General features: G+C 44.1%; 2 protein-coding genes across 4 annotated transcripts; one reads left to right on the plus strand and one right to left on the minus strand.

The window, feature by feature from the left end:
- Nucleotides 1–22,035: 22,035 nt before the first annotated feature.
- On the minus strand, nucleotides 22,036–49,635 carry PLEKHA3 (pleckstrin homology domain containing A3). 3 transcript variants are annotated; one of them, XR_012779401.1, is made up of 9 exons: nucleotides 49,248–49,635; nucleotides 42,483–42,599; nucleotides 37,797–37,952; nucleotides 34,923–35,059; nucleotides 32,834–32,998; nucleotides 30,701–30,744; nucleotides 30,046–30,158; nucleotides 29,375–29,509; nucleotides 23,191–23,329 (listed from the first exon to the last, which is right to left on the minus strand). XR_012779401.1 is itself a non-coding variant. In XM_075530396.1 (8 exons), exons 1-8 carry the CDS (start codon nucleotides 49,285–49,287, stop codon nucleotides 23,202–23,204), a joined length of 903 nt encoding a protein of 300 aa, XP_075386511.1. In that variant the 5' UTR covers nucleotides 49,288–49,635; the 3' UTR covers nucleotides 22,036–23,201. The 3 variants fall into 3 exon arrangements, 2 of the variants coding, with proteins under 2 accessions (XP_075386511.1, XP_075386512.1); XM_075530396.1 differs by lacking the exon at nucleotides 29,375–29,509 and having other exon boundaries at nucleotides 22,036–23,329; nucleotides 30,043–30,158; XM_075530397.1 differs by lacking the exon at nucleotides 29,375–29,509 and having other exon boundaries at nucleotides 22,036–23,329; nucleotides 49,248–49,632.
- A 2,683-nt stretch (nucleotides 49,636–52,318) lies between these two features.
- Nucleotides 52,319–60,533, plus strand: FKBP7 (FKBP prolyl isomerase 7). Its single transcript, XM_075529319.1, has 4 exons — nucleotides 52,319–52,647; nucleotides 53,624–53,775; nucleotides 58,947–59,080; nucleotides 60,209–60,533. Exons 1-4 carry the CDS (start codon nucleotides 52,439–52,441, stop codon nucleotides 60,368–60,370), a joined length of 657 nt encoding a protein of 218 aa, XP_075385434.1. The 5' UTR covers nucleotides 52,319–52,438; the 3' UTR covers nucleotides 60,371–60,533.
- Nucleotides 60,534–60,948: the final 415 nt, after the last annotated feature.

Here is a 60,948-nt window from a genome sequence, read left to right on the forward strand (position 1 = left end):
TTTACTAAAGGAGAGAAGGCACTCCTTTGTAGTACAGATGGAAGTTTTCAAATCTGTTAGTCTGCACCCAAGGCGTGTTTTTGAGGCTCTGAGACTATCCCTCTCCTGAATCATACTTTCCATTGTAAGAAGGACCAGCCAACCAGCTTCCCTATACTTGTCATCCTTAAAAACTCCTGGAAAATATCAAACATACGATCACTCAGAGTCTCTCCTTTAACCAGCATCTCATCTATCGGTGGTGCTACTTTAGGTATTATCTTGGCTATTTTAAAACATGGATTAGTAGGAGTAGCAGACTTATCCATGCTTTGGGGTGTTGAAGTAGCATTACTAGTGTTAAGACTAGTCAGGCTGGAGAGCCAATTTAAAAAGTCCATATTTATGATTTTATTTCTCTAGAAGCACTCCTGGTACCAAAATGTGTTAGACAGGGTTCTCTAGAGAGATAAAACCAGATGCTGATAATTTTGTGTGTGTGTGTGTGTGTGTGTATGAAGATAGATAACACAAGAAATGAACTATTAAATTATATACAGATAGATATATAATACAAGAAATGAACAGTTAAATTACAAAGCAGTACAAATGGCTCAGTGCAACTCACTCCCGTGAGAGAGTTGTGAGACACTAGCAGTCCTTCAAGTCTTGAGGGCCACCAGGTCATCCTCTGTAGAGAGAGATTTATCCAGCACAGGCAGCAAATAGCAAGGCAGGTCACCAACCATCAGCCAGGTCACCAACAGTCAGTCCCCATCTCCAGAGATGTACATTCCAATTCTCTGACAAGGCAGGTCTTAAAGGGGCCTCAAATTACAGCAAAACAGTCCATAGGTTAGGTGTCCCACAGGTAGTGTAGCTTGCAAATTGAGGCACAGAACAAGCAAGGCAGCCACACACTGGTCCAATCATCAAAGAGCGAGACAAGAAAGGCGAGGCTCGTCAAGCCATTTATCTCTCCACCCTTCAATTAACCCCACATGTGTTTATCAGCCACGCTGGCACAATAAAGTATCTCGCATACCTTATCACATAGCAAAAGGTGTACAACTACTAAACATCTCTAGTGTATGAGGTGACTTTTTCTGTAAGTGATTTGGACCACGTGAGCGCTAAAACAAAGAGAGGAAAGGGAAAAAAAAAACCCTTTCAGTCAGAGTGCTAGGGCATCACTAAGGACACAGCAAATTGAGAATTAGGATGACGTTTAATGTCTGCACGTGTTGAGAAGGCATTCCAAAAAATAGGCTGAAAAGTCTAAGTTCTGAGACAAAGGCTGAAAAGTCTAAGTTCGGAGATGGACAAGTGGTTGATGCTCAGAGGATAGGTGCACTTCAGGAGGGGCGGATGGGAGATACAGCCAGAAAGAATGATCTGGGCTGGTTCCGTCAAGGCACACCTTGTCTTTCCAAATAAGAAGTAGAGAATCTATCCATCTGGCCATAAGGAGATAGCGAAAGATTTTTGCTTTGATCTTGCTTTTTTACTGGTTTTACTTACTTTTTTACTAGCAAGAAGGCCACACAATCATCAGACTTTGGGAAAATATTGGGGCAATCTGGAGCCCAAATAGAAACTATTGAAATAATTCAACCATGAGGTAAAAGTGCCTCTAAACTAGAGACGTGAGGATGGACATGGAAAAGAATGGGGTGCTGAGGGGTGGCTATGAGAAGTAATGTTTAAGAGAAAGTCGTGTCAGTCTTCTTTTTAAAATAGCCTTTCTGAGTGAGATTTAAAAAAAGAAGAAATGTATAAAATACAAATAAGTTAGCCATCCCTTTGTCAGAGCAAGCATTTGGGAGATGACAAGAATAATTAGAGAGAACAGTTCTGGAAAGATGGCATTGTGAGCAGACCTGAGGTCTGTAACCTTCCCTCATGGACACCAATAAAAGCTCTCAGAACCCTGTTTTTGACCCAGTAAGAAATCTAAAATAATGAACAGAGAACGTTAGCAAGGAAACAAACATTGAACCAAAAATGAAACAAAACTCCTGCCATTGAGCAGATTCCAATTCCAAGAGCCCCTGCAGGACAGAGTAGAACGTCCCCTTTTCTTCCAAGGCTAAGGGAGCAGACACCTTCCTGCTTCTCCTGCACAGCGCTGTGAATATCACCTCCCACCCACGCCGTAAGGTCAGCAGTCCAACACCAAACCCAAAACCCCACCAGGGCTCCTGGTACCGCCATGTTCACTGCAGCCCTGTAACAAGTGTCAAAAGGTACACACAACCACATGCCCATCAACTAATGAGAATTATTCTGACGTCATGAAAAAGGTTTCCTCATACATGCTAATACGCCACAACATGGATGAACCTTGATAACACTGCGATGCCTGAAATAGGTCAATCCGTTACAAATTGGCGAACGTTGTATGATCCCACTGGCAGGAACTCTCTAGAACTGGCAAACCACGATTGCCAGCTGACACCACCAGCTGCTCGCTCGGCAGCCAGCGAAAAAGGAAAGAAGGCGTCTGCAAGCATTGTTAACCTTAGGGGCGATTCTGCCCTGTTCCTTTAGACTGTGGACTAGGGAGGACACAACCACAGGCGGCCCAGAGCGGACCAGGTCGGGGCAGTTCTCTGCTAAACATTCCCCCCAGAAGTAGCCCTGCCCTGGGGGATCTGGGCGTGCAAGCAGCGTCCACTCCAGCACTTTTCAACTCGCAAGGGCTACTCTTACCTGAAAATGAGAGGCAGGGCTTATGGGACGTTGCATGCTGCTATCCTCGCCTGTCGCCAGTGGCTGTAGAGAGGAGAGTCCTAGAGCTGCAGGCAGCACTCCGCACTTCGCGGGTTGAAGCCTCCAAGTCCTGGGGTGCGCTCTGGGTGCGGAAAGGCAGGTAAAAGAGAACAACCCGTGCTGACAGCGGGCGAGGCTGGGTTTCCTTGTGTGCCTCCGGGAAAGCCCACCCCTTCCGCAGGCTGCTTAAATTGGTTGTGACTCCGGGATGCTGGGAAATCCCTCGGAAGCCCTCTAAGAACCCTTCCTGGGTTTAGCCAAGCAGCCTTCCCCCAAGCTCTTCCAAGAACAGAGGTGGCAGCTGAGGGCATTGCTCCTGCGGACCCTCCGGAAGGGGCCTCCCTGGTCTGCTTTTGAGACCCACACACTCTTGCTCCCACCAGTCAAGAGGGGTCGGTGTGTGGTTGTGCGCTGGTTCTAACCCGTGCAAGTCACAAAACATGCAATCCACCATCACTCCCATCCTGCAGGCAATCCTCCTTTTGCCACGCCTTTTTTATTGTATAAGCCCATAATATAGGAATATATATATATATATTCACGGCATAATATAGGAATTAAACGATGTTGCTGATTGCATCGAGTTGATTAGGATTTAAGGTTAAGTAATCAAAGCCAAAGAGCTCTAGCGGCATAACGCGTTAAGCACTTAGCTGCTGACCACAAAGTCAGTGGTTTGAACCCACCAGAAAGATCTAAGTTCTCAGAAACCCGAAGGGGGCAGTTCTACTCCGACATATCTGCCACGATCAGTCTGAATCGTCTGGTGGCAGGGGGTCTCTGGCTGAGTGCAAATCTCCGGCCCAGGTACTTCTGTGTGTGGCTTCCCACTCCCCTTTGTCCCACATGGAATTGGGGGAACTGCAGGCAGAGGAAGCCCAGTTGTCCGGTCATGGAAAGCAGAGAGTGCTGGACAAAGAACAGTCTTTGGAAAACAGATTAGTCCGTGCCTCTCTTTACAGAAACACGAGCAGTTGGTGTGTGTCCTTTGCAGTGTCAGAGTCAAGTCTTTCTCAAGCGTAGAAGGTTAACAGATGTCCTGGGGGCAGGGGTGGGGGTAGGGGGTAAAGCAATGCACAGCCAATTAATCAAGGAGTTGGATAACTATTTCCCAGAGCATGCGATAAATTCGTGTGCATTGGGATGCTCCAAGATAACCAAGAGGCTTGTTGGATGATAGGAGATATTTTTCATCGGTGCTACTTCTAGTGTATTGGGTGGAAACATTGAAGAGAGAAGAGGAGTAGGGTGTGGCCCTAGGAAGAACAGGCAGGCTATCGCCTAAGAAACGAAGGTAAGATGGCCGCAGGTGAGAAGAGCGCAGGCTGGAGCAAGGAGAGCAGTCAAGGTTGAGGGCTCTATATGTCACAGCTGTGATGTGAAACCGAGAGAGGCTGACTTTCTAGACAGAGGGCCAAACCAAACAAATGAAACCCGCAAAGTTGTCATTGGGTAGACTGACTCAGAGTAACCCTATCGCAATTCTGGAGTGGAGTGAAATTTCTTAATATGACTCTTGTCCATGGCTTTATTACTCCCACCAAATGACTATGCAAATAGGGTGTGTGTGACACGAATAAAGGGGAATGTAAAGATGAGCCCTCTCCACAGGAGGAGAAAGAAGCCCCTGGACCATTGGAAGCGAAGTGCAATAGAGATCTCTGTCTGAATTTGAGGAGGTCAAGACGGGAGCCACTGTGGCTGTGGGATGGAGAGCATGGGGCAGAGCAGAGGGGCCAGACCAGCACCAGAGGCTGAGGGAGGAGACCCTGGGAGAACAGAGGAGCAGGGCTAAGACTTTGAACTGTGCGGTAGAGGGAAAGGCAGGCTTCCTGACTCACAGAGGAGAGGCCAAGGGAGTGTGTGGCTGAGAGACTGAGGCCTAGAGAGAGAGAGAGTGCAGTGGACCAGTGATGCTATCATTTATATTTTCTGATCTTGGCTTGTGGTAACTTCCCTATAGCTTCACTAATAAAGCCCTTAACCACGAGTGTTGTCTGTGAGTTGTGTGTGGCCCCTGGAATGAATTCAGGAGTTACCGAACATAGCAGTAGAGTCCTGTGGGGGAGTGGTTGGGTCAGAACAGGGTCAAGAGGGAGGCATGCCTGACCCGTGCCGCATGGCTTCAGGGAAGCTGGAAGGGAAGGCAGATGGGACCCCCATGTTTGCTCCCTTCTTACATAGTCATCTTACGTACAGGAATATGGAGCTTCCACTACACCAGGGGTCCCCAACTCAGCTCTGGCTACCCACTGGACTTACTGGTGAGCTTTGAAAAAATACCAGTGTATTACTTTTTAAGAGGTAATGATTATCCTTCGTTAAGCTATCAAAAAATGTTGCACAGAAAATACTTTTAATGGCATGGCAAATGTATTAAACATCCCCCCACACCCACACTGCTCACATGGCTCAGTTTCATTGACTTTATAACATCACTACAATACTTGAAACAAGCAACGTTTTCATTAACAAAAATATTATAGGGTACACTTCTTGGCATTTCAAAGAGAAAAAGAAAAGAAAACTTACAAAGTAAGTATACAATGTTTTTAAAATAAAGTCACACACACACGACCTCAGGAATATAACCTTATTCTCAAGTCATTTCAAAATTAAAGTGTTAAGTTACATCAATCTGAGTTCATATTGACCATTAACTTTATCAATCCCAACAGTTCCAATTTGACTTATATCATTTCAAGGGGTTCATTAAATATACACAAACTCTTGTTGCAAGAATTATAGCTAAACAAAAAATAAACATAAAATTTTAAAGTAATTACAACTAACCAAAAATAAAAAATAGTTAAAGGGCAAAAAAAGAGATATTCTTGTGTTTTCAGTGTTTATACACATAAAGGAAAACTGTTTCTAATGATGGCTTATTTGTGTTAAAGTAATAGTTGTTGTGCAAATGTAAATAGGAAATATTATTCCATTAGTTAGCTAAATAAAAAGTAAAAATTCAGGATTACAATTAAGAGTCAATTTATCTAAGCAATTAAGTAAAAGTGCCGCGAATTCTACATAGATTCATGCATTTTTTTAAAGTGCGGGTAAATACTAGCTGCGGAGCAGCTAGTTACATGGTCAATGAACATTGAGTGAACAAAAAAATATCTATTTAAAGGGGTAAGCAAATATATACCAAAAAACAAACAAACTCATGACCAGTTGATGCTGACTCACAATGGCCCTCCCTACAGGACACGGCAGAGCTGCTGCTATGAGTTTCTTAGACTGCACATATGTACGAGAGTAGAAAGCCCCATCTTTCTCCAAAGGACCCACAAGTGACTTTGAACTACTGACCTTGGGCTTAGCCACCCAACACTTTACTGCAACACCACCAGGGCTGCTACAAATAAGTACACAAGCAGCCTGAAATTTAATGGGCATCAGCCCCCTGGAGCTTATCACCTTCCAATGTGATTTTCTTTTTCAAAATAGATTGCCAAATATTGAGCTATTGAGAAGGCTATTTCGAGGAAGTCTGACTTAGTTTATTGTGCCAACCTGGCTGATAAACACATGTGGGTTAATTGAAGGGCAGAGAGATAAATGGCTCAGTGAGCCTTGCCTTTCTAGTTCTCGGGTCTCTTGCTTTCTGATGGTCGGACCAGGGTACAGCTGCCTTAGCAGTTCCCTGCTTTAGCAGGCAGGGCTCACTTCCTGCAGGACATCCCTGAGGAGAAGCCACAGGGACCTGTCCCAATGCACCCCTGGGTGCTGGAGCAGCCGTGTGGAGACCACTGCCAGTGCTGAGATGCTTGCACATTCACTGACTCAGCTTTCCTCCTGCAGTCAGCATCATTGCATCTGTTTTGTGAGATGGAGGAGGACTTTGTGGATTGGTGTTGGACATATGGGTTAATGGGTTAATGTTGGACTTATAGGCTTGGGCAGCACTGGGTTGGGATGTACTCTTGATGCGCACTTAACCTTTATATAAAACTCTCTCTTATACATAAGTTGCTGTGGATTTGTATCTCTAAAGTACCCAGACTAACACAAAGTCTATAATCATCGATCACTAAAAGAGAAGAAGGAAATAAAGTGACTATAAAAGTGGAGAGGTGTAAAAATAAGTCCAAACTGTTCATATGGCATCCTCTTTGCCTAGTTCTGGGTGATGCTGAAAAACTTCAAATTTTACTTTTAATATTTGACACAAGTTTTACAAAAGCCCTCTAGAGCAGAGATAATGTACAGAATTTTGGAAAATGGGAGGTTGGGGTCGGGGCAAAGACATCACATAGCAAAGTTTTATTTTCTTTAAAACAGGCTATTGATGAAAAAATAAAACATAATCTATGTATCTCTAGTCTTCATATCCTCTCCCAAAAAGAAGGGGTGGGAGGAACTTGCAGGAGTTAGAAATTTGAAAGTTGACTGATGCAACGTTGTTTTAGAAGATGCCACTATATTCCAAGAAATAGCTTATTGTGAGACAAAAAAATTCTTGGTATTCTGCACTTTATGCCAGGCTCGATGGCTCAAGCTATATCCCAGGACCTTTTGTGAGCAATCTGTCTTGCTTCAGAAAAAGCAGAAAGAAAATGTGCAGCCTGTGCATTCCCCCAACCCCACAAGAAGTAATGGCCTGTGTTAATAACGCACCGCAGGGAAGTAAGAAAAAGCCACCCATCTGCCTAAGAAGGTTTGCTACTTAGGCAAAACCACAAGTGATGGCAAAGGGTGATCCAAACATAAAAGGTGACTTACCTGTACTACTGACAAACTACTGAAATGTCACTTACCAAACTTGTATTTAAAAAATGTATATGGGATCTTCCCAAGGAGAGGCAAAAGCATGAGGCTCTCACTATTTGGACTCCAACAAATAGGACCCAGTGAGGACCCCACAGTCGAGCTTTGTCATCTTGAAAGTGTGGTAGTTCTGACGGCACTGATGCTTCTTCCTCTTGCCTTACACCCTCCCCGATATGCAGCAAAATCAAAGATGTCTCGATGGAAGAGTATAAGAAATATCTGGAGCGGATTAAGAAGCATGGCATTCCATTAGACAACGTAATAAATGCCATGGAAACAGACGACTGTCCTGGGAATATCGATGAGACAAGTTCAGTGATGTTATCTATCTTTATATCCTTGCATATCTTAAAGAAGAAGTTGGCACCAAGAATACAGCATCAGCCCGTCTCCTTGGCAATGGAATTACCACCAATCTGAAGACAAAACCCCCCTTTCCCCAAATCATACGTTCTCTCCCTTCCTGCAAATTCATGGTCTTTAGTAAATGTATTTCCATCCAGCCACTTGTGGTGGCCTGTTTGGAAAAAAAAATGTATATGGGTCACATTGGGCCTTATATTGTTTTCAACATTTTATGTGTATGTGTGTTTTTTCCTTTTCTTCATATTTGGCTTTAGCTTTGATGTACTTTGTCACTGGGGATAGCCCTCTTGAATTATTTTTATGTTTTTCTCTGTATATGGAACCCAGGATTGATGAACCTACAGAGACAGCAAGCAGAATAAGGGTTCCCGGGGGTGGGGGGAGAGGTAAATGGGAGCCGATGTAAAGGAATTCAAGAAGAAAGAGAATGTTTTGAAGCTGATTGCGGTAACAATTGTACGATATTGCTGGATATGGTTGAACTATGGAATGATACGCTATCTGTACTATCTCCTAATAAAAAGGTTTTGGAAAAAAGAAAATAAAAATAAATGTCTATGGGCGCCCCACCCCACCCGGGGAACTTGTCAAGGTTGCAAGGGTCTCCACATGCACATATCCACATACACATTTAACCTAAATAGAGTTTAGGCTGTCTTTGTTTCCACTGTTAAAATACACATAGGGTTAAGTTCATCCGGGTGGGATAGTCACTCAGTCATGAGTTCATCAAATTTTTAAGTGGTTAATTGGAAATGTTTAAAAGAATATATCATCTAGCAAAGTCATGCAGTCAGACCAGCGGCATTGTCTTATATACTGATGACAGACTATCCTTGTCAACATTCTCTACATCCCACCCACCAAGTCATAGCAGACATCATGAATCAAGCAGAGAGGTCATCCTCTGATGATTCTAGCCTGAAACTCACAATCTCAAGAAGCTACAGCTAATCAGAGTTGGCATTGAATGAAAATAAGCTGGCTGTCCGTGGCCACAATGCTGAACTACCAATATTTATTTATTCCCCCATCTGTCTCTGTAGGCAACCACTGTGAAACAAAGCTAAGGCCAGGTAGAAGCTGTATATCTGACTGGTAGTCCAATAGGGAGCATCAGGCCAGGTGAAATGGACGATGCCCTTGTATTCTCTTATGAAGACCCGCGGACACACCTAGATACCCCAGCAATCACCAATAACACAGGAAAAGGAAGGATGTGGTGTCAAAATCTCCTAGGGAACTCGAGACTTTAAAAGTACCCATTGTATGCTCATTTACCATATCATTTACCAAATGCTTTTAATCACATGGTTCACCTAACACACCTTCTAACAGAAACCTGGAGGCTTAGGCCTTACCACTGGACAGTCACCAAGTAGAGAAGACAGAACTCCCTGTTTGGATGGGGGGCCCTGAGGGTACCGTGGTTAAGCACTTGGCTCCTCACTGAAAGAGGAGTGGCTCAAATGTGGGAGAAAGAGCCTGTGACCTGCTCCCTGTAAATATTACAGCCCAGGACAAGGAATGGGGTCCTTCGACCCTGTCCTACAGGGCTATCATGAGTTGCAGTGGACAAATGGCAACTAACAAGAAGCCTTGGTGACAAATTTGTCTTTCTTTATAGCTATGTTTTTTAATCAATAAAAAAGGTTTTATATTATAATATAAAAATAGATTCCTAGTTGCATTGTCCACAGCCAAGAAACTATGAATACACACAATTAAAGAAAAAAAATACTAGTTTTCTAGGATTGTCTTTTCAAACAAACAGCTTCATTCTAGCTCTCTCGAAACAGTAATCAATTCCTAATTTTAACATATCCCAGTTAATAACAACTGACCTTGAACTTGATTCTGCAAGGCAATACCACGGTGTGTGGGAGCAGAATGTTGCTCCACGGACTTTTTAGGGGCTGCTTTTTCTGAAGTAGATCACCAGGACTTTGTTCCAGGGAGCCCCGAGGTAGATTCAAACTTCCAAGCTTTCAGTTAGCAGCCAGCCATGTTAACCATACCACACAGAAACTCAGAAGTCGGCATTAAAATAAACGCACTGCCACAGATAAGAATTCATTCATTCATATCTAAGTGGGTTCTTGAATTGTGGCCATCAAATTGATAATGGCAACAGTATTCATAACTAACACTCATTTAACACAGAACAAGGGATTATGGTTTAAAATCAGGAAATGTGTGCACCAAGGGTGTATCCGTTCACCATATGTATTCAATCTGTATGCTTCCCTGATCATCTGAGAAGCTAGCTGAAGAACGTGGCATCAAGAGGAGAGGAAGGCTCATTACCAACCGGTAATATGCAGATGACACAACCTTGCTTGTGAAAGTGGAGAGAGCTTGAAACACTAACTGGTGAAGACCAAAGAATATAGTCTTCAATGCAGATTATAACTCCACTTAAATAAAACGCAAATCCTCACAACCAGACCAATAGGCAACATTATGATAAACAGAACAGTCTGAGGTTATCAAGGATTTACTCGCATACACAATTAGCACTCTTAGAAGCAAAAGAAGTGACTTATTCCAATTGGACAAATCTGCTACACAAGACCTCGTTAAAATAGTAAAGAGCTAGGTCCAAGACTGGACCAAATTGTAAATTTTAATTTACCAATTTTACGACACTGGACCACATTCTAAATTCTAATTTACACTATCAGACATAGAGTACAAAAAGGTGTGAGAAATACATCCAGAATGTATCCATGGGAGAGTGTAGGTCATATGGAGTAGACCCAAGAGTAGAGTTATTCACTGGGAAAGAGAAAGCCAAACTGCTAGGTAGACATTGAGGTCCTCTGGAAGATGGGAAGATTGGGCTGAGAGGAAGACCACGAACCAGGTCTCTGATGAGAAGACTAGCAAGTAGACGAATGGATCACAGCATAAGGAAGGTTTAGAAGATGTCCTAGAAGGGTAATAAAGAATGATCTAGAACAATGATTCTCAACCTTCCTAATGTCATGACCCTTTCATACAGTCCCTCACGTTGTGGTAACTCCCACCATTAAAATTATTTTTTAATCATTTTATTAGGGGCTCATGCAACTTTTATCACAATCCATACAGACATTAATTGTGTAAAGCACATTTGTACATTCATTGCCCTCGTGATTCTCTAAACACCTGCTCTCCACCTAAGCCTCTGGCACCAGCTCATTTTTCCCCTCCCTCCCTACTCCCCCCTCCCTCCTGAACCCTTGATAATTTATAAATTATTTTGTCATATCTTTCCCTGTCTGATGCCTCTCTTCACCCACTTTTCTGTTGTGTGTCCCCCAGGAGGTCACATGTAGATCCTTATAGTCAGTTCCCTCTTTATAACCCACTCTCCCTCCACCATCCCAGTAACACCACACACCTGGGTCCTGAAGGGATCATCTGCCCTGGATTCCCTGTTTCCAGTTCCTATCTGTACCAGTGCACATCCTCTGGTCTAGTCAGATTTGTAAGATAGAATTGGGATCATGAGAGTGAGGAATGAAGAAGCATTTAAGAACTAGAGGAAAGTTTATGTTTCATTGTTGCTATATCACACTGACTGGCTTGTCTCCTCTCCGAGACCCTTCTATAAGGGGATGTCCAGTGGCCTACAGGTGGGATTTGAGTCTCCACTCCACACTCCCCCCACCCATTCACTATACGATTTTTTGTTCTGATGATGCCTGATACCTGATCCGACACCTCGTGATCACACAGGCTGGTGTGCTTCTTCCATGTGGGCTTTGTTACTTCTGAGCTAGATGGCCGCTGTTTACCTTCAAGCCTTTAAGACTCCAGATGCTACACCTTTTGATAGGCAGGCACCATCAGCTTTCTTCACCACATTTGCTTATGCACCCATTTATCTTCAGCGATAGTATCAGGGAGGTGAGCACACAATGATATGATTTTTTGTTCTTTGATGCCTGATAACTGATTCCTTCAGCACCTCGTGATCACAGAGGCTGGTGTACTTCTTCCATGTGGGCTTTGTTGCTTCTGAGCTAGATGGCCGCTTGTTTACCTTCAAGTTTTAGACACCAGACACTATATCTTTTGATAGCCGAGCACCATCAGCTTTCGTCACCACATTTGCGTATTCACCCGCTTAGTCTTCAGCAGTTGTGGTGGGAAAGTGAGCATCATAGAATGCCAATTTAATAGTATTCTTGCATTGAGGGAGTACATGAGTGGAGGCCCAATGTCCTTCTGCTACCTTAATACTAAACCTATAAATACACATAGATATATTTCCCCATCTTCATAAATATATTTGCATATGTACATCTCTTTATTTAGACTTGTATAAATGCCCTTTGACTCCTAGCTCTTTCCTCTATTTCCTTTTGAGTTTCCTCTTGTTCCACTATCATGCTCAGTCTTCATTTGGGTTTCAGCAATTCCTCTTGGTTACATTATTCTTGATCACGCCCTACCAGGCCTCCTCACCACCGATTTGGATCACTTGTTGTTCCCTTTTCCCTGGGTTTGTTAACACCACTACCTTTCCCCCTACCTCCTCCTCTCCCATGCCCCCCCCCCCGGAACTGTCGGTCCCATTGTTTTCTCCTCCAGATGTTTCATCCAGCCTATCTTATTTAGACAGACCTGCAGAGATAACAACAGACACAAAAACAAGACAGAGCAAAACCAAGCAACAATATACAATAAAACAACAACAACCAATAACAACAACAACAACAACAACAAAACACAAGAAAGAAAAGCCTGTAGTTAGTTCAAGGATCATTTGTTGGCCTTTAGGAGTGTTTTCCAGTCCAGTCTGTTGGGGCACCATGCCCTGGCCCCAAAGTCCACCTTCAGCATTCCCTGAGGACCTCGCCGCTCCGTTCCCTTGCTGTTCTGTTGCACCCCTTAGTGTTTTGCCTCAGTGTGGCAGGATCAGATCGGGTGAAATTTCTGCACTGTGTCTCCGGTGTTGTCCCCTGTAAGGCTATGGGTCAGTGAGGGACATCATGTCTCATAGTGGGGCCGGCCATGTGGTCCTCTCTGTAGACTGGCTGCTCTAATTGGAAACACCATCCTCAAGGCCCGGTGGGCCAGGCTGTGCTCCACTCTCTCCTTCTCCCACTTCATCTGCTCCCATGTGCTCCGATCAGATATGTCTCTTCCCCGGAGCTGCAGATTCAATGCCGTCCATTGAAATAAATTCTTCTGGTGGGAGGGGCAGGTGTCCACGTAGTAGTTGGGATTGGGGCCGGCCCCTCAGACCTCTCCACTGGTTCCCTACTCCATGCCAGGATGTTGCATTCACATCTTAGAGCACTGGGCTGAAGTCTGGTCCCTCTTGCCCTGTGGAGATATAAACAATACCCTCCCCTTGGGTAGATTAGCCCCGTGCCCCTGCTACCCATTTCTTTTAAATTATTTTTCCTTTCCCCACCTCCTTTTTAGTTGTCTACCATATATATCCCTGTATTTGGTCTGGTCCCTGCCATACTACCTGGCATAACTCACCCCAGGAATGTTTGTAAACAATAGCTTTTTCTCTATGCTCCTTTAAGCTTACCTCAGAGGACTCATGTTGTACTTGTCCTTTTGTGCTTGGCTTACTTCGCTTAGCATGATTTCCTCCAGTTCTTCCCATGCGGTGATGTGCTTCATACGTTCATCACTACCGTAGAATTATTTTTGTTGCTGCTTCATAACTCTAATTTTGCTACTGTTATGAATTGGGCAACAACCCCTGTGAAAGGGTTGTTAGACAGATACCCAAAGAGGTGACAACCCACAGGTTGAGAGCTGCTGGTCCAGAAGTAACATGAAAATAGGCAACATGGTGTCTGAAAGAGCAGTCTCCACTAGAGAGGGCTTCAAGGTAAGCTATGTCCACAGTAAATATCCAAGAGGTAGTCAGGCCTGAAGCAGAGAAAATTCAGAGATGTTCCGGGGTTCCCCATTCTGTTTCTTTGGCCCATCTGCTAAAGCATCGGTTCTCAACCTGTGGGTCGTGAACCCTTTGGGGGGCATCGAACGACCCTTTTTCAGGGGCTGCCTAAGGTCATCAGGAAACACATTATTTCCAATGGTCTTAGGAACTTAGACACTGCTCCTCTATCTGTCTCCAGGCGAGTCCTCCCACATGCAGATTCACCCACCTACGAGTACCCGGCGTGATGACATCATCACACCAACTCCATCACATACACCCCGTACAAATACAGGTGTATGTAACAAGGTTGGTGCCATAATGTATCTATGTAGACCAGTCACAGGTGTAGAGAGCAGCTGCTGTGCAGAGAGCAGCTACTCTGTTAAAAAGCAGCTACTGTGTGGAAAGTAGCAGTATTGGAAGTAAAAGGACACTTCATAAATTATAATTACTGGGTAAATGTTGTGGAAGGTGATCTTCATTGTGCTCTTGCAAAGACTGCCCCGAGAATTTCTGATCTGGTGAGAAAGAAGCTATCTCAACCTTCCCACTGAAGTTGGCTTGTTATGCACACTGTTGCAAAGTGTGGCAATGTAGTTTACTATTATTATATTAAGACTGCTAGCCATGCTACACCATGCTTCAAGATGTGATAAATTCATTTATTTGTAATTAGAAATAATTACTTCACAATATATAATTACATATTGTTTTTGTATTAATCACAGTGCTTTAATTATATTCAATTTGTAACAATGAAAATGCATCCTGCATATCAGATATTTACATTAGAATCCATAACAGTAGCAAAATGAGTTATGAAGTAGCAAGGAAAATAATGTTATGGTTGGGGGTCACCACCACATGAGGAACTCTATTCAAGGGTCACGGCAGTAGGAGGCTGAGAAGGGCTGTGCTAGAAATTCACTATTGTAATGACTGTGACTTACAATGAGACTTAATATTTGGTAAAGCAAACCCTCCCACCATCTTCTTCGGGAGCATTTTTTATTATTCTTAGTCCTTTGCTTTCTAAATAAATTTAAAAGTTAGCTTGACAAATCCTACAAAATAAAACATATTAAATTTTTATTAAAATTAAATATCAATAATTTAAAATATTGATTTCCATGTATGAATTGGACATACTTCTATTTTGTTTTTTCAATAATTGAATAAACTGAATATGGTAACCTTCACTTGATTTCCATCTTAAATTTCTATCTCCCCATAAAGTTCTAGCATTAGCTGTCTTAAAAAAAAAGTTAAAGATCGAAAAGATGTCACTTTGAGGATTAAGGTACAGCTGATCCAAGCCATGGTATTTTCAATGCCCTCATCTGCATGAGCAAGCTGAACAATGAATCAGGACGACCAAAGGAGAACATTACTTACTATGGACTGTCAGAAAAACAAACACGTCTGGGTTGGAAGAAGTACAGTCAGAACGCTCCTCGGAAGCTGAGCCGGCCTATGCTGGACACAGTATCGGGAGGCAGCAGTTCCTGGAAGTGGGCATCACGCTTGGCAAAGCAGCCCAGCGAAAAAGAGGAAGGCCCTCAGAGAGATGGCACAACACAGTGGGGTCACAGCGGGTTCAAATACAGCTGCAGTGGTGAGGATGGGGCAGGACAGGGCAGCAACTTCTGTTGTGCACAGGGTCACGCTGAGTCTCTCGTACCCAGGGTCAGACTGACATGACATCACCTGTCAACACTAGTGCTGTACATATGATTCTGCTCGCCCTCATGACAACCCGACCAGGTAAGCCTCATGCCATGGAGGCTGACTCATAGCAATCCTGTATGACCGAGTAGAAATACCCATGGGTTTCCAAAGCTGTGAATCTTTTTTTTTAATCAAATAAATCATTTTATTGGGGGCTCTGACATATAACAAACCATACATTGAGCGGACATGTATAATTATTGGCATCAACAATTTCTAAACATTACAAAGCTATGAATCTTTATGGGAACAGAAAGCGTCTTCTCCCGTGGAGCAAATGTATTCAAACGACCGACCTTGTGGGCAGCACAGTTAAGCCACACTAACTAGAAATCATCAAGGAGTCGAAGTGATGAATCATAGAATAATGCCAGAGATATTATACTCAAAACACCATTCAAATTTAAATCTAGATTTCCAGTTAAAGATGGTGGACTAACCACATGCATCTATTTCTTCCTGTGCTAGTTACATAATGTTATCAATATGAGACTTACAAGTGAAGGGGTGGAGTTGACCCTGTCAATCAGGTCACAGCTGGATGACCTCATTTGGAGGTGCTAAGGAGATAAACAGCTCGTAGGAAGTGGGGCACACGCTGACTCCCTGAGAGACATTGCAGCTGACAAGACACATGGAGCTACGCTGGTGCCCTGAGCTGGAAGAGCCATGTAGAGACCCCTGCCAGCACTGTGATGCTTATACCACTGCTGGATCCACAAGAATTTCCACCCACTGGCCTGTGAGCTTCCTGCATTCGGCATCATTTGCATATGTTTCATGAGTCTGAAAAGGAATTTATATGTTGGTATCGGACAAATGGGTTAATATCGGGCTTATGGACTTGGTCTGGGGTGGGCTGGGATGTTTTCTCAATATTCAATTGCTCTTATATATAAACCTCTTTCTTATACACATATTAGTGTCTCTGGATTTCTCTAGTCAATCCAGACTAACACACTTCCATATCCAAAACTTCATTACAATAGCAATGGAGTTTGAATGGTATATGAAAAATTACACTGTCACGGGATTGCAACATATTTTCTACAGACAAAAGGCAGAAGATGGAGCAATATCATAGGAGAGTAAAGGAAGTTAAAGCTTCGGTCCCAGAAAGAGAGAAGCCAAGTAATGTACCCACCTCCGAACCCTTAACAAGTTTGGGACTTGGATGTACCAGGTATAGAAAATGGGACTGAGGTATATAGCTAAAAGTAAGGCTAGACATTGAACTGAACCCAGGACCTCTCCCAACTCTCCGCAGCCAGACAACTCACCGACCCACCACCCCTCATCCACAGGAGAAAACTGAACTTCAGGTCACCGGGCCATGGAAAAGAACCAGTTGGGTAAGGGGAGGGTGAGGCAGAAAATCGGGAGTTTAATGAAAGCCATCTCACCAACTGCAGTCTCCTCAGCTGGCTACACACAGCATGTTGTCCAAACCTAAGTCACTTCTGGAGTGATGAAATGGCTCCAGGCAAGTGACCTCCACTCATATATTGGAGGCCACCACCCCTACCCCTGGCCAACCCCACAATAAAAACCAGTTCTGTCCAGTGGCCATTCAGATCATTGACAAACCTGGCTCACACATAAGGAGTTATTAAATTGGCTTTTTATACCAAAGTAAGTACAGCAAGATGAATGGATAACCTATCCACCTTTATAAGAAAGTCTTCAGGAAAGACAGTATCAAAATAAGCAGACACTAGGATCATGGAAGACACAGAATTAAATGGGGGGGGGGGGGAGGGAAGGCTTTAAACTATCCTTAAGGACATATGGGAACATAGAATCTTTAAAGACAGGGTGTTACTAAAAGAGGACTAAAGGAAAGTATCTTTTAAAATTTTAATGAACACCTTGCTACTGAGTTCATTTCAATTCACAGCAATCCTGTGGGATAGGACAGACTTGCTCCATGGGGTTTCCAGGATGCAATGTTTAAGGTATTGACCACATCTTTCCCCCAGAGCAGAGGGTGGGTTGAATCTAAGCTTTCAGTTAGCAGCCAAGTGCTTTAGCACTGTACCACCACTGCTCCTTACTTAACCCCCAAACCCAAACCCACTGCTATCAAGTCACTTTTAACTCATAGTAACCTTCGATAAGGATTCTAAGACTGTAAATCTTTAAGGGAGCAGTCTTATCTTTCTCCCAATTAATTTATTCTAATTAGAAAATTGGAAACAGCAACCTTGTGGCTGCTGTCCAGTACTTAACCCTCTGTACCAACGGGGCGCTTATTTACCCACCAACCAACCTCTAGCCTCACGGTCACTGGGTTGAAGCTGACTCATAGTCTCCATGTAAGAAGGACATGGCAGACTTCCCCTAGGAGCTTCCAAGGCCCAAACTGTAACTCTTCATGGGAGTCGAAAACCCCACGGAGCAGCTGGCAATTTCACACTGCTGACTACCCATCAGGAGCTCCTGTGGCCTAGTCTTGCTTTGTTTCAGGCCAGGGCTCTCACTCTACACCACGAGGCAACAGCAAGGCCGTTAAGGACACACTCAGGTACCTCAATACATTTAAAACAGTAAAGAACAGGTACAGCTCTGATTAAAGATATCATACTGTATTTGGTAACAGATTAAAGAGCAATATAATGTTAACAAATTACAGGGATGCATATCCTGAGACCGTGTGATGATTTGTTAAACACTAAAAATGATAATGCATAGTGAAAAAACTACAATGGAAGGTCACATGACAGATACAGAAGATACGTCATCTTTTGCCTTGGAATTTTAAGTTTAAGCAATGGCATCCATTTCTGAACTTGTCATGATTAAAGACAAAACCGTAATCCAATATAATGTAAAAATATAAAATTTAGTCTATTTACAAAATAATTCTTATCAAGATCCCTTTAGCCATAGAGGCCTATAATTCTCCTTGAAATAAAACAGACAGGGCCAGCCCTTGCAATGAAAGGTGAATGAGCACTGGCTTTGCTTATAGGACCGTGGATACATCAAGAGAATCCCCAATGTCTCATCAATATCATGGTCGAGACAAAGCAAAACACTATAGAAAAGCCTGACAAATTTCAGAGTGAGGCCTTATGTGGCCCAACAGTCGTGCAAGGCTGTCATCTGGTTCATCACCTGAAACTTCGGTGAAGTCAGACAGGCTTATCACTGACAGCTCCTCAAAATGCAAGATTCCCCCCATGAGCTTGGCAGGCTGCCTCCTGCGGCCCTGTCACTCTTCAAACCCAGATAAAAGCTGCATGTCTTTTGCGCTTTCAAACAGCAACCGTTTCACAGATGGACCTGGTTTGTAAGGAAAAACTAGTGGCTTTAAGTCACAGCAAAAGTCGTATTTAGGTAAAGCAATTCTCTCAGAAGCACCTATTTCAAGGAGAAAAAAACTAATCTAAATCAGAAACAGTTGGCTTTACTTTTTAAAATAATTACATGAAACTCATCGATTTGTGTAAAGCAATAGAAAATGAGCTAATTTTCAGATCATTCAAAATCTAAAGTGTTTTCATTATAAACCTATCAATTCAAAACAAAACACTATCTACTAGAAAAGCTCCCTATCAGTAGCACCTTGATGTTCCTGGCCATCATTCTTGTACTTCCTTACAAAAAAGAGGAAAGCCTGTTCAACAGGTCAGCATGGAGACTTACCACGGTATCAGACTCCCAAATGCCACCCACGCGAATCAGACAACACAGGAGCAGAGTGTGCTCGTTACTACAGAGCAGTCTCATAACTGCGTGCTGCCTGCAAACACTTTAAGTAGCACACAGTTTATCTAGCTGCATAGCCAAAGGTACTGATTATTTACAGATTGTTTATGTTGGTTTTAAAATGAAGAAGTCTGTAATTACAAATTTTAGTAAAGTGAATACCAAATATTTTTAACTCTTGGAGAAAAAAACACACACAAACATACAGGAGACATTTAAAGTGCAATAGGCAATACCACTCTAAACGCGTGGAAAACCAGAAGTAATCCTCATCTGTGACTGCACCGTGTAATCCTCATCTGTGACTGCACCGTGTAATCCTCATCTGTGACTGCACCGTGTCATCCTCATCTGTGACTGCACCGTGTAATCCTCATCTGTGACTGCACCGTGTCATCCTCATCTGTGACTGCACCGTGTAATCCTCATCTGTGACTGCACCGTGTCATCCTCATGTGACTGCACGTGTAATCCTCATCTGTGACTGCACCGTGTAATCCTCATCTGTGACTGCACCGTGTAATCCTCATCTGTGACTGCACTGTGTCATCCTCATCTGTGACTGCACCGTGTCATCCTCATGTGTGACTGCACCGTGTAATCCTCATCTGTGACTGCACTGTGTCATCCTCATCTGTGACTGCACGTGTAATCATCATCTGTGACTGCACCGTGTAATCGTCATCTGTGACTGCACCGTGTAATCCTCATCTGTGACTGCACCATGTAATCCTCATCTGTGCCTGCACTGTGTAATCCTCATCTGTGACTGCACCGTGTCATCCTCATCTGTGACTGCACCGTGTAATCCTCATCTGTGACTGCACCGTGTCATCCTCATCTGTGACTGCACCGTGTAATCCTCATCTGTGACTGCACCGTGTAATCCTCATCTGTGACTGCACCGTGTAATCCTCATCTGTGCCTGCACCGTGTCATCCTCATCTATGACTGCACCGTGTAATCCTCATCTGTGACTGCACCGTGTCATCCTCATCTGTGACTACACCGTGTCATCCTCATCTGTGACTGCACCATGAAGTCAAATATACATGCAAATCAAAGCAACAAAGGATACTACTAGCATTTGATAAAAACTAGAGTGACACAACAACTATAAGAAGTACAGTGTTTGATGAACTATCTGGAGGAAAAACAACAGGACCGACAGTTCCGGGGGGACCTGGGGTGGGGGGTTAGGGGGTAAGGAAGTGGTGTTAACAAACCCAGGGACAAGGGAAAAACATGGGACCCCAAATGGTAGAGAGGGGGAGTGGCAGGCCTGCTGGGAAATGATCAAGGGTAAGGTTGCTTAGAGAAGAGGTATACTCTAGCCCAGGTGGTGACAAAGCATGGTAGTAGGGCAGGAGGAAAGTCAAGGGAGATGGAGGAAAGAGCTAGGAGTCAAAGGGCATTCATGGAGGTCTAGACAAAGACATCTACATGCAAATATATATAGGAGGATGGGGAAATAGATCTATGTGTCTATATTTATAGGTCAAGTATTAAGGTGGCGGAAGGACCTTGGGCCTCTACTCAAACACCCCCTCAATGCATGAATACCTTCTTTTATTAAATTGAAACTCTATGATGCTCACTCTCCCGACACAACGGCTGGAGCCAAAGTGGGTGAACAAGTAAATGTGGTGAAGAAAGCTGATGGTGCCCGGCTATCAAAAGAGATAGTGACTGGGGTCTTAAAGGCTTGAAGATAAACAAGTGGCCATCTAGCTCAGAAGCAACAAAGTCCACATGGAAGAACACACCAGCCTGTGTGATCGAGTGGTCCCGAAGGGATCAGTTGCCAGGCATCAAAGAACAAAAAATCATATCATTGACTGCACACCTCCATGATAGGATCGCTGAAGGCAAATGGGTGCATAAGCAAATGTGGTGAAGAAAGCTGATGGTGCCCGGCTATCAAGAGAGATAGTGTCTGGGGTCTTAAAGGCTTGAAGGTGAACAAGCGGCCATCTAGCTCAGAAGCAAAAAAGCCCACATGGAAGAAGCACACCGGCCAGTGTGATCACGAGGTGCCAGGGTACCAGGTATAAGGCATCATGCAAAAAAAAAAAAAGATATAAGTGTGTGTATGTATGTGTATGTGTGTATATGTATATATGTATATGTACATATATACCATATTAAATGAAGGGGGAAGTGCAGAGTGGAGACCCAAGGCCCAAGTGTCGGCCAATGGAGATCCCCTCATAGAGGGGTTTAGGAGAGGAGATGGGTTAATTAGGGTGCGAGGTAGTACCGATGAAGAACACAGCTTTCCCCCAGATCCTGGATGCTTCCTCCCCCCAACTACCATGATCCGAATTCTAGCTTGCAGGGCTGGATAGGACAGAGACTGTACACTGGTACATATGAGGGATGGAGGTACAGGGAATCCAGGGTGGATGATACCATCAGGACCAAAGGTGTGAAGGACGATGCTGGGAGAGTGGAGGGTGAGTGGGTTGGAAAGGGGGAACTGATTACAAGGATCCACATGTGACCTCTTCCCTGGGAGAAGGACAGCAGAGAAGGGGGAAGGGAGACTCCGGATAGGGCAAGATATGACAAAATAACGATGTACCAAGGGTACATGAGGGAGGGGGGAATGGGGAGGGAAGGGAAAAAAAAGAGGATCTGATGCAAGGGGCTTAAGTGGAGAGCAAATGCCTTGAGAATGATTGGGGCAGGGAATGTATGGATGTGCTTTATACAATTGATGTATGTATATGTATGAACTGTGATAAGAATTGTATGAGCCCCAATAAATTGTTAAAAAAAAAAGAAGTACAGTGCTTTTAGGATGATTTTGAATGCAACAAAACACATATTTATTAACATCTGATTAACTTGAAAACACCAACCAGTTTGTTTTAAAGTGCTTCTCATCCAAGACCTTAAGCGAATCCATCATCCCAAAAGTGAATTTTTAAATTTATGAAGCAAATAAACACTGACAACAGGCATGGGCAGGCACTAAGCAAAATATGTCATTTTCCCCTTTAATTAAATAATACAATTTCTAAAAGAATCTTGACAAAATCGATCTTTTATATAAATAGCCATAAATAAAAAATGTCTCTAGAGAAGAGCTGCCAGCATCAAGTCCTTATCTGAGAAACACAACACGCCCTGACATCTTCTCCCGCTGGAAGCTGCTTCTTTCTCAGGTGCGAGTGGGCAAGGTCACGACGACCCTCAGCTGCTTCTCTAGAACACTGACGACCACAACGCGCATAACATCTTAAATTTGGTAGGTCACAAAAGGTAGACTTTGTTTTCCTGGTGTGACAGAAGAGTAAATAAATAAACATGAAATACTTTAATCCAACATTTGGTACTGATAAATCAGTGGTGTCAACTTCACATATGAAGGACAACAGTCTGGTTGTTGTTTTTTTTAATCCTCATTGTGTCATAATATTTGGACTGAAAATATTTAAAACGATAAGTGTTTCCTTTTTGCTTAAAGGAATGCAATACAATGTCCATCAAGCTTGGGTCTTGGCTCGCTTTCAGCTGGATCAAGTGACCATTTGGCCCATGGCACAAGTTACGTATAGCTCATTCTTCTCTCCAGCAGAAACCGTTTAGGGTTCCATGGCTCTCCGCTACAACGTGCAGACTGAGCGCAGTCCCTCGCCGTTTTTTTTGCTTTGTTTTGTTTTTTAGAAAAATATCTACATTTGTCCTTATGGATGTCAAAATGTTACGTCATCATTTATTTTTAAAAAAGAGGATGCACATTCATACTGTGAAGTTCTTAGGAAAATACTCTTGCAAATAAACTATATAAAGATAAAATACACTTCAAAAGTATGTGGGTTGTTGTTTATTTTGCTTTCCCCCTCAATAATCTATAAAGTGCAGAGAAATCCCAAGCAAAGGGAAGAGCTCCTCCCTCGAACAGTAGCTGAGTCACGGCAGCTTTTGCATAGCGACACTCAGGAAGGTGCGCTCTTCCGGTTCCTCAGGAAGAGAAGGATGGAAGAGTATCTTCCGAGTCAGATTTTCTTTTGGCCATAAATTTGTGTTCTTCAGGAATGGCTGCTGATGCCAAGTCTCCATTAAGTGTATTCCTTGAACAGTGAACGGGTCCTACAAAGAAATGAATTAAACTGTTGAACATTTGATCAATATCCAGATCAGGCCTCTGCAAAAGCACATTTTAAATGTCCTCGCAGGAGACAAGAAATCGCTGTAATTGCCTGCTCATTTTTGTTTGTCGAACAGTGAAAAATGTACCTTTTCGGTGAGCAAGATTTTTGTATGACTTACTGCTGGAACCATGGCTGGCACACAGTCAGTCTCCATGTGCTGAGCAGACTCTCATCTTTAGTGAACTAATGCGGTTCACCCTGATCATCTTAACGCTCTGAATACCCTCCATGTCCATGTTGTCTCAGCAGGTAAACCAAGGCCCAGAAAAGGCAACCTGCAGTTGGAACAAGAACTAGGACTAAAAAATGAAAGAACTAGGACTAATGGCAGTGTTGCTTTACTCATAGGGAGATGGAGCAAAGCTAACAAGGTATCTGCTCACGAAAGTTCTCCTGTTCCACTGGAAAGGTCGCACAGAGTTGCGACTGTGTCTCCAAGTGAACCCAGCTGAACTCAGGCACAGTCCAGTTTTGTTTAACTTGCTAAAATCCAGCTCATTCAATAAAGCAGTCGTCCCTCACAAGAACACAGACTCTCCGTGAAGACAGTCAATTGTAGAGCATATACTTTTTAGGACTCACTCACTGCTCAGTTGCTTCTGCTTCATATTGACCCTATAAGACAGGGTAGAGCTCCTGTGGGTTTCCCAGACTGTAAATCTTTACGGGGATAGAAAGCCTTCTTTTCCCCCGAGTAGCTGGTGGTTTCGAACAGCTGACCTTACGGTTAGCAGCCCGATGAATAAGAAAAAAGCACTGATCTGTCTTTCCTTTGTCAGCTAGCTAGAAACCTTAAATCTTCACACAAAGAAAATCTAAGACAAAGCTTCTGGCCCAGCCTACACTTGCCAAGTTAAAGGTCAGTCTGGTTGCAGTCCATAGCAACTAAATTGCGGGGTGGTAGATGAAAGAGGTTATATATACACTTAACTCTTGTGAAAATTGTTTTAAGAAAATCAGGATCCTTCTTAGGAAAGAAACTCAAGGAAAATAGTGGGATTATCTTAAAAAATATATCAGCTATCACACAAGATCCCTTGGGGGGTGGGGGGTGGGGGGGCGGATAGTGACAACCAGAGAATAGTCCCAGGCAGTAGACAGACTTCTTGAGATCTGGATTAAAATGGTCAGGTGTGAAGGACAGAAAGAATGTGTGTTCATCAGGAAAGTCAAAGGAAGGTATAAGTAATCGTGAAAAGGCAACAGTGAAAGTAAAGAAGAAACGTGTAAGGAGAAGTAGGTGGAGGTCATCGAGGCCCCACAGGATTTCTATCATCGTCACCAGAGACAGGAGCCTCTACACAAAGGACAGAAGCAACGATGTGAAGAGACTCAAGTCCAGACAGGAGCTGGCAAAAGAACCACCTGTTGTAGCACCCCGAGTTGGCACAAGTAGCTTGTCCTTGACTACTTACCAGAAGGTTAGGAGTTCAAACCGCCCCTGAACTACTTCCATAAAAATCCCACCAAGAAAATCTAACAGCGTTCAGTTCCACTCTGGACCGCACCCGGCAGTCCTGAGCAGGAATCACCGTGCCAGCAGCGAGTACATTCCATGCCAAGGTAGTGGGAAGTGTGCCTATGTTAGACCTATCACTAACTTTTCAAAACTACATCAAGAGAAGGGGCAGGGGGAAAGGTTTTTCAGACTTACTCTACAGCTTTCAATGCTGTTATTCAGGAAAGAGATGGGTCCTGAAAACTAAAGACCAGCAACTCAGGCAGTAATCATAAAGTCCTGACTTACGAAAGGAATGGACACAGAACCCGTGCATCGCCACCAAGTTGATTCTAACTCGGGAGAAAGACTGTTACCGAAGCCCCAGACTTTCTGTCAGACAAGGAAAATCTACGCTTGTTAACATTTTTCATGGCCAAATATTCTATTTACAGGAAAATTTTAATTTTTGTTTCTGCTATATAGTTCTTAATCGCATTTCAAATGAAGTACAATGGGCGTCAGTATTCATTGCGATCCTTAAATGTCTACTGTTCTGAAACAAAGGTTATGTGGCTGGTGGTTACTGACAGAAATTTCAGAGGACTGATTTTAAAATGCTTCACCATTTAAACATTTTTGTTTTATTTTCTAACATGCTGTTTGATAAAGAGCCACAGACCATCGCTGTGCAGCATTCCTGCGAGTGTGCTGTAAGCATGATTTTTTAATTAAAAATAAAAAGATCATAAAAAGAAGAAGAAAGAAATCACTCCTCCATGGCAGCTCGGGCTCACAAAGAACAAGTCATGCACGCTGGCAGGCCTCAGTTTGGAGCCTTAGAGACTACTAGACTTGGAGGCCTGGGAAAAGGGTTCACAGGGATCCGGTATCTCTATGTTATCACCCTGTCAGATAGTCACTCCCAAAGTACTTTGGGTTTGCAGGGGAAGGGATGTGAATTGGATGGGAAAACAGAAGCTTAACTAGATCAATGGCAGCCCCTTGAATTGCACCCTATCCTCTAGACCAGGGGTTGGCAAACTTTTGAGATGGAAAAGCCAATCCTGTCCCTCCCAATAAATTAAAATTTACTTGAGAGCCATAAATATATTTTTACAAACAACCGAAACCACCAGTATCTGAATAACATCCTTTAAATTTTTTCAAGTTTACTTCAGAAGCCACATGTCTGTATGTACGTAACAAGCACAGACGGCTCTCGAGCCCCAGTTTGCCAACCCCTGTTCCAGACGTCTGTGTCACTGGCTTGCTCTAAAAACAGGGAAGGAATGCTCATTTGATTTACAGAGAATTGAGAGAGAACATTATAAAACTTCAAATGGGTTGACAGGCTGAAACTACAAGGCAAAGTTATTAGATAAAACCAAACTATAAGAAGAACGGACAACAACGTAGGATTTCCAGTAACTGGATACAAAGCAGCTCTGAGCCAAAAGCAAGACATGGTGGCTTTAAAAATAAGTAAGAGCCACTTCAAGCTGATGTACCCATGTTCAATGTCTAAATCAAAAAGCAGAATCATCAGACTTCATACCAGTCACAACAATTTTAGAGAATCAGAAACACATTTCAGGATGGTAAAACCCCAGGTTTATATATAATATGTTTTGGTTTTTTGTTATGTCCAATGAGACATAACAAAGGAACTGGGTCGTTGACCTGAAAGAGAATGGCAGTGAGATGGACATCTGAACAGTCTGTTAAGGGAGTGATCAGATTGACTTTGTACAGTACTGGGGCCAAAAACGGGATGGTCTTTGTGGTAGTTATATAATCCTTTGTCAATTTGAGAGGAGTATGAGTGAATGGGGTGGAGGCTAGTCTGTCAATTGGGTTATAGCCAATGAGGCCTCTGTGTGGGCATGGTGTTCTCCTGAGAATTCTGCGAACTCCTGAATTTCCTCCTTTGAGGAAACCATTGAGTTATCACAACAAATGTTAAGTAAAGGCTGGCTGCCTTCATAGAAATGATTTCTAGTCAGTCTTAATGCAATCAAAGAGGCAATCTACCAGTCAATTGCTGGAAAACAGCAAAGTCAAACTGAGGTAAGCTCAATAAACAGCAGTTTATAGAGGTGTGGGTGGGAATAACACAAGAGATGGTGCAGTAGATCCTTAGGACTGACGGATCAAGAGGAAGAAATCACTCCTAGGATCTAGTCAGCACTGTCGGAAAGAGCGGCTGTGGCAACCCTGTGACCTTCAAGAGCAGAAGCCAATCAGGAACTAGGGAAGTAAGTGCCAGCCTCCCTTCTCCCCTCCTTCCATCTCTCAGCCCCTTTGGATAAATCGAACTAGAAGCCAACGTCAGAGACTCCACTGATGTTCAGGGTACAGAATGGGGGATGTGGTGGAGAGCAGAGCTGGAGAAGCCAAGAGAAGGTGTCCTGCATGCAACTGAGTCCTGGGACACGGTAATATGCATGTTCTGACAAAGCCCAACCCCTGTAGACCTCCTGTTCATAGTTCAAAAGGCTCCAAGGCCTAGAACACTCAGGGACAATGGACAACGTCAAATGATATTGCACAAATATTCTGTATGTAAGAGTGAAATGATGACAAATAAAATGTTGGAAATAAAGATTTACAAAGGAAAGTTCTCCAGGCTATTGCTGGAGGGTTAGGGAGTTAAGAGCAGCTCCAAGATGAGTCGGGAAGGCCAGGCTATGGAGTAGGGATGGAGGCGGTACAGGGACTCTTGGCCAGAATTGACAAGATGAGGCAACAGAAGAAAAGAAGCAATAATTAACAGGGAATCCAGGACAGTGGAACCCTTCAGGACCAGTGGTGAGAGTGCCAATACCTGGAGGGTGGAGGGAAGGTGGGGGTAGAAAGGAGGAATCGATTACAGGGATCTACATATAACCTCCTCCCTGGGGGATGGACAACAGAAAAGGGGAGACATCAGACAGTGTAAGATATGACAAAATAATAATAATTTATAAATTATCAAAGGCTCATGGGGGAGGGGGGGAAGGGGGAAAATGAGGCGCTGATACCAAGGGCTCAAGTAGAAAGCAAATGTTTTGAGAGTGATGATGGCAACAAATGTACAAAAGTGCTTGAGACGATGGATGGATGTACAGCTTGGGATAAGAATTGTACACGTCCCCAATAAAATGATTTAAAAAAAAAAACAAACTGGGAATGAGTCAGCCTGGGTTCTAGTCACTGCTTTGTCATGATTTAATAAATGGATATTATACTAAGAACTTAATGTCTCTATGGCTTGGTGTCTTTGTTCAAGAAACTGTAAATAAAAGGAAAAAAAATCCAAGTAGTAAACATCATTTCTAGCAAAGAGTCCGTTATAAACAGCTCTTAAAAATACTAAGTGTCTAGCCTTGCAATATTGCTGCTGTGCTGGCTATCACCTGGCAGCTTGTGAGACATGCAGGTCTCAGGCTCCACACCAGATGGACGGTCCCAAAACCTGTACTGTATTAAGAACATCAACGCATGTAACTGTGAGAAGCACTGGTATGTTCTGGCTCAAGTCTGGGGGTGCCCTTCGCTACCTAGAGGGCTTCAGGAAGGAGTCCCCTTCTGCCGTGATTGGCTTGAGGAAGTAGTGCGGGGTGGAGTGTGTCCTGCCCTGGGCTGCCGGCCAGGGGAGCAGCAGTTTGACACCACCAGCTGCCCCGCGGGAGAAAAAGTGCGCAGTCTCGGAAACCCACGGGCACTTCGACCCTGTCCTCCGAGGTCACTTGGACTCCACGGCAGGGGTTGAGAAGTCGCAGGGTCACAGCGGTGTCGAGGAAGGGCAGTAAAGGGAGGAACGCGTTCCGGGGGTCGGAAAGCACTGCACAGATCCAACATCGGGGTCCTCTGCTGGAGCTAGGCTCCCCTGCTGGAACTCTCCCTGCACAGATCTAGTTCTGCCTCAAGTCAGACGTTTGTCACCTGCTCAACTTCTTGACCCCTTTGCCTCTTTTCTTCTCAACCTTCTCACCTCCCTTTCTCAACCCATTGTCCCGAGTTAAAGATGAGAATGAGCCCAGAATAGTGCTTTACTATCAATAGAGAACAGAGAGGGTTTTTACTTCCCCTTTCTTAAATCTCACTAATTTCTCAAGATCAGAAAATGACCAGCAGTGCCTCTTGGAATCCCTACCTATGTTCTCCAGGCGACACGGACTCATACGGCCCCGTAAGACACAGAAGAATGGCCCCCAGGGCTGCCCCTGCTGCCGCCTGTACGGAAGCAGACAGCCATAGCTCTCGCCCGCGGAGGGACCTTCCAATCAGCAACCAAGCAGTTAACCATTGTGCCATCTGGGCTTCTACCAACTTCATACTCTACCTCCAACGAATCCCATTTAACTTTTTAGTAAGATCGCTACACGGATCAATACATTCGATATACTCAAGTGCTAGAAATGTAACACCATGGCTCTGTCCCATTTCAGCTGTGATATGAATCATCGCTGGGCCCTTCTAGAGCTATCTAAGAATATAACCATTTTTATTGTGTTATTTCCATGAGGGAAATAAAATATGTGTTCCAAACACCTGACTTACAAATGATCTCTCGGAATACAGCCTCTTCCTTAATTGAGAGCTTCATGTAATTTTCTGCTTCCTGGGAAATATGATAAGGCCTGCTCACTGGAACTCATGGTCACTACTGTATAACTAGACTTTGTAGCTTTTTCCCTGAAGAGAAAAATAATAAGACATTAAACTAAATCTCAAAGTCCTTCCTAAAGAACGCAGTCAAAGTAAACTGCCTCCATGAGCCATGGAGAAAACATGAGAGAAAAATGAATACTATTGTAATTTCCCTTGGCCATTTCAAGTTATGTAAGCAGCAATGCTGATTTTTCTTTGGACTTAGAACATTTGTCTTAAATAAGAACATCCATTCTAAAATGCATGCTTGCTTCTAGACTGTTTATTGTAAATACAGGGCTGATAAAAGATTAGTAAAATGTAATGGGATGGAAGTTTATGATATTCTATTTTACAAAGAGAAACTCAGCATTCTTCAGTTAATGACACACCTGTTTGTAAAAGGATATATGAGCTTCTGCTCAGGGTCTACTCTTTGCTTAGCTCTGAATTAAAGAATTCATTCAAAGGCAAACTACAGTGGTATCTGTTAAGTGTTCTTTCATTTCCAGCAATTTCAGAGCCCAACAACTTTGCTAAATAGTCCATAAAAAAGAGGCAGGGCTCATCTAACTTACTACCTGGGTCTTCGAGGGGAACATCATTACAAGAGTCTGTATCCGAGTAGGTTCTTCGGCGCCGCTGGGTAAGTCGATGCAGGGCAGACACCGGTTCTTTCGCTGAGAGGCTACTCCTGTAAATTAAGTAAAGAGCAAGAAAGTTGGAGGCATTAAAGTATAAGGCCTAGCGCCCTCTCAACTAAACTTTAAGTTTAAATAACTTCATTTTAAATGAAAGAGGAACTTTTTTAGGCTTTAAAGAACCATTTTAGCAACATCTGAATGATTCAGGGGTCAAAACACAAGTCAGTCGAACCATCTAGAACCCAGCCGGGTAGCCTGCAAGAGGCTCAGTGTGAATAAATATATGATACTACAAAAAGCTATAGTAAAATCAGTCTCAACTTTGGGGCCCTGATACATCACATATAACCAACAGTTGATATAATTCCAAACACCTAAAAAGTACCTTACTACTGAACCTTATTCACACATTCTTTAATTGATTACCTATTTGGAAGGGCCCTGGAGTAAGTTCCAAGATAGAATGCTAAACAAAACAGGGCCAAACTCTGTCCAAAAGTGCATTGTTTCTCATCCCTTGTTAAAGACCTGAAGAATCCCCTAAGTAGGCATTATTCTGTGACAAGTGTGCTAGAAGAAAAGGTTCCTTTACCTTTCTGAACTGCAAGTACCAGGGTGGCTGACGGAACGCTTCATCTAGAAATTTTAAAAAAGCTTAATTATGGCAACTAGAATCATACAGCTTTAAAATGTGATTACTCTCATAACAATTTATCAGAGAAAAAGATGATTGTCAAGAAATATTTTTACTGACTCAAGTAACAATCAGTACATCAAGTTTTCTCCTTAAATAAGCATGTATTAGAATCTTTCTCAACGTATACAAAACATGCTATGTTCTTTTCTCGATACTAAAACCCAAATTTGTATCATTTTATTAATATGTATATTTTCACAGAGTATATATGCATATTATAAAAACAGCATATAGAACTTCTCTAAGGGTTACACTATTTGTGATAGAAATATTTAGCAACTCAGAAAATACTAATAAATCTGGCTCTGTCTTTGTTAAGAGCAGGAGTACATTCTCACAGCACACCTTCTCTTATCATTCACTGATACACAATGTTGTGCTCCATGATTTTCAAGAAGGGCTTTAATAATTCAAATCCTTAAAGAATTCAGAAGAAATACCTTATACCTCAAACATATACTTAAACATATATAAAACATTTATTTTTTAAAAAGAAATAGCTGATTAAGCCAAACAGTAATAAATAATGTCAAATCCTAAAACATAGTTGATAGGATCCAACCAATCCACCAAAACCAAATAAGGAGGCGGTCAAGTAAAACCGATCATTTCAAAGTCCGACGAGGCAGCAGAGATGCAAACTCTACACTCAAAGCTAAGGATGGTTGCTCTGTACAGGTCCAAGACCCCTCACAAGTTCACGGGCTCACATTTACATTTACGCAAGTGCCTTTTAGAGTTGTTTACAAGCCACACGTCCAAACCCAAACCATAGCGAGCCTACAGAGAATTCCTGAGGCTGCAAACACTTATGGGAAATGCATCCGAGGCTGCAAATATTTGTAGCCTCCTCTTTCTCACACAGAGCATCGGTGGGCTTGGACCGCCAACCTCGCCGTCAGAAGGCCTATGGTGGCCCAAGGAGTCAACCAGGGCTCCTTACCTGAGAAAAAGAAAAGCCAAACCCACTGTCATCGAGTTGATGCCTACTCATAGCGAGCCTACGGGAGAGGGTAGAACTGCCCTGTGGGTTTCCGAGACTAACGAAGGCAGTGGAAAGCCCTGTCTTTCTCCCCCCTCAGAGGAAAGTGATGAGAAAATAGTGATCTAAATAAATGCAGGTGATAATCTTTACTGAATCCCATACAAATAATGTTCCTGTGGAGGACTGAGAACCTAGGGATAGGTTGAACCTTATTCTTTTTTTCTACCTAATAAGCCTTCGGGTAATTACTAAGAATGGCAGCCATGAATCTTTCCAGATGTGTCTTCCTTCATTGATTGTAACATATCCGGAAACACTTTGATTAAAAATAAAGGGGGGATGCATCAAATCAATGTCCCCTGAGAGTTCTCGGCAGCATGCTGGAGCAAGCTTAGTAATGTGGAAAGGACAAGGAAGCGTGCACCCCCACCAGGGAGTGCTCAGCGTTCCCATAATCAGAGGGCAAAACCAAGTCCCCGCCAGCAGGTCACGCTTCACAATGACCCTCTGATGCAGACACGCCAACGTCTGTGTTTATACATGACGAGCCTGAGCTCCATCAAGAGATGGAGTCACCTGCCTATTGAGGCACGCGTGGAGGATCAAAGGTGCAAGACCTGATGAGGATCACAAAGTACCCTTTCCACTGGGTACCCTCAAATCCCGTAGCATTCCTTTAAATGTGTGCTTCACTTCACTGCATCGTGGCCTTTCGACCAAATGGGACGATGCACCCCAACTAGTCTCCTGTTGAAGCTCACATAGAGAATGGTCCCATTTGCCTGGCACACTGGGGGTAAATGCAGGAAGACGCTCCGGCAGGCCCCTCGGGGGGGAAGAGACCAGATCTTGGCAAATGTGCTGTGAGCTCAACTGTTGAGAAGTTCCTCTGGAGTGTGAATCCTTGCCCCCACCCCTCCAAAAGAAAAAAAAATTCAACTGCCCCCCACCCTCCACACCTATTTCTTCACTTAGAAATCATTAAAAGACACAACAAAAAAAAACCATGAGCTTTCAATGGAAGGAAAACGTGACATTCTAACCATTTGAACAGGAGACGGTGACACAGGTGCGACTAAGGGATCCGGATGGGGCAGCTGGAACATCTCAGGCTTAAACTTGGCATTCGCTATCTTCACACACTCCTCGAGGGTTGTGATGAACGTATTGCACGTGGCACTAAGCAGAGAAGAGGCTTCATTCATGTTCTGAAAAACCACATACGAAGAGGTGAGCGGCCCTCCCCCCGACTGCGGACTCACACACAACCTGACCGTCCAATGGGCACAGTACTACACCAAGGGCGACTTACTAACAGTCTACCAGGCTAAAAAGGAAAAGAAGCACATGAATCACAAACGTGTCTCTCCAAGACGAATGGACACAGGGAGCCCAGGGAGGGCCAGAGAAGGGTCCGGTCTCACTGAGGGGACTGCGACCCATGTCACGAAACAAAATGGGTGTAATGCTTGAGGACATCATTTTCCCAGTAAACTCTCACCCAAACCATGACCGTGTATTCTCTCTCTCTCTCTCTCTCTCACACACACACACACATACACATACACACACACATACACACACAGTGTCTGTCAGGTAAGCAATATGCAAAAACAGAAAATGTGTCCTATAAGCAGGATTCTGAAGGCAGTCAGCGGCGGGGCGACGGCTGAGAGTTGGTCACAGACAGACAGGATTCGTGTCTGCCCCTCAGCCGCGTTCCCACTTCCTTCTGGGTAAAATAAAAACTCATTTAGGGCAGCAAAGTGCCCTGACCTTGGGAGCTGAACACAGGCTGCTCTAAGCCAACTGTGGCTTTTTCAGGCCCCTTGGCTAAATGCCTATTTTTTCCCTACTTTCCCTTGGCCTGGCCAAAAAAACAGGTAAGTCAGCTGGGAGATTTGATAAAAACCTGGCAGTCCCACTGGCCTCCTGCCTGCGTGTTATCTTGAAGCCTCAAAAGGACAGAGAGAAAGGCAGCACGTGGAGAATGGCAGGGAGGAGGTTGGTCGGTTGATAGGAGGCTGGGTCCCTGCTGCCCACTGAGCTGCTGGAGTTACAGGAAGTGCACCACGCTCTCCAGCCACCTAGGGCTCGCTCCCCAGTGCTCCTGGCTGTGAAGCCACAAAGGCCCTTAAGGTTTAATGGGCCACAGTGGGGGCACAGTGCCCTGCAGCCAAAATAACCCACTTCACACGATTCCTCCCCAGGAGGTAGAAGCAAGAAGGCCTCAAGGGCGGTAGGAAGTTTCTTCTGCTTCTAGCAAATTAGGGAAGGAACTATGCTAGCTTTTTCTCAGGAGAGCAGCAGGATTCACTGGTAAAAAGATGAGCTTCTTCCTCCCTGTGACCCTTTGGTGAGGGATGTCCCATTGTCTACAGATGGGTTTGGGGTCTCTGCTCGGGCCCCCCTCGTTCTCAACAATGTTTTTTGTTTGTTTGGGGTCTTCTGATGCCTATTCAGTGGTTGATATAAGATATAAAAATTAAAGATATAAAAATACTACTACTTTATAATTTAACAAGGGGTCATGAGGGTGGGAGTGGGCAGGGAGAAGAAAAAGAGAAGCTGATACCAAGGGCTCACAACTAGAAAGTAAATGTTTAGAAAATAATGATGGCAACATATGTACAAAAAGCTTGATACAATTGATGTATGGATTACCAGAGTTGTAAGAACTCCCAACAAAATGATCTTTTAATTAGAAAAAAAAAGTGAGCTTGTTTCACACCTAGGTCGTACATACCTGAATTTTTATTCCTACATATCACTGTCCTGAGCAGCTTTGTTTTTCAGGTTGTTTTTGTTTGTTTGTTATTTCATAAAGCTCATACATCAACTCTCTGTAGCTAAAACTAGAATCTTATCAACCAACAGGAGAGACTAGCAATTATCCAATGAGTCTGGGTGGGCAGCTTGGAGAACAAAGCCAGGAATGTGTCCCCACACCCATGCCCACAAATTATGAGCTGGGTCGTAAAGATAGGTCTGAATCCCTGCACAAATATAGCCCAAACGATCCCCAGGATTTTCGAAGAGGCTGCAGGATTGCAGACAGGAACTCAGTGTGAAAATGCTTCTCTGCCAGCAGCCTGCAAAGTGACAGGGCTGACAGGGCCGGCTTTGCCATACCTCCGCGCTGGGCGATGGGCGCACCTCATCGTGGTGGACGAATTCCTGGATGGTATGAACCTGCTGCATTAGGAGGTCACAGTAGAGGCGAAGTTCAGACATTTTGGTTTTCAGAGACTCGCTGGTTTCACTGATTTCTGAAAGGAGCACATACAAATGCTCGGTTCAGTTGCTTCATATTCTTGGGGCAACATGACAAAACGGGATGCTTCAAACAAAGGCAAGCAATAAACACAAAGGCCTGCGTTACTGAAGAGATGTGAACCGCTGACGCTGGGATACAGAAGAGCCCTTCTCTTTGGCTGACCGCCAGAAAGGTAACAGGGCTGCAAGGAGGCTGGGTGATGAACACAGAGCCCATTGCGTGTTTCCACACAGGACATCTTCGCTCTAGTGGAACAGTGCTTACACTTCTTCTGTTACGCATTGGCTTTGCCTGCCCTCTCGCCATTTTTCCAGTTCTAAGGCTAGGGTGTTTTCTCCTAACCCATTTGCTATCAAGTCAACGGCCAACTCACCGGGCAGCACTGTACGCCACGGGTTTTCAATCACTGGCTTTTTACAAGGGAATTTCCAGGCCTTTCTTTGGAGGTGAGCAGTCGGGTGTGTTAACCATATCCAGTAACTGGTGTTTTCTTCACATGCAGTCGGTCGTTTGTAACCGGTCGTATACCTTTAGGAGAGCAGTCTGGGTTTTCCCATTCTACACATTGCAGACTATTCTCCAGAACTGTCCGCTCCTTATCAAGTTTTTCGTATGTCTTGGTCTATCCAATGTTTTTAGACTGTAAGTAATTAAAATTACTGCATCTAAACACTTATTCCTTTCTGTTTCTTCCAGGGATTCACCTATAAATTATACTATCCTCCAAGTATTTTTCAAAGCTGTAATGTCTTCTTATATCTCTTCAAAAACTCACTGTCATCAAGTCGACTCTGACTCACAGTGACCCTAGAGGACAGGGTAGATATGATCCTGTGAGTTTCTCAGACTTTAACTCCGTTTAGGAGTAAAAAGCCTCATTGTACGCCAGCAGAGCAGCTGGTGGTTTTGAACTGTTAAGCTTGCAGTTATCAGTCCAACAGAGTAACCACTACACTGCCTGGGCTCCCTAAGATCTCCAGGCAGACTAAATATCCAGTCTTAATCTTAAGCAGCAAGAGAGGGACAGAATGCCAGCCTGAGAAGGCCAAAGCCACTCCATCTGGGTGAGTGAGCGAACCTGAATCAATCCCTAGAGTCCTGGTGATGCAGACAATTAGCATCCTCAGCTGCCACCTGTTTGAAGGTTGGACCATCCCCAGAGGCACCTTGGGATAGAAACGCTGGTGATCTACTCCTTAATAATAAGCCCTTAATACCACACGACCCGTGCAGAGTTCTACTCTGCACACAGGGAGCGGCCGTAAATTGAAACCGACTTCCCAGAAACTGTTTTGTTTTTCAATTTTGTTTTTCTAGCCCAAACTTCTTCTATTCCTTCAAATGCTTCCCTTAGCCACCCTCTATCAAAAGAGGAAGCTTCAAAAATAACATGAGAAAATTGAATCAAAAGATAATGGAATTTGTCCTAGAACTTTTTGAAGCCCTCTACCCACTCACTCCCTTACGTATTTTAAATAATTAGCAATTCCATCTTAGGCCTTTGTTTCCTAATGCCCATAATTTAGTTGCTTCCTCTAATTTAACTAACATCTGTTTTTATTTGAAAAAATAACGTATACTCAGTGGAAAATTTTAAAAAGTAAAAACAGAGATAATAAATAAAATCAAACTACAATCCCCACCTAAATATGAGTACTTCTAGTAGTTTCACATTACAACTAGCTATTTAATACCCAAAGTCATCGACTCTGCTTTTGATTTTTACTTCATGTCTTTAAATGGGCAATATCTGTAAAGTAAAAAAGTAGCAAAGAATATACAGTGAAATGAGTCCTCATCCAAGGTTATAAACTTAGGCAATCCTCACACAGTGCATACTAACACTATGTGTATTTCTGAATCCTGCTTGTTTCAACTGTCATTCAACACTGGGCACTTTCCCGCATCATTAAAATTCCTGGAAAACATTTCCATGGCCACATCGCTGCAGGAAGCAGTCTGTACATAAAGCAACCTGGTCGTGGGCCGGGCTCCTGGTTGCTGAGCAGGAACAGGGAACCATGGAATATACTTCTGCCCACCCACACCTGACAAACGTGTCAGGTGGTGAAGTGACAAGGTAACGCTCACCGTACTTCACGGCAGCCTCACAAAATTGACCCATCTCAGAGAAAGGCGCTATTGTTTGCGTTAAGTAATAAAACTCAAAAAGAAATATGGACACAAACTGCATGGGCTTCCTGGTTGATCAAAGCCACCGTGCCTGTGGGAAGGTAAGAGGTTAACTTTGCCCCCTGCTGCTCTCCATTTGCACCCTGGTTCCTACAGTAAGCCTGTGCCCGAAGTCCAGCGCTGTCAACAAGTTCTGTGAGTTGTTCCGGTGAATTCCTCAATCCAAAGGTGTAGTGGGGGCTGGCATCCTGCCTGAAGGAGGAGAGGGGACCCCTGACTATCCTGCCATGAGGTCCGAGGTTAAGATGCCGTGAGGGATCCCACGCTTGGAGCTTTCGTCTGCCAAGGTGGCATTCTGAAGGATGATGTTCCTTGAACTTGTCACACCTGACCTCAGTGCCAGGTGAGTCTGCTCCGAGGAAGAAGTGCCGCCCCCGCAGCAGATGCCTGTGCGGCACAGTCTAAGCCTCTGCACCGTTTGTCCGCGTTCTACACGGACGATGATTCTCAGGACATAGGACTACAGGTGGACACGACACATTCGTACTTTTGTTGACGAAAGCAATTGGTGCCACCGGGAAAAGCCTACCGATTACCTTTTTCTTTCCTGGTCCTCGTGTCCGTCAGGCAGGCTTTAGAGCTCCCCAGAGCAACCAGCCACCTCTGTCTCTCAGCTGCATTCACCGCTCTCATGTAGAAATGCTGCTCCCCGGGAATGATCAGCTCCATTCTCGTGTTGTCTGCCGAATGGACTGTGGGGAGAAACCAAAAGAAAACACAGCCACAGAGGTAAGTCTTTCAAGGAAAACGGATCATCTCTCGTACACACTATTAGATGGCCCAGACACCATGGCCCAGCCCTGAGGGGCTCTCTCGGAGCACTTTGCAAGCCACCACGCTCGCACAAGCCCAGGCAAGGCCAGGTGCCAAACTTTCGGGGGAGTGTGAGCAAGAGAGCAGCTGTGAATGAGCTCCTGAGAGGCGGGAACCAAGAACTCCGTCCCCTGGGACCACCGCCAGCATCCGAAGCCCAGTGGCACTGCCCACTTCCCGCACACTGACTGAGTCCTTGAAGGCAGCGTCCGTGTCGGGATCCTGGAGCCTCGGAAACGTCTGGCACACGTTCACAATCAATGGTCCTTTGTGGCCAGCAGGAGGCGCGTGCTCAACTAACACAGCGGAGCACCACCACCTGGAAATACATGCATTCTAAAGACTTTGCCCTCTCCCTCCCCCTCCTCCCCTCTCCCCTCCTTAATGATGCGGACAAAGGGGATCTAGACGACATTGTTATGCTGAGAAAAGACCAAACTTCTGATGTAGCATTAAATCAAAACAAACAACACACCAAAGGCACTGCTACCAAATCCACTCTGACTCCCGCTGCGTGCTGTGGAGTTAGGTGTAACGGAACTAAACGCTGCCCGGTCCTGGCCTGCCTCACGGTGCTCCTGTGTTTGTGCCTTTCTGTGTCCATTGTGTCCATCTGGCTGAGGCGCTTCCTCTGTGCCGCTGCCCATCTACTTTCTGTTCGTTTCCAGGGACGAGGCACTCCTGATCATATGTTCCAAGTACGTGAACTGAAGTCTTGCTGTCCTCGCTTCTAAGGCACATTCTGGCTGTACTTCTACCAGAACAGATTTGTTCGTGCTCGTGGCAGCCCACGGGACTTTCAACATGCTTTGCTACCATCATATTCAAACGCACCAGTTCTTCTTTAGTCTTCCTTCTTTAATGGTTAACTAGCACATGGATATGAAGAGACTGAAAATATCGTGGCTTGGGCCAGGCGCACCTTAGTCCTCAAAGTAACGTCTTTTCTTTTCAACACTTAAAGACCCTTTAGGCTACAAGTAGAATTGCCCCACAGCGTTTCTAATCTGTCATAGAAACACACTGCCACATCTTTGTCCCACAGAGTGGCCGGTTCACGAACCTCTCGATTAATAGCCGAGCACTTAACCACTGTGCCAGCAGTGCTCCTTGAATTTGTGTTACATTATTATTAGGTAGTTACTCAGCTCAGAGCAGCAGTGGCAAAGCAGAAGATAGAAGGAGAGAAAAAAATACCGTCTTTGCTGTCACGGCACTGACATAGGAAACCACACCAGCAGACCAAAGAGCCACACCAACTCAAGTGCTAAACTCTCTGGTGCCGGCTGCACGTGAGCACAACTGAGTAGGAAGAAACAGGAAGTAAAGGCTTCAAGAAGAATCTGACAGTAGGATTTGGCTAGGAGATGAGAATAGAGGGGCAGGTCGCACAGTGTCTTTACTGCGTGCAGGCAGTTCCCGGGTTACAAACAGCTCCGTTCCTAAGTGTGGCCTTAAATTGAAAGTGTACGTTAAGTCTGAACAGCTGTGTAAGAAAGGAGCAGCCCTGGTAACGCTGTTGCTTAAGTGCTGGATTGCTAACCTCATGGTCAGTGGTTCAAACCCACCAGCTGCTTGCAGGGAGAACGATGAGGCTGTCTGTTCCCATAGAGATTTACAGCCTCAGAGAGCCTCTGAGGCAGACCGACCTGATAGACATTAATTTCGTGCAAGACAACTTGCAGCTTTTTCACCGATTTAAAAGCCACACATGCAGCAAGGGAAGGCTACTGTCGTGAAGAATCTGCTATTATCTTTTTAAAGGAGGGAAATGGTCCATTAATGTGGAAGTGCATGTGGACATTTTCCATGCAGAGAGTTGGAAGGTGATCATTTGTGATCTGGGAAGTGACTGAAATGATATTCATAAATGGGCAGGGTAGGTAAAGCCAAATTATGAGGGGCTCGGGAAGTCTGGCAGAAGGTCTAACTTAGCTGACGGACTGACTGGTCTGTGGAGTCTGGTGTATTCCGTAACTTCAAGCAAGAACTCTCCGTGTCAGGAGAACGACCTTTCACGTGGGGCGAGTACCCAAGCTACTGAGAAGAAATGACAGCTGCTTGGAGGGCGTTTGGCATTCACTCGTCCTTGGGAGGGGAATTCACTTCTTTTATTACTTGTCTGCTTGCATCCTACCCATCTCCTCCCCACTGCCCAACCACACATACAAACGCAGCAGTGGGCCTTGAAAACTCCCTGCTTAACAGTTCATCAGCATGACCTCCTGCATTCTCTCTCCTTGTGAAGAAAGAATATTTCTGTAAGAGAGCTTATCTCCCATCCAACAAAGAACCAGAGTTTCTGAGTCTAACTGCATCCACTTTAGTAAGTGTGGTAGTTACATAATCTGTGGCCAATTTGAGAGAGACTTAAGAGTGAAGGGGTGGAGTTTAGCCTATCAGTAGGGTCACAGTTTGATTGACAGGCAAAGAGATAAATAGCTCGCTGGAGGGGGGACACAAGCTCACGCCCTGTGAGATATTTCTAAGGAAAAGCTACATGAAGCTACCCTGAGGCAGTCAGAGTTTCAGAGCTGAAGGAGCCACGTGGAGACCCCTGCCAGCACTGAGATGCTTACAATGCCACTGGATCCACAAGACTTGCCACCCACTGGCCTGTGATCTTCCTGCATTCGGTGTCATTGCATGTGTTTCATGAGTCTGAAGGACTTTATGGATTGGTATCAGACAGATGAGCTAATATCAGATTTATGGACTTGATCTGGACTGGGCTGTTTTCTCAATATTCAATTGCTCTTGTATATAAAGCTTTTTCTTATACACATATGAGTGTCTATGAATTTGTTCCTCTAGTCAACCCAGACTAACACAGAACTGACCCCATCCACTTGAGAGCTCAATTTCCAACTTTACAACACCTTTCTACAATTTCCAACTTTACAACACACTTTCTACAGAAAGAGAACATTTTTAGACCAGCCTGGACACTAATCCAGCATTGTGAGAAATTGTCATTGAAGTCCAAAGTGGAAGACTAGCACAGGTGCTTGAATCTCAACTCAAAGTACATTTAAACTCAAACTCATTGCCGTCAAGTTGCTTCTGGCTCACAGCAACACCTTTTGGATAGAAGAGAACTGCGCCTTTGGATTTCTGAGATTTTAAATCTTTATGGGAGAGTGGAGCAGCTGGTGGTTTCTAACTGCTGACCTTGTGGTTAGCAGTTCAGTGCTTGGCCCACTATGCCAACAAGGCCAAAGGACATTTACAGAGGAAGAAATAGCAAAAACGGCCTTGAACAATGCTGCTTTACTTGTTTCCTGGTTACTAGGGGAATATGTGATATTAAAGTGTCCCTAAACTTGGTTAGAGGGAGGAAGAATTACAGTCTTAGAAACTCACGGGGCAGTTCTATCCTGTCCTAAAGGGTCGCTATGAGCCGGCATCAGCTCAACGGCAGCAAGTTCCGTTTCTCTGGAAGCTTCTGGTTGCAGGATCCCTGCACACACAGCGAACCGCACATGAGGTTCCTAACGACACCGGCTGCTCTGCAGGGGAAATGTGAGGCTTTCTCCTGCCATGGAAAGTTAGAGTCGCCTTCCCCACATGGATGAAGCCTCCCATGAAAACCCTCTCACTCCAGGGGTGGGAACAGCCTTGCTACTCCAGAGAGCATGTAAAGGTGATGAGAGCAGATCTAGTTAGGCTAAAAGGTAGCACCTTATCCCTGATCGCCCTTTGACTCATTTTAAAGTGGTGTCAGGTTTTATTATGTTCTGCTTTCTTTCCCACTGAGGTGTTTTTCTGTTTTGTCACTGTTGTTGTTTTTGTGTGCTTGTTTGTGTGTTGTGTGACTTTCTGGATATGAAATCCAGGATGGACAAATCTACAGAAACAGAGACAGGATTCACACTTACTTCGGCGTGGCAGGGAGGCTGGGGGTTGGAGAAAATGGAGGGCTAATAACAATGAGTATGAGCAAGAAGAAAATGTTATGAAATTGATTGTGGTGTGATTGCACAACTTTTTAAAAAATCATTTTATTGGGGGCACGTACAACTCTTATCATAATCCATACATGCATCCATTGTGTCAAGCACATTTGTACATTTGTTGCCCTCATCTTTCTCAAAACATTTGCTTTCTATTTGGGCCCTTGGTATCAGTTCCTCATTTTTCCCCTCCCTCCCCGTGCACAACTCTTGATATGATTGAACTATTGACTAGTTTGACATGTGAACTGCATGCCAATAAAACAGGTTTTTAATTGACAGCCTCAGAAACCCGTGGGGGCAGTTGTACTCTGTCCTACGGGGTCACCATGAGTCAGCATTCATCTGATGGAGTTGAAAGTTTGGTCTGAGATGTCTTTTCCTCTCCTGACTGGAGCAGCTAAAACCACACAACCAGCTAACTCCAAATTCCTCTAATTCCACACACTCACGTACCTTTAATTTCACAGACCGCCATCTTCAGACTGCCTTTGCTCCCTTTGCAGACATCATCTTGTGAATCATAGTAGGACAGGATTCCATTCTCTAAAACAAACCAACGAGGCTGCCACCCTACAAAAACCAGACAGCAAAAGATTAATAAGGAAAGAAGTTACTTCCGCCACACAGAGATCTCAAAACTTGGCATCTACACTAGCCTTTGGCTTGCCACTAACATCTGCTCAGGTGTTCTTACACCAATGTACACTTTGTCGGGTATGATTTTTGCCGCAGTCTCTAGGTCAGCTTATGCCAACACTTTTTTTTTAATTAAAAGATCATTTTATTGGGGACTCTTACAACACTTGTTACAATCCATACATTGCTTGTAACAGGCAAATTTATACATATATTGTCTTCATTCTTTTCTGGATATTTACTTTCTGTAGATTATAAATTGTTATTTTCATGACTGCTGTCTCCCTTCCCCCACGTTTTCTGTTGCTCTTCCCCCTGGAGAGGGGTGTGTGGTTATGTGTCGATCATTGTGATCGGTTGTCCCTTTCTCCCTTCCTCTCCCCCTCTCCCCCCTACCCTTCTGATATCGCCATTCCCACTCCTGTTCCTGGACTCTGTGCATCACCTTCTTTGGGTTCACCTTGTCATTAACGGTCCCTAAGACCCATCCCTCAATGCTAGCCCTATGCAGGGTATAAAAGAACTCTTGTCTTTTCCGAAAAGAGGATCCAGTTGGGTTATAATATGATGCAAAAAGCAATAGAGGTCATGGATTATATATATAGCAGCTCCACCATTTTTCTTTCAAATAACATGAGATGAATCTTCTCATTTTATGAGTAGGTTGAACGATATGAGCTCTCAGGTACTATCCAGCACTCTAATTGCAAAATGTGGCCACCCCTTCCTTTATTAAAGATGTTGCCTAACAACCCCACCCCCACCCCTACCCCAGCACACCTCAAGCGCTAAATGAATTCCAGTCTCTCAATGAATTCCAGAAGCTGCTCACCCGGTGGTGAGACCGTGGGTCCCCTCCCCTTCTCTGCTGCCACACAGAAGCTGCTAGAAACAGCAGTCATTCATTTAATAAATATTTATTCAGTGACTAGAGCACACAGTTACCACAGACTTGGCTCCAAGACAAAGCTGCTGATAAGGATGATGGCCTGCCTCTGACTGCCTCTACAAGCCAAATTATGTTCCCCTGGAATCTTATCAAGCAGGCTACTAATCTATACAAGAGCTGACCGACAGAATAACACAGTGTGACCAGGCTAGAGGCAGGGTGACTGTGTTTGTTCTTTAGGGTGGCTATTAGCCACAAATGAGCATGAGAGTTCTAGTTTTAAACGTGCCCCTTGTTAAAGCCACAGGGGTTCAGACACTAGTCACCTGTGCCATCGACTCTGATGAACCATTTTTCCAAAGCCAGAAAGGACCAAGGATGGTCACAGAGAGGCAAATGGCAAGTTATTCTTATGCATTGATACAGATCACAGAAGTACCTACCCAAAAGGCTATGTCACTTTTAAAATGACGATTCCGAATTATCATAAAAAGGTTAGATTCCACTTTGTATACTCTGTTTAAGATAGCAGAGGATGTTATACAAAACAAACAAACAAAAAAGCCCCAAAAAACAAACTCACTTCCATTAAGTCAATTCCAACTCATATCCCTTTGCCTCTTTGGGTTTCTGAGACTTGAAGTCTTAAAGAAACAAAGTCTCGTTTTTCTCCCATGGAACTACGAGTGGTTTTGAAATAATGACCTGGTGGTTAGCAGCTAAATGCTTAGCCCGGCACATCCCAAGAATGGCTTCAAAAAGTTCCTCAAAACCCCACTGTCATCAAGTCAGTTCCAACCACAGCCACACTGAGGACAGAGAGCTCCTGACCAGAGTAGTAAGCTCACCTTTCTCCCACAGAGCAGGACCATGCAGTCCGCAGCCCAACACAGAGCCCAGTTCCAGGGATAAAGGGATTTTAACTTTGAAGCCCTCTAGTACAGTTTCAGGAAAAAAATGGATTATTACAAGAATTAAAGACAAAGAAGTTTCAAAGGCCTAGAAAATTCACTTTTATGAAACACTAATTCTCTAACGAGGCTTAGCAAACAGAAGGCAAGTTCTCTTGGGACCTCCTCACTCTCTACTCCCAGTTATCTAAAATGATGCCTAGCACATAAGAGGTCCTTTGAAAAACAAGAAGCAAAACTATTTCTCAAGTAACCAAACAAATGAAGGAATAGAAGCTGGAAAAATATTATCTCACATAATATCCGAGTACATAAATGCAGTAGATCCCTGAAAAGCACACTGCCTTCTGTAAGTATAGAAATCCCAGGAACATCAACTTCTCAACCCCAATTCACCTTGGCAAACAAATTATCAACAGGGTGGCATGTAGAACACCTCTGCTCTGGGTCCAATAAACCTGCCAGGCATATTGAGCCTTTGCATATCTATATTATCTATAAATATTTCCTTAAAACAAATAGACAGGAGGGAATTGTTTGTGTCTCCACAGGGAAAAAGCTACCAGACGTAAACCCAGTGTTCAGGGATTCGAATGCAGCCTGCTGGCATGCAAAGGGGAGCCAATGAAGGGGCCAGAAGGCTTGGCCCCCATAACAGCTACATGAACAACTACTCCTCCCCGCCAAAGAATTTACTTTAGAGGATGGTACTGAAGCTGCCGCTAGGCGAGATGAACATGTCTGATCAGAGGACACAGGAGTAAATGAAGGGGGAGGAAGAGAGCACGGAGCACATCCTGGGCCAGCAGGTTTGGAGGACGATATCCCTGCTCCAAACAGCCAATGCACAGAGTGGACCAAATGGCTGATCCCACTTTGAGACACGACGTCCCTCACTGACCCGTGGCCCTATGGGGGACAACACTGACCCGGTCTGACCCCACAACACCAAGGCAAAACACTAAAGGCCTGCAGCAGAGCAACGGGGGAAGCAGAGCAGGGAGCTCCTGAGGGAGTGCAAAGGATGGACTCTGGGGCCAGAGCGTGGCGCCCTATAGGACTCGACTGGAGGACATGCCGAGAGGTAAAAAAATCAGACTTTGATCTATTTACAAGTTTTTCTTTCTTTTCAATTTTTTTTCTTTTTAATTAATTTATTCTTCTCTGGATCATTGGTTTTCTTTTTTGTTGTCATCTTTGTGTTCTCTTTTGTCACTTTGTCTTGCTATGCCTTGTTTTCTGGTGCATATTATTATCTCTGCAGATCTATCGAGATAAGATAGGCTGGATGAAAAGTCTGGAGGAGAAAACAACGGGACCAATGGTTCCCGGGGGACATGGGAGAGAGGGAGGTGGGGGAAAGGAGGTGGTGTTGACCAACCCAGGGACAAGGGAGCAACAAGTGATCCAAAATTAGTGGCAAGGAGGGTGTGAGAGGCCTGGTAGGGATTCAGCAAGGGCAATGTAACCGAGAGAAATTACTGAAACCCAAATGAAAGTTGAGCATGATTGTGAGACAAGAGGAAAGTAAAAGGAAATTGAGGAAAGAACTAGGAGACAAAGGATATTTATAGAGATCTAAACACAGGCATGTACATATGTAAATATACTTATATAGGATGGGGGGAAATAGATCTCCGTGCACATATTTATAGGTTTAGTATTAAGGCAGCAGATGGACATTGGACCTTCACTCAAGTACTTCCTCAATGCAAGAACACTTTGTTCTATTAAATTGATATTCCATGATGCACACCTTCTCGACACGATTGCTGAAGACAAATGTGTGCATAAACAAATGTGGTGAAGAAAGCTGATGGTGCCCGGCTATCAAAAGATATAGTGTCTGGGGTCTTAAAGGCTTGCTGGTAAACAAGCAGCCATCTAGCTCAGAAACAACAAAACCCACATGGAAGAAGCACACCAGCCTGTGCAACCACAAGGTTTAGAAGGGACCAGGTATCAGGCATCAAAGAACAAAAAAACCATATCATTGTAAATGAGGGTGAGTGTAGAGTGGAGACCCAAAGCCTATCTGTAGGCAACTGGATACCCCCTTACAGAAGGGTCCTGGGGAGGAGACAAGCCAGTCAGGGTAGAGAGCATCAACGATGAAACATACAACTTTCCTCTGGTTCTTAAATGCTTCCTCCTCCCACTATCTGGCTAGACCAGAGGATGTACATTGGTACAGATAGCAACTGGAAAGACAGGGAATCAAGGACAGATGATCCCTTCAGGACCAGTAGTGAGAGTGGCGATACCTGGAGGGTAGAGAGAAAGTGGGGTAGAAAGAGGGAACCGATTACAAGGATCTACATATAAGCTCCTCCCTGGGGGACAGACAACAGAAAAGTGGGTGAGGAGAGATGCTGGACAGTGTAAGATATGACAAAATAATAATTTATAAACTATCAAGGGTTCATGAGGGAGGGGGAATGGGAAGCGAAGGGGGAAAATGAGGAGCTAATATCAGGGCTCAAATAGAAAGAAAATGTTTTGAGAATGATGATGGAAACAAATGTACAAATGTGCTTGACAAAAAGGATGTATGTATGGATTGATAAGAATTGTATGAGCCCCAATAAAATGATTTAAAAAAACAGACAGCAAAATGATTCATTTAGAATTGGTAGCAACTTAATAGGTGATAGTGGTTTGGGGGCACTGAACTACCTTGGACATAGTGGTCACAGCCCCACAGTGTGGTGAATGTCATTACTATCACGGACATACATTTAAAAAGTTACAATGGCAAATTTTTATTGAGATATATATTTAGCCTCATAATTTTTTTAACTAAAGGTAACTATGATTGGCTCTATTAATCAAATCAAGCCTGTTAATTATTTCTACACACCCTTTTGGAGAAATAGTTCATAAAGCAATCTCTAATTGATTCACACATTTATGTAACAGAGGGCTGTACATGTGAAAAAACGCTTCCCCAGGTATTCTCCTTTTAATTATCTCTCAGAAACACAATCTTTTTCTCTCCAACTGCCAAATGTGACTGGAATCATATTCTCTCCAAAGCATTCTCAAATTAACACTGCCATTACACTAGAAGGTTCCTGAAAGCTCATTTAGCATCAACAGCTGCAGCTCCTTCCGACCTGAGATGAACTGAAATTAGCAGCCAGTATACCACATAGCCAAATTTAAATTTTAAAATCGTATTCTTCCAAATGAAAAATTGTTCCCGCAAGCGTCCACATGGCAAAGTAGCAGTTAACTTAAATGTGTGGCAAAGACTGAAACCTAAAGCTCTCCTGGTGAAAAGTTCAACCCACTGGTACTTTACACAATAGAACTGAAGAAATCCCCCACGGGGACCAAATTTCATCCCAGGTCTTAAATCATGGTTCATCTCCACCAGCCAAATCGCTCTAGGCCATGCAAAGTGCTACCTGAGCAAGAAGGCTTGCAAAGCAATGACAGACTGCTTCTCAAAGCACCCACAAACACCAGACCTCAACTACCCAGTAGTATTGCTTCGCACAACGGCCCACACAAAAATCCTCAATGAAACATTTAAAAATGCTTCCTGGGGGAATGCAATCAATGTCACAAATCAAAGTGTGTGTGAATTCTCCAGCGTAAAACCAGTCTGCTTTGGTAACTTTTATGCAAATTACAAAAAAGGTAAAGAAAAAATTTCATTGTTTCTTTATACCATCAATAAATTATTTGAAAAGCAAAAAAATGCTTCCTGTTAAAACATGTCATTTATGGAAGCAAACTGTGTGAATTTTTGGTGTGTAAACATCCATGCGGCATAAATGTTAAGGCTCTTGCTGCTATAAATCTGTCTTTAGCCTGCCATCTAGTCCAAAATACAAAGGCACCAGGGACAATCAGCAAAGTGCACAAGGGAAAGTGGACACAAGTTGTGTACCATAAAATTACTAAAAGATTCAATACTTTTATCAGAGAGAGCAAGTGGAAAGCAAGTTAGATAATATCTAGGATGCTGGGCCATGCCATCTGTTTGCTATTTATTTTAAACTCATCCCCTCTACCTGGAATTTGGTGAGATCATAGAGTTTTGGTCTTGGGAGACACCTTCAGGATATAGGAGTGGACCGCCCTGACCGTAACAGGCTGAGATCCTGAGAGTCAGTGACTTGCCCTATTCTCGGGCTGCCGGCAACACAAAGACAAGCCATTTTCAATGTTATTATAGCATTCAAAGGGGCCCTTCCTTTCGGTTTCTCATTTCCACGGAGGCATGCAGCACCTTTAGGGGGTTTCCCTCTCAACCTATGTCATGGGTGAAACCTCCACTTGGGTGTCCTGCATTTTCCTCCACTATTTCTCAGCACTGACCTGAATTCCCAAGCAGGGTACCTCACTGACAACCAGCTCCAACAACTTCAACAAGTGAGCTTGCAAACCCTGTGTTGCTAAAAAGAATAAATTAAGCGACGTGTGGAGAAGATCTCTTAAAATAAAACCTGGGTCTTAAAGAGTCCCTGGCAGCCCAATACCACAACTCTGTTATGAACCAAATGCAGAAGCCGGTGTGGGAATGGGGCAGAGATTAAAACAAGAGCCGCGAAGGGTTCCAGAGGCTATCGGAGGGAAACGGACGCATTTTCAGAACGCACAGCCGTGCCCAGGTGCACCTCCCACCCTCAGGCAGGTGTGCAGTCCCGAACTCGCGCCTGCAGAGGCCAGAAGGGCTCAGCGAGGGGCAGTGCGGGAAGTAAGCCTGGCGCCGGGCGGAGCCGATGGGCCGCAAGCCCGCGAGGGCCCTCGGGTGGCCCCCGGTCCACCGACCTGTGAGATAATTGGTCCACTTGTACAGAACGCCCTCCATCCTCAGAGCCCCACGCCGCGCATCCTCCCTGCCCGGCGCCGGCCGCGGGGATGGGCAGGCGCGCCGCGTGGGGCCGGCGCGGAACGCGGGCCGCTGGCCGGGCCCCTCCCCGGGCGCCCCGCCGGCGCCCAGTCGCCCTCGGTCCGCGCGCCGCCGGGACGTGGCGGCCCTAGAGGCCCGGCCGGCGAGCGTCGCGCGGAGCTCGGGGGGCGCGGGGCGCGGGCATCGCCGGCGGAGCTCGGCGGCGGTCTGGACCCAGCCGCGGCCGGCCTCCTGCTCCTCTGCGGCCCGGCGCCGCCTCCTCCTCGCCGGCCTTCCTTCCCCCCGGGCTCCCCGTTTGCTTTCATTGACCCCGACGTCGCTTTCACTTCCTGGAGAAAAGGGGCCGGCCTGTCCCGGGAAACCCCTCCCCGGCGGCGGGGCTGGAGGCTGCGCGCGCGGGGCGGGGGCGGGGGCTGGCACCGCCCTCCTGCTGCGGCGCCCTTCGGCCCCCAGCCGGATCAGCAGCCCCCCACCCGCCCCCCGCCACCACCCCCACCCGGGGCCAAGGCCTCCAGACCCCGGGCTGGTGAGCTTGGACCCCGAAGCGCCAGACCCCACCGCGCCCCGGGACCCACCCAAAGAAGAGCACCGCTCGCGCACCTCCTGCTGTTTCTGCTGTTGGTCCATTGGGCTCTCCTGTAACTTCAGCTCAGGTCTCTGTAGAGCATAGGCGTCCTATTTATATTGCCTTCCTGACCTCCTCACAGTATGGGAATCGACAAAGTACTGCCTAATCCTTCAAACGAAAAACAAACCAAACACACATCGGGAGGCGCCCCAAGGAATTATGATTTTAGCTGTGAACTTTGAATGGTCACACTCACACTTAGAATATAAAACGTGGGACTACATTTGGTGCTTTAATCTTTTTCTGAACATGGGAGCTTCTCCTTAGCTTTTTTTATTTTAAAAATGCTGTTTGGAAATGATAGCCATGTAATTGACCATGATTTTCACATTTATGGCATTTTACAAGCTTTAAGTGAAGCAGAGTAGCCTCCACCCCCCACCCTGTGATCACATTTCAAAACAACTGACTTCCATCAAGTCCATTCTAACTCATGGTGAGCCTTTAGGACAGGGTAGAACTGCCCCTGTGGGTCTTCGGGACTGTAAATCTTTTACAGGAGTAGAAAGTCACAAGTTTCTCCCAGAGCTGCTGGTGGTATTGACCTCCCAACCTTTTGGTAAGCAGTCCAATGTGTAACGCACTATACCACAAAAGCTGTTCAGTGATGTAGAATTACAGCTACCCTGGAAAGAAGGAATCCAGGCCTCTAATCCAGGCCTCTGTGTAGTGCTCCAGTGTCCTAGGAAATAGGGTGGATTGGAAGGACAGGCAGATGTTTTTGTTACGAGCCATCAAGTCGGTCCCAACCCATCACAGCCCTGTGTACAACAGAACGAACACTGCCTGGTCCTTTGTCATTGTCACAAGTGTTTCTCTGTTTGAGCCCACTGTGGCAGCTGAGTAGTGCAGTTGAACACTGATGGACTAGCTGGTGGGCTCACTGCCTTCTCTGTCTCAACTAGAAATGGCCACAAGCAGTCAGAACAGTCTCAGGTACTTTCCACATAGAGACCTTACCTGGGCTTTCCAAATCCACGTCCTTCTGAAACAGCCAAGCCAGGGCCCCTTGCAGCTATGACTGGCCCAACCACAAACTTGCTCCCCAACACTTTCAAAGGACCCACCTTTGCTTAAAGGACAATTTTCCTGAATCTATTATTTTTTCCCCAAAACTCCTCAGAGCTTCTTTGTCTTTGATATCTCCTCTTGAGCACCAGGCCTTCCTTGTTGCAGAAATTTGGATTTCTCCCAAATAAACTTTTTCCTAAAATCTTGGACTCCAGAAACTGTCATTTCACAACTGTAAACAACTTTCCACATTTTTGTGTTTGAAATTTTCTGACTAAAATGTGGAGAAGGGGGCTATTAGCGGTGAGACTGCAACAAAATGCCCAGCGCTTTACCATGTATCCCTGGTGCGTGTAATGGGAATAATTACCAATGTCAAAGCGACAATGTCCAGATCATTTCTGCCATATGGTTATTAGTTGCTGTCGAGTGGATTTTACGCCTGGGGACACCTTGGGACAGAGCACTACCCCATAGGGTCTTCTAGGCTGTAATCTTTCCGGGGACAGATGTCAGGCCCGTTGCCTGCAGAGCCACTATTTGGGTGCTTGAAGAGCCAGCCTTTTGTGAGCAGCAGAGTGAGCACTGGACTCCTGTGACCCCAGAGCGGGCCCTCCAATCAAACCAGGCCTGAGGCAAATGGGGAAAGAACTGTCAGTGATCAGCAGGTCCAGAATCGCCATGTCCGCTGGTGGTAACTACCTTTCACAGCTGTTACAGAGGCACCTCAGTGTTTAGTCAGTGACAGGCAAGTGGCATCCATGGGGTTGTGTGTGGCTCAGTGGAACCGCTTAAGCCATCTCCTTGATCCCTAAAAGGTTTCCAAGGCAGCCCAGGATTTCCAAGACAGCCACCCCAGCTGATTTCTTAACTTCTTCCAGAATAGCTCCCCCATATCCTGTCGCTCCCTAATTGCCATAGAAGTCTTCTGCAGCCAGAAACACCAGCTTGACTGAAGGATGGAGGGGATGGGGTGACACACCTGGTTATTTGCTAGTTTTTTAGGAAACTGCGGGCTAAAGCGCTGACTGTTAAGCATAAGGCCTACCTCCGACCCACCAGCCGCTCTTCCGGAGAAAGAGGCGCCTGACCGTCCTGTGAGTCGGAATCCAGTCATGGCAATGGGTTTGGGTGTTTCTAATGTAAACTGCTGTAAAATATGCAAACTTAGCGAGGAGAGAAGCACAACGGCCACAACGGTGAGTGCGGAACCTCAGCCAGCCCGTTCGGGAGAGGATCCTCAATTCTTCGCCTTCCTGGCCAACAAACTGCAGAGGAGGCCCCCCCCCCCCCCCCAAGGCGGGCCTGCGGGGCGGGGTCTGCGAGCGCCCCACCCGGCCCTTTGTGACGCACTGTAATGCCTGCCACGCGTCGGAACTCAGCCCAGGACTGACCGACCGCCACGGGGCGCAAGTCACAGCGTGCAGGGCGCACGGCGTAGCCAGCCTCCTAGCCAGCGTCGGGGGAACCATGCATTTCGTGTTCAGCTTAGTCTTTGGTTTTTACGTTTGGGGCTTTTTTACTCTTCTGGGACAGAGGAAAGCGGAGGGCACGGAAGAAGTAAAAATAGAAGTGTTGTTTCGTCCCGAAAACTGTTCTAAGACCAGCAAGAAGGGCGACCTGCTGAATGCCCACTACGACGGTTACTTGGCCAAAGACGGCTTGAAATTCTACTGCAGGTAGGAAATGCTGTGAACAGTGGGTGAGCTAACCCCACTGAAACCTGGAAGCCTAACCGGTCACTATTAGGGGGGTGTTTTGTTGAGCCTTTTAATTCCTGGGAGAAGAGATTTGATGACAATAGTTATATTCCGTACTGTCACTTTTAAGCTTACTTATTGAAAATGTTGGACCTGGAAAGGTCAGCATCCACAGGCTCAGAGTATTCTCTGTAGTGATGCTCCCAGGTCTCATTTCCTAGCGTAGGGCGCTTTAAGAGGGCGTGCCTAGATTGTATGCAGCATTCAGCAGCACGGTTTTTATAGGCCACTTTCTGACAGGGGCTGTGCCTGGTGAAGATGCTGTTCCCCTCCCTCCCCCCCATCTGCCCTCTTCCACTCACCACTGCTCAGTTCGGACTCGGCTATTATTACTCAGAAAGCGGTTCCCAGTCTCCGCTGTCAGTTTTGAGTTGGGAATTCAAACCCTGGGAGAAAGATGGGGCTGCTGAGATTCACAGTCTCAGAGATTCACTTTGAGTTGCAATCCAGAATCGACTCCAGCTCTTCCCATTTGGAATAGAAAAACTTAATTAAAAATGAAATTTTAAATGACTATTAAAATGATTTTAGGAGTCATTTCAAACTGAACTGCAAATTGCTCATTTTCAAGAACAAACCCAGAGAGGTTCCTGGATTTGAACAAGCCATGCATGCATCTAGTTAGGGCCTTGAGACCGATTAAAAAGTTAAACTGTTGAATGCTTTTTGTAAAGATGACAAGAAAAAAGACTTCTGATGGGCAAATTATACCTTTTCTTCCTGTTAATGAGAGGCAGCTAAGCCAAACAACTCCTTAGGGGTTCAGAATGAATGTTAACATAGGAAAACAGAGTTACAGAGGACTCTGGTTTTATAACTAACTGCCAGCCGAGCTTTGCATTTTGAATTCCTTTGTCCTGAAGGCATTTGACCAGGATGCTGTGTTTCATTGTAGCCGGACACAAAACGAAGGCCACCCCAAATGGTTTGTTCTCGGTGTCGGTCAAGTCATAAAAGGACTAGACATTGCGATGATGGACATGTGCCCTGGAGAGAAGCGGAAAGTAATTATACCCCCTGCCTTTGCCTACGGAAAGGAAGGCTATGGTGAGGTTTTTTAATATTTTCTTTTAAATATATATACTTTAAAATAAGTCCTAGCGGAAATAACTACAGAAATGCAAGGGGGTGTTCAAAAAGTTCACGGAAAAATTCCATTATCCTTTATTCCCATTTTTCCACAAATGTTTTGAAGCCCCCTCATACAGGGCCCAACAGACTTTCCTTGGCTCTACATCCCTAGTTCTTGTGGGTTGTTGTCCAGTCGAATCCGACTCAGGGCTACCCCTGGGTGTCAGGGTGACGCTGTGACTCAGGTGGTTTCAGTGACTGGTTTTTCTAAAGCAGACTGTCAGGACTTGCTTCCAAGTTGCTTTTGGGTGTTTGTTACTGGAACGGCCAACCTTTCAGTTAGCAGCCAAGCAGTTTAACCATTTTTACCACCCATGTACTTCAGACCTGGTTTAGCCCCCTCTGGCGTAGTGGTTACTCGTTGGACTGGTAGCCACACAGTCATCAGTTCGAAACCACCAGCCACTCCAATAGAGAAAGACAAGGCTTTCTACTCCCATAAAGAGTTGCAGTCTTGGAAACTCACAGGAGCATTTCTACCCAGTCCTAGGATCCTTATGAGTTGGAATTGACTGGATGGCAATAGGTTTTCACATAAGAACAAAGAAGTTCGCGCTGTAATCCATATTTCTGGCCAGACTTCATTCCCTCTTGGTGGCAGCACTCAAGATGATCATGTATATTCCAGAAGCTGTAAGTTAGACATTTTTGGTTTTAGTATATGCTGTGTTAACTGGAGCCCTGCTGGCGTAGTGGGCTACGGATTGGGCTGTTAACCACAAGTTCAGCAGTTTGAAGGTCAGCTGGAGAAAGATGGGACTTTCTACTCCGATAAAGTTATAGTTTCTCAAACCCACAGGGGCAGTTCTACTCTGTCGTACAGGGTCACTACGAGTTGGAGTTGACTGGATGGCAGTGAATTTGGGTTTTGAGTTATATTATTAACTATTAAATAAAATGTCTGTAGTACATCTTGCCAGTAAGCAGTCCTAAAATCCACAGCCATTGCGTATTCCAACTCATCACCACCTTAAGAGACAGACTAGAACTGCCCCACAGTGTTTCCAAGACTGGAAATCTTTACAAAAGCTAACAACCACATCTTACTCCCTCGCGAGTGGCTGGTGGGTTCCTGGCACCAACCATTTGGTTTTCAGCCCAGCCGCCAGCCACCATCCCACCAGGCCTCCTTGGAAGCCCTGTGGGCAGTTCTGCTTTTGTCACTGTAGGGTTGGTGTGAGTTGGAATCTACTCAGCAGCAATGGATTGTGGGTAGCATAAAATCTGAACACCTAAGGAAAGCAGATACATGGGAAAACTGTTTATAAGTAATATCAAGAGTTACCATCCAATGATAAAAAATGACCTCTCCCTGGAAACAGACAGAGTTCTTACACAAGCAGCCCACTGACAAAAATAAAGTTAAATGGCCCTTACATATATGGCATTCTTTTATTCAACATTAGAGAACAAGAGACAGAAACAAAATGAGATACCATTTTTCATCCATCAGACTAACAATTATGAAGTTAATGATGTATTATGTGATCAGAGACAAGAAAACTCACTCTTGCATTGTGGCTAGAAATTCAAATTAATTCAACCTCCTATGCAACTAGTTATTAATGTGTCTTAGCCCAAGATTTATGAGACTATTGTGAAATATATTGAGTGGTCCACACTAATGTCCTGAATAGCCAACTTTCATTTTATGCATAAACAAACCAAGGCTCAGAAAAGTTAAATGCCTTCACTGGAATTTGTTTCATCATGTACTAGCTTATTTGTATTACAATAATTTAGGTCAGATTATTTTTTAAGTACCAGACTTTTCAGTAGCTGCTTTTACCAACTTCTTGACTAAATAAGCTGTTGTCAGTTATTACTAATACCTAACATCAGTTGTAACTTTGTTTTAGGCAGTACTTGAAGAAGTCTGTCCCTTGCACAGCAGCCTTGTCTCAGGTCACCAAGCACTCCTGCATGGCTTGAAATGCATGTGACTTTTTAGTGCTTTATTAACTCTTCACGTGGTATGTATCGATTCCTTACATTAATGCCTACTTCCTTCATCTACTTTTATAATACTCTTAATATTTTTGGCAAGAAAAAATCCCAACGAATTAGCAATCTTTTCTATATCTACGGCAGAAGTCTTCAGAAACTTTTCACATACTTATAATATATATTTTTAATAAATTTGAATTTGTGATCTCCATTGAAAAGTCATCTGTTATTATGAATTCATAACTGGACAGAACACAACTGGATTTTATCAAAAGATGCCTTGAATCGCTCTCTAGCTTATTCACTGTAAGGTCATAAAGTGGCACATTTGGGAGTTTTACCGTCGCTTCATGAAGCATGGGGGGGTTATTCGATTATATTCTTGCTTTGCAGATTACTGATCCGCCATTCTTTTGGCTGTAACTTTCAAGCTTTTTTCGCCTTGGACTATAAAAATTTTAGCAAGAATTTCCCCTCTTTCTCCCCCCTTTTTTTAATTAAAGAAACTGCTGTCTCCTTCAAACAGCTACCTTAAAATAATAAACAAACCTGTAGATATTCATGTCCAGTAGACCAGGCACTGTGTGAGGCCGAGGGGATGTATCATTGACTCCCCCTGCCTCTTATCAAGTCATTCCTACAGCTCATTTTTAAGAAAGGATTGTCTGCATTAGTTTATAGATTACTAAAATCATGAGCTAACTTTATAAACTTAATGCTAACAGACATTTATTGCATTTCGAAATTTCTTCATAAAATTCCTGAATTGTTCTTATTTGAGCTTATTTTTTAATTCTGTAAAAAACTGGGAGACATGCTCTTTGAAAAAATGATTGAAGTCCACTAAATGGGGAAGGGTTTGTCTCTAATAAATGGTGCTGGCAAACTAGGTATCCATTTGCAGAGAAATGAAAACAGCATTCATGCTTCACACGATGCCCAAGAACTAATTCAAAATGGATCAAAGGCCTAAATGTTAATTCCAAAACTGGTAACGTAATGAAAGAAATCATAGGGTAAACCTTGGGACCTTAATTTAAAGCATAAATAGACAATTAAACATAACAAAAAATGGACAGACTCTCATTCATATAAACTAGATATTGGAGCCCTCTTAAAACTTAAGTGCTCATGCTCATCAAAGGCCCCACCAGAAGGTCAAACATAACCTGCAAACGAGGGCGATTTTGTGGGCAATGACCTGACAAAGATCCAATCTCTAAAATTATAGAGAACTTAAGTATCTCAGGAAGTAAAAGATGAATTCTCCCACTAAGACTTGGCAAAAGACCAAAACAGACATGTCACCAAAGAAGACATTCAAGTGGACTAACAACATGTAAAATGATGCCTGCAGCCTTTAGCCACTAGAGAGATGCAAATCAAAACCAGGAGATGCCACCACACACACACACACACACACACACACCTTCTCACCTCCACTAATGATGATATTGATCAAAAACAGCAAATGCTGGCAAGGCTTTTTCAGGTAGATTGCCGTAGGTTGATGGGAACTCATACACTACCAGAGTGACTGCACAATGGCACTATCACCGCTGTGGAGAGCAGTATGGCACTTCCTTAAAAAGCTACAATCAGAAGTGCCATCTGCTCTAGTCATCCCTTCCTAGGTATGATCCCCCAGAGAAGCAGGAGCTGAATGCCAATAGACACATGCGCACCGAAGTTTATTGTAGCATTCAGCACAGCGGCAAGAAGATAAAACAATGTCTGCCAGTGGGCACGTGGACTTTTCAAAGCCTATGGTAACTATGTACAATGGAATACTTACTACATAGCAATAAGGAATAATGGTGACTCCGTGAAGCATCTCACAACATGGATGATCTGGAAGATATTAATCTGAACAAAATCCGTCCATCACCATGTTAGGCCATGTTGTCTAGAGAAACAAATCCAGTGACACTAATCAATGTAGAAGAAATTCTTATATGAAGGAATTATATATGAAGAAGGTATCCTAGCCCAATCGAACTCAAGTCCTTTAAGTCCAATAGTAGCCCATCAATCCCTCTCCAGACACATTTAGCCACATGCAATGATGCAGAATGCAGGAAGAGCTCAGACTGGTAGGTACAAAGTCATGTGGATCCAAGGTTAGTGGAAAGATGGCAGGGCACTGGCAGCCCCCAGGGTCAGTGAGAGAATCCCAGCCAGTAGAAGGCGAAAGGGCAAAGAGAGCAGTTCCCAGTGTCTCACATTCTTACATCTAAAGGCGTATGTCATCAAGGCTGTGTCATCAGGCTATGACTGACCCAAGAGTCTAGTGGACACAAACTCATCCAAGTACCACAATCACTAAAGAACAGGTATTGCTTGGTACCATTTGGAGGGTAAGTCAAAAAGTATTGGTACTAGGGTGCTTGGGTTCGTTCATACACACAGAAAATGTCTGCAGGCAGTGGATGGCTGCAAACCATTCTCTCCGTGATACGTTTGTCTTACTGTCATCAGTGGGCTTTCAAAAAAAAAGGTCTATTCAGAACAGTTCCAAAGACAGACATCAAAAAGAAGGGACATGCTCAATACATCTTAAATTGAAATTTTTTTAAAAATCAAGCTTTGAGTTGTAATATTGAAAGATTCTATGGGAAAACTTGAATAATTCAGGAATCCTGAAAGATGATGGAAGTAATACACAGAATCATGCATCAAGAACTCATTGACAAACCATTCCAAGAGATAGCATATGATCAACAACTGACGGTCCTGAAGGACCAAATCTAAGCTTCACTGAAGGCATCGGCAAAAAGCAGGGCACTGGAAGCATCACTCATCTTTGCCAAGGAATTTGAAAAAGCTACCTGGCCAACTAACTGGAAGAGATTCATATAAAATGATAAAGGTGTATTAAATACTACATAGTTTACTTTAACCAGGAAATAGTCGTTCCTGTGATTTAAAAACATGGAAAACTATTCCAAAAATTTTTTTGAAAGAGGGTCAGAGGCTCTTAAAATATTAGGCGGTTTCAAAGTTTGTAGAAAATAGAATTAAAATTTAAGAAAATTCTTGCATGCCCTTTTTGAACCCCTTATACTCTTATGGCTATTCATGAATAAATGCTTAAACATTATTTTCTTCATATGTTAAACTGTTATAATTTACACTCTTAGTGGAAGGCAAGATTCCTCCTGATGCAACACTGATTTTTGAGATTGAACTTTATGCTGTGACAAAGGGACCACGGAGCATTGAAACATTTAAGCAAATAGATGCGGACAGTGACAGACATCTCTCTAAAGATGAGGTAACTCGCCTTTCATGGTGTACAGTTTAATGTTTTCCCCGAGAGCATTTTGTATTCATTCATTCATCATTTTATTGAGCTCTCAGCTTAATTTTTTCAGCACAATTTTAAAACATCTGTGTTATAACTTAAGGAACCAGGCCTGCTAACCAAAAGGTCAGTGGTTCAAACCCATCGGCCACTTCCCAGAAGAAACATGTGACTGCTTATGTTGTTCAAGATTTACAGCCTTGAAGACTTGGTGGGCATTTCTGCTCTGTCTTGTGGTTTCCCAGAGTCCAACCAGCTCACTGGCAATGGGTTTGGTTAGGAGCTGAGGTTCTTTTTTCTTTAGTTCTAGCTAGGGTGGCCTGTGATCATTTTGCAGTTATAAAGCATGCTGCTCTCAGCAGATATAAAATCAATAAATGGATCAATTCCTATTCAGTCACCTTTCTCCCTGGGAAAAGAAAATGATTTGCCATCAAGTCAATCCTGACACGTGCTGGGCCATGTGTATCACTAGAACTGTTCCTCACAGGATTTCAGTGACGGATCGGAGAGCAGAAAATTACCAGACTCTTCTTTGGGCTGCTTCTTAGAGGACTTGAACCTCTAACCTTTGAGACAGCCCCCTGTGCTAGCCATTTGCAGGACTCTCTTTCAGGGAATATCCAATATGAAGGTTGCAGGGCTAATGCTTGTTCTATTAAAGCCTGGTGTGTTTTAACAAGACAGCTTCAAAAATGTTCACAGACATATGTACAGATGTGCTTGATACAATTGATGTATAGATTATCATAAGAGCTGTAAGAGCCTCCAATAAAATGATCTTTTAATTCAAAAAAAATTTAAGTTCACAAAAAAATTCCATTTTTCTATGAACGTTGTGAATTTCCCTTGTCGTGTTAATGACTATGCTTTGAAAAGAAAGCACAGCACTAACCACCTGCAACCTCAGGGGAACCTTATTTGAAGACCATTTTCTCTTCAGAAAATTGTTTCCAAAAGAAATTTTTTTAATCTGAAATAGCTGTTTAAAATTTTGTATTACTCTACGTAGTCCTGGATATGGGTTTCACTCAAAGTTACTGAACATTTATTAGACCTTTTTATTAAAGAAATGTTACTTTGGCTTTGATTCTATAGATAAATCAATACTTGGAAAAGGAATTTGAGAAAGATAAGAAGCCACGTGACAAGTCATATCAGAATGCAGTGTTAGAAGATATTTTCAAGAAGAATGACCATGATGGTGATGGCTTAATTTCTTCCAAGGAATATAACGTATATCAACATGATGAGCTATAGCACATTTTTATTTCTATGTTTTCTTAGTGACTTACTGTACTTTTGAATATAAAACAAGGTCAGTTTTTCCAAGTTATGTTTTCCCCTTAGCAGGATATATTTTGATCCCCATGAATACATGTAATTTTAGTATAATAAATGTGAGGCTTCTTTGCAAATTTAACTTCTCAGAAAGTGGTGGTGATTGTTTCTTAGTTCTGTATTCTGTGAACCAAACTGCAGTACTTAGATGCACCCATGGTGTGGGAAACTACATATGGGAATACACATATGTCAAGTTTCATTATATTTTAGAGGTTAAAATACTGTGCTTTTAACAATTATTCATTGGGGACTCATGAATGATCATTTCACCTTTCTTGGCATCACTGAAAATATAGCTTCGACGTGATCAATTCCAACTGATACCAACCCAGTAGGACACAGAAGAACTCCATAGGGTTCTGAGACGTACATCTGCATGGGGACGGAGTACTCTGCCCCTTGGGCTCCACACTTGTCATATGAAAATCTCCGGAGTGCAGTCTTCTTTTAGTATGTGGTGCAGGAAGAGATCAGAAGTCCTGAACTATGTTTAG

Source organism: Tenrec ecaudatus, chromosome 13 (assembly GCF_050624435.1).
Source record: "Tenrec ecaudatus isolate mTenEca1 chromosome 13, mTenEca1.hap1, whole genome shotgun sequence".
Classification (NCBI taxonomy): Eukaryota; Metazoa; Chordata; class Mammalia; order Afrosoricida; family Tenrecidae; genus Tenrec; species Tenrec ecaudatus.

Bases quoted from the DNA above. Each gene is read 5' to 3' on its own strand.
- PLEKHA3 (XM_075530396.1), bottom strand. From the start codon at position 49,287: ATGGAGGGCGTTCTGTACAAGTGGACCAATTATCTCACAG. The intron at 42,600-49,247 runs GTCGGTGGACCG...TGGTTTTTGTAG, and splicing joins GTGGACCAATTATCTCACAG to GGTGGCAGCCTCGTTGGTTT. The intron at 37,953-42,482 runs GTACGTGAGTGT...TTCTCCCCACAG, and splicing joins GGCGGTCTGTGAAATTAAAG to TCCATTCGGCAGACAACACG.
- FKBP7 (XM_075529319.1), top strand. From the start codon at position 52,439: ATGCATTTCGTGTTCAGCTTAGTCTTTGGTTTTTACGTTTGGGGCTTT. The intron at 53,776-58,946 runs GTGAGGTTTTTT...TTACACTCTTAG, and splicing joins CTACGGAAAGGAAGGCTATG to TGGAAGGCAAGATTCCTCCT. The intron at 59,081-60,208 runs GTAACTCGCCTT...TTGATTCTATAG, and splicing joins GACATCTCTCTAAAGATGAG to ATAAATCAATACTTGGAAAA.